At 44.9% G+C, this 72,089-nt stretch overlaps 1 protein-coding gene across 1 annotated transcript; it reads left to right on the top strand.

Annotated features, from left to right (window-relative positions):
* Positions 1–50,074: 50,074 nt before the first annotated feature.
* LOC146187494 (putative defense protein 3) lies at positions 50,075–63,647 on the top strand. Its single transcript, XM_084605782.1, has 4 exons — positions 50,075–50,174; positions 57,870–58,075; positions 61,276–61,480; positions 63,450–63,647. Exons 2-4 carry the CDS (start codon positions 57,877–57,879, stop codon positions 63,508–63,510), a joined length of 465 nt encoding a protein of 154 aa, XP_084461908.1. The 5' UTR covers positions 50,075–50,174; positions 57,870–57,876; the 3' UTR covers positions 63,511–63,647.
* The last annotated feature ends 8,442 nt before the right edge of the window (positions 63,648–72,089 follow it).

Below are 72,089 nucleotides of genomic sequence, written 5' to 3'. Positions count from 1 at the left end.
GGATATTGGCAGATTCCGATGGACCCTGCTAACAAGGAAAAAACTGCCTTTTGTTACGCCGGATGGCCTACTTGAATTTAATGTGATGCCCTTTGGCCTATGTAATGCGCCGGCCAACGCCAATTCGCAAACGGGCACGACAGCGAGATTCTTCGGCCCGACAAAGAGTTTCGGTGACGCACGGTTCTTCATGGACGGAGCAAGGAAGAATTGTGTCTAAACAATGCCGAGGAGGACTGGCATATAGAAGATGCTGAAGAGTGTGCGATTTAGTGGCTCCGTCAAACCGTTGGTTTGAGGGCGATACAGTGTGGAATGTAAATCGCACACTCGTCAACTTCTCTCATGTACATAGCATCAGATGACAAGAACTGGGATACCATACTGCCGTTTGTAACGTTTGCATTCAACACTGCAACACATGAGACGACCGACTACTGTCCGTTGTTTCTTTTATATGCTCGTCCTCCCCGGCATTGTTTAGACAAAATTCTTCCTCACTCCGTCTATGACGAATCGTGCGCCACCGAAATTCTTTGTCGGGCCGAGACGCTCGCCGTCGGCTCCCGTTTGCAAATAGTCGCTTCGCAAGAGCGTTCCAAAGCACGGCATGACAGCCGGCCTAACCATGAGGCTTACGCCCCTGGCGACAGTGTGGCATTGGCGATGTCACCGCAAGGGTGATTTAAGCCAGGAGATATTGGCTCATTGCGCTGGCCCTTAGGTTGTGCTCGACCGTGTCAGCGAAGTGAACTACTGAGTAGCACGCATGACAGCAAGTGGTCGCTGCTCAGTCACAACCGAAGTTGCCCATGTGGCCCGGTTGAAGCCGTGTCACCCCCGTGGGAACAAATAACTACCTCGCCCAGACGGCTTCATCTGTCCAGGGGGAAAATGTAACAGCCCTGAAGAAGATGAAGCTGATAACACACACCAAGGAGAAACACGTTGGAAAAAGGCTCTCGTGCCGGACGCGCGGCTGTTGACCAGCTGAGCTTCCTGCCCTCTCGACCTGTTGTTCATCGCTCCGACGTGGAACCCCCGTCGTAAGAATATTTTGCCTTACCTTATTTTTATAATATTACAATACGGCGTGCTTGCTTGACAAAACGCGCTTGTATTAATTATAATGTTTCGCATTACAGCGAGGCTCCCGCGTCAACTCCTTTGAATGTAGTAGCCTGTCTCTTAGTCCTGTATACCCAGATGTGCAATTATCTGGTGATGTCTTAAAATGTGCATTGTATTATTGCTCAGTGCGGTATAATAATTATATTGGCAGCAGTGACAGCGTTGACAACGGGTGCCTAATTTTTGCTCCTCAATTTGTGCAGGCCTCGACTCGTGTGGACGCTGAACCTTGTTCTACAGCCCCTAGCACATCTGCTCTATCGCCCATCGACTATCTCCAGATTCTAAAACAACGTTGAGGGTTCCACTATCTGCTGCGGTCCAATCAGCTTATTAGGATCTACGTGACGTCATCTCAAGAAGAGTTCATATACCTGCAAGACGCCTGTGAATCTTTCTTGGCAGCAGTGACAGCGCGGACAACGGGTGCCTTATTTTTGCTTCTCAGTTTGTGCAAGTTAGTTTTCATGCCAAAGTTTACATATTGTCATTCCAACTAAGCGCTGTTGTTGCTGATTCCAAAGAAAGTTTCCTATAGTTTCCTACTTCACTTGTAATTGACGGAGGAATCGTAAAAAAAAGCTGCCCCAGGGCATCTTTTTTCTACGATTCCTCCATCTGTAACTAATTGACTTATAATCGGACTTCACTTGTAATTGACGGAGGAATCGTAAAAAAAAGCTGCCCAAGGGCATCTTTTTTCTACGATTCCTCCATCTGTTGTTTTAGATGGGAAATAAACTTTGACTTTGACTTTGACTTGTTGTGTTTGTACCTCGCTTTGTAGAAACAGTATTATGACAAAGAGTGCAAGAAGCAACGACAGAGAAAACCGCGCTTAAAACCACGATCATCGCTCCGAAATGGCCGAAATGAAAGAAAGTTTAAATTTCATCAACGAGGAATTTGAAACGTTCAAGAAGCAGCTTAGTGCTGTTTTGGTTGAAAGTCAGGAAGTAAAGAAAGAAAATGACTGTCTCCGCATAGATGCACTGAAAAGGAAAAGCGGATAAGTGCACTTGAAAGTGCGCTTCTGTCCTTTTGTGTTTCTCTTCCCTTGGTGTTTCTTCAGCGCTTTAAAAATCAAGATCATGTACCAACTAACCTGTCCAAAAGTCCTGCGAAAGTAGACTTGCTCAGTGCGAGCAGTACTCATGACGATGCAACTTAGAGATAAAAGGTGTGACTGAAAGTGATCATGAAAACCTTTGTTCGACTGTCACGAAAATAGATGACGCTGTGGGAGAGGCCATATCTCTTGCAGGTATCGAGGCCTCTCATGGCGTGCCAACGCGGAGTGCAGAGGTGAAGAACATTGTCATGAAGTTTAAAACCGTAAGATGCGCAACCGCTTTCTCGAAAAGACTAGAAAACAACGTCTGACAAATGCTTGGTTGCATTTGCCACCTCCCGCGGCCCATGCTAAGGCCAATACTAACAACAGTTCTGTCGCCAGTGCTGCCAATGCCGTCGATGCTGCTCCAGTATATGTAAATGAGCACCTATGCCCCCTATTGAAAAAGCTTCTGTCTCTGGCCGTGGCTAGAAAGCGCCGGCTTCAATGGAAATTCGTGTGGACACGAAATGGGCGTATTTACGCACGTCAGGTTGAGGGTAGTAAGGTGGTAGAAATTAACTCAGCTGAAAGCCCCAATATGATCGCATAGTATAAAGTTACTAACCACACGAGATTTTTCATTCTTTCATAACTATGCACGAGGATTATCACGAGTTTCGTTTCCCGAGTTGCTGCAACTTTATCCTGATAACCAATACGTAGAAACAGTTCTTCATGTTAATGCTGGTTTTCTCGATAAGAAAACTGACGAATTCTCGCTACTCCTTGAACAATTTGCCTTCAGATTTTCTATATAATGATAACTAAAACGTGGTTTACTGCACATGACTCTGCACCTAATTAGAGTGACTATACGTTTTTTCTCTGCGCCGAACTAACAAACGTGGTGGTCATGTGGTAATTTATGATTTGGACACAGTTTTTTGATGAATTGCCCAATTTTACTGTTGTAGTCCCAAATTACGACGCCATACAGAACAGCAACTCTCTTTTCTGTGTTTCGTATCCCCCGAACGCTAGTACTAGTGCTCGTTTAGATTTTTTTTACTTGGTTCTTGATTTTGCCTGCACTAATGGCTTAAGGCTGTATTTAGGTGGTGATCTGAATATTAATCTTTCTACTGAGAGTGTTGCGACCAAAGGCTTATTAAACAGAATAACATCATTTGGTTTTCGAAATGTGATCGTTACCCCTACTCGTGTGACTTCAACGAGTGCTACTATTTTGTATCTGTGCATTACTAATGTTAGTACTCCCGTGCTGGCGGCTCGTACTGTAAGCTCTGGCATTAGGGATCATTGTCCTATATTTATAGCCTATTCAAGGTTCATCCCTCAAGTTTAGCCGCGACTGCCAATTCAGAGTTGCTTTGTAACTGCTCTGAACAATAAATGAAATGAATTGAATTGAATTAAGTATCAAGCATTATTGATTCTAGCTTTATTTATTTATTTATTTGAGTACGTACAAATCGCCCCACTGGGCATGAGAGTGCGGGGTACGCAAAGGGAAAGGCAAAAACACTGTAAACAGATGTACTGTACATTCATACAAAAGACCCAGCAACAATTCAGCTAAGAACATTAACAAACACTTTGGAAATGTTGTGCGAATAATGAAAGGATTAAATACATATATAGCGAAAAAGCAGCATGCGAATGCTCTCTGTTGATAAGGAGAGCAGTCAATAGCTATGGTGCATGGCACATTGATGCATCATTTAGTCCCTGTAATTGTGTTTTAAGAGCGGCTGGAATGTTGTTGTCATCTAATGAAACTATTGCGTTCGGGAGGCTGTTCCATTCACGTATTGTGCGTGGGAAAAAAGCTGATTTATATACAAATATCCGACAGGCAATTTCTCGTATTTTACGGATATGGCCTCTTCTACGGGAAATGTAAGTGGGAGCTGCAAGGTAAGCATTACGGTCAATGACAATTTTTTGTTCATAATGTCGTTTAAGAAGACTATTCTAAAGAAGGTGCGACGTAGCTGTAGGTAATCTCATCCTAAATGCTTTTTTAATGCACTGGCATTGTTTTGACGATCATAAGTGTTTAAAATGAAACGTGCTGCATGATTCTGCATCGCTTCAAGTTTCTTGATAAGCATTTTAGTAGCTGGATTCCACACTACCGTTGCATGTTCTAAAATTGAGCGCACGTTTGAGACATAACGTCACTTGGTAGGTTACAAAAATATATTTTAACGAAGTTGAGTACTTGACCAGCCTTCGTTGCTATGTAATCAACGTGCTTGTTCCATGGTAAATTATGAGACAAATAAACGCCTAAGAACTTAACATCATGATATGTGGCTATTTGATGACTATTTAAAAAGTAACTACTCGAGATGTTTACCTTTTTTTGGCTAAAAAGAATATGGCAGCATTTTTTAGCATCTAGAGTTATATTCCATATACAGCATCATGCTATGATCCGGTTAAGGTCTGTTTGTAGATCGTTTGTATCTTCACTGTTTTCTACATTTTTATAAAATACGCAATCATCTTCATATAGTCTAATTTTAGAAGTTATACCCAGACCGATATCATTCATAAAAAGAAGAAAAAAAGAAGCGGTCCTAGCACAGACCCCTGTGGTGCGCAATATGTAACCGGAACATATCGTGACTCAGCGCCGTTGATGACGACTTTTTGACTGGGGTCGTGAAGGTAGTCTTTTACTCAGTGTAAAAAGTGCAGAAAGAAGTGGAACTGAAGAGACTTCTGATGCGCGTAGAAAAAGAGAGTGAAGAGTTCCGGCTTACACCGAACATTACAAATACAAAGATCATGGTGTCTTGCCCTATAAAGTCCTGGAGCATTAAGGCACAAGAAGTGGAAGCTGTGACAGATTTTCTCTTCTTGGCCTCCAAGGTTACCCCAGAAGATGCCTGCAGCCATAAAATTAGGAGACGCCTGCTTCTGGGAAAGAAAGCCATGATTAGCCTTGACCACCTAGTAAAGAGCAGATACATCAGACTGCCAACCAAGATCCGTATAACTCGTGCTATGGTCTTTCAAGTTGTGATGTATGGATGCGAGAGTTGGACTGTGAAGAAGGCTGACCGCCGAAAAATTGACGCGTTTGAATTGTGGTGCTGGCGAAGACTCTTGAGAGTTCCTTGGACTACCAGAAGATCAAAGCAGTCGATATTGCCGACCATAAACCCTGACTACTCATTGGAGGGTCAAATTCTAAGGTAAAGCTCAGCTACTTTGGTCATCTGATTAGAAGAGAGGAGTCGCTGGAGAAAGCTGTTATGTTAGAAAAGGTTGAGGGTCACCGGAGAAGGGGTCGGCAGCGAACGCGATGGTTAGATGGCATCCTCGAGGCGCTGCAGATAAAGGTATGTGATGTTAGGAAGATAGTGAGAGACCGGAAAGCGTGGCGTGATGTAGTCCATAGGGTCATCGAGGGCCATTTTTGTGTACTGGCACAATGTTCGCTATTTTCCATTCATCAAACTGCACGCTGAACGTCATCCGGAGCGGAAGCCTTTGTCAGGCTCTGTAGCCTTTAGCTTTCGCTCCGGCTTTCTGTAATAGAAAGGAACAAATAAAGAAAGAAAGAAAGAAAGAAGGAAAGAAAGAAAGAAAGAAAGAGAAAGAAAGAAAGAAAGAAAGAAAGAAAGAAAGAAAGAAAGAAAGAAAGAAAGAAAGAAAGAAAGAAAGAAAGAAAGAAAGAAAGAAAGAAAGAAAGAAAGAAAGAAAGAAAGAAAGAAAGAAAGAAAGGTAGTGCACTTGAAGATAATGACACACTAAACAGGACAACAAGAAATTTGGCTATAACGGGGGAACGCATTTTGAGCCCATGGCATGGAATCTTGTTGGGACCAGTGGCTGAATTAGCTTTTAATTCTGGCAAGAGTTTCAGGTCACCTTCTTAAGAACTAATTACGTCTGTCGTACTATCCAGGCAATAGAAAATCGACCCGGCTGTGATATAATCGGATCCATGTGCAGAAAACATGGATCGAAGGTATTTATTCAAGTGATTAGCTTTTTCTGCATTGTCAGAAATTAGACCTTCACGAGTCAATATCGGTGGAATGGAGCTTTCTTTGTTTCCAGTCGATTTCACATATTTCCGTATTTCTTTTGGTTTATGTTTCAGCTTTATACTAAGAGAGGCATTGAAAGCATCCTTGGCGTGTTTTATTTTTGATTTGATCGTTTTTCCTAACTCGTCTAATTGGCTATAAGTTTCCTCATCCTTTGTGCTAATGTACTTTTGGAAAAGGCGGCCTCTTTGATTCAGCAGGCGCTTTATTTTAAGAGTGAACCACGGTTTTTTTATGTCTTTGTCTACACGTGAAGAGTTTAGATGGAACGTGTTGTCGATTAGGAAAAGTAGTTTGTTCGCAAACAGCACCCATAGGTCATTAATATCAGAAGTATTAACGTAGTCTAGAAAGGCTTATTTCGAGACAGAATTCATAACAACGACTGGACTGGAATTATCGGAGAAAATACGGCCAACGGCGCCTACAACACATTTATGTCGACGTTTTTGGAAATTCACCACTAGTGTGTTCCTCTAAAAAACCTTAAGCTTCATAGGCATGCGCGAAAGCCTTGTATCCTCCCGAGCACATGCAATTAATTCGTCAAACAAAAAAAAAAAACTCTACGGCGCATTTGTAAAAGAACAAGGATCCCTTAACTTTGGCACCATTAAAAAAACTTCGTAATAAAATCACCGCTGAACTGAGAAAAGCGAAGCATACATTACCATCAACTGTTCAGTGACATGTCTAAGACTCTACCAGATCGAACTTGGCAAAATATCATTGACGTGCTTGGAACATGTTGAAGCCGCCCTGATATACTCGAGACCATCATTGATGGTGAACCAATATTTGTATCTACGTTATCTGACCGCTTTAACGCTCACTTTGCCGGCAGGCCAAAGACAGACGAGTTCTCATCTAAGGGCTCATGCTGCCTACAGAAATATTCCCTTGAAAGCATGTTTTTGACACCCACTGATAAATCTGAAGTGTTTAACATGTTTCTAAACCTGAAGAATAGTAAAAAGCTTGACGTCGACTGCATTCAGATTGAAACTATAAAAGTTGTTCTTGATCTCGTATCTCCGTATTTAGTGTATATAATAAATATTTAGCTAGCATCTGGAACTTCTCGTAGAGACATGAAACGTGCTAGAGTATCTGCTATATACAAGTGAGGTAACAGGAATGATATAAGCAACTACAGACCTATATCAACCCAACCCAACCTTTTCAAAGGGCCTTGAGAAAATTGTGCTCACCCGACTAGCTCACTTTTCACTAAACACACCATCTTATCAGAATGTCAGCACGTTTCTTGTAGGGGTAGGGCAAATGAATCTGCTCTTCTGTTGCAAAAATAAATCATCTTTAAAAATATTGATGATAAGCTTACCCTGGTAAGTTATATAGACTTCAGCAAAGCCTTTGATTCGTTATGTCACACAACCCTCCTTAATAATTTAGGTCATTATGGTGTCCGTGGCGCTAGCAATACTCTTTTGTAGTCGTATCTAACCGGAAGATCCCAGTGTGTTGACATCAATGGCTGCTATTCCACTTTTCAACAGATTTCATGTGGTGTCCCACAGGGTAGTATTCTTGGGCCGTTTTTATGTAATGTATATGTGAATGATCTTATATGTACCGGTATTTGTTTTATATGCAGATGATTCAAGCCTATTTTTTAGCTCAACTAATGAGGTTGATTTGTCTAAAATTGAGAATAGTGCGTTGCCAGAAGAACTAAAATGGTCCGAAACAAACAGTCTAAAAAACAATTGCAAAAAAACGAAAGCAATTTTTTTTCGCCTAAAAACAAACGCTTGGCCTCTGTTCATGAGCTACAGTTGGAACCTGATAAAATAGACATCGTAAAACAGCATAAAATACTAGGTGTCGTATTCTCCAGTCACTTGACATGGGACAGTCATGTTGAAAAGGTAGCTAAAAAACTGTCATCTGCTGTGGGTGCCTTATTTCGGATATAGTTAAATTCAATTATAAGATACACTGTTACAAAAGACACCTTTGTTATAAGAAACATCTGATAATGGTTTGGTTGGGTTTCCTATGTCTCCACGTTAAAAACATTGCACACAAGTGACATGGTTACAAGAGACACTCGGTTGCAAAGGACAACTATTTCAGGTCCCTAGGGTAAATTATTTACCATTTCGAAGAGACATAACCCAGATGTGCCCATGCAATGCAGCTGTAGCGTACCAACTCGCACATGATGCACTTTAGACTCCCTTAGCTAAATTCTGTTTTATATCAGCATCCTTATTGTTGTAATATGTCAGCAACTAAGAAGGAGTGCTTCCTATTGATTGGAAAGTAAAACGACCCCGTTGTTTCAGCCACTGGCATCACATTACCGTCATCTACGAAGCAAATCAAAATGCATGAATGACATCCAGCCTTTTTAACTGCTCTCTGTTAAAACTTGATCACAAGATGAAAGCTCCGAATCTCGATGTCTGTCTCTTTGTGGACAATGCTTCTAGCAGCACCAAATGTGTCGTGCTCAAAGCACCAAAGTTATGTTTTCTCTCTAAACTCCAAACGCTACCTTCAACTGATATACAATGCTTTTATGCACTCTGTCAAATTGCTGTACAAAACAAGGTTGGTAGAATGCCTGTTGCTCGACCGGTAGCGAGACTGTACAATAGTAATTGATGCGAAGTTTGCTGTTCAAGTGATTTCAGGTGTCTGGAATGGCCTTAGAAGTATAGCTGCGAAAACCTGTCTCAGACAAGCAGGCTTTAAATGTGGTGACATAATATAAGAGGGCCCATATACGGATACTGTGGAAATCTTCCTTAAAAATGAAGCTTGGGCGAGCATCCAAGAGAGTGCTCAGGTACCAGGATGTTTTTAAGAATTCGTATCTGCAAATGTGGATCTTGTGTGCTCCCAAAGAGCTTACAGACTGTGTAATTCTCGCGCAAGTAAATGGTACATGTGCAACAGAGGATGACAACGAGGACATTTCAGAGGAAGAGTGTCAAGATCTGAGGGTGACGAGCATGTAAGAGTGCTTCAAAGGTACTAGAGGTACAGGAAGGCTTGCAAAGTGAAGTGCTTTACCTCCAGAATTCGGTAAGGAATATACTCTGCACTGAAAAAATACATATTAGTATGAATAGCATCTTTAAGCTTTCCTGAACGATTCGCTGGTAATGCGTCTGAATGCATTCATAAACTGATGTGCAGTAAACTGATCAACACAGTGCTTCTAGAATTTTCGGTTACAAGAGACCTTACTTACAAGAGACAAATTTTTCGGGTCCCTTGAGTGTCTATTGTAACGAGGTTTTACTGTGCGTGATCTCCTTCGGATCTCCGGTAAACCATCAATTAACCCGCCCAAGTCCGTTAACATCTTGGGGGACGACTAAGGAAAAATTAAAAAAATGGTCAGTACACTATTGCATCTGGAAAAAAAAGTCATACGTTGCATAAACAATTTACCCTATTTACTTTCTTCAGCTGAGCTATTTCGTCATATCCAATCTCTTTATAGTTACCGCCTCCTCTACCACTTTCACTTCGCTAATCAAAAGTATAAGGAATTCCTGATGACACTCTCAGGTGCAACGTTACGCTCAAATATTAAAAAAAATACGTACCCTTAAAAATTGGGTGGTTCCACACTACCGCACAAATTACCTATTACAGTCATTAGGCCATGTAGCTCCAAGGTTACTAAGTTGAATTTATCCAGTTTTATTAACGTTATGATAACGCGCATATTTCTGCATTCAATGTTCATAAAGACCTGTGCTTGCTGTTTCTAACGTGAAATGGTATCATATGTAAAATACATTGCAAAGTTAATTTTGTGCTTTTCATTTGTGAAATTGTCAGTTTTGTTATAACATCATGAGCATAAAAACGCTAGTCCTTGTGTAACGTATTGATATCTTCCTATACTTTGACTTCACCTTTTATTTTTTTAAATTTATGACCAAGTGTGACATCTTTTCTTGTACACTAGTAGTAGATATCCCATGTTTTCTTTTCTTCTTTTTTTACTGCTGTCACTGCTGCCTGCAACCGGCTCCCTGGGCACATCAAGCTATCCCTACAGCTTGTTGCCTTGAAGACCATTAACATTGCCAAATGTTGAAAATAAAGGTGATTTGAATTGATTTGGATATGTGTCCACCAGTCTTTATTTGTTTGACTCTTGTATTGTACAGTAATAATGGCTAATGTAGTGTTCTTTATTTTGTAACAGTTACAATCTCAGTAGTGTTTTAGTATACCTTCATTTATCCGCTTCGGGAAAATGGGGTAAAAACCGACGTCATGCTGCTCATGAAGAAGGTTTTTATTTTAATGCTTGTATTTATTTGTGTACAGAAATATATACAGTAATAAATAAATACATAAATTTTATATATATATATATGTGTGTGTGTGTGTGTGTGTGTGTGTGTGTGTGTGTGTGTGTGTGTGTGTGTGTGTGTGTGTGTGTGTGTGTGTGTGTGTGTGTGTGTGTGTGTGTGTGTGTGTGTGTGTGTGTGTGTGTGTGTGTGTGTGTGTGTGTGTGTGTGTGTGTGTGTGTGTGTGTGTGTGTGTGTGTGTGTGTGTGTGTGTGTGTGTGTGTGTGTGTGTGTGTGTGTGTGTGTGTGTGTGTGTGTGTGTGTGTGTGTGTGGATTTTTCAGGAATGCATGTAAGATTATAAGGAACTATTTTGAAAAATTAGTATTAGTAAGTGTCGTGCTCTAAACAGTACTTGTCACGACTTAAAGAAAAACAACTTCAAATGATGTTCCACAAGGATCAATACTGAGATCTTCATTATTCTTGCCGCCACTGTCGCTGTATCTTTGTTATTCTCTGTGGTCAAGACCCTATGAGGAGAATATGCTCCTTTTTTTGTTCTTCCTCGAGGGCAAACATTCTGCTATACTTCCATTCTTAAATAAATCTATAAATAAACAAAAACTATTGTTCTTAACAGAAATGATATTCGAAAAATAATTTCTTCACTACCGATGTGAAGATGACAAGAATCTGTCTTTGTCAGATTTATAACTGTCTGGTTCACACAGAAAAAAAAAATAATACGGGTAATGATCACCTGAACAATCTTTCTTATTAGTTAGACATAAAAGATTGCAGCTAAATGTAATAAAGAAGTCAATGTCATTATTTAATGCCAAAAATTACTTAGTCCTAGCACTGCAATCCTCTTTCTCAAGACAAGAGTACATGGTATCTCGACAGAAAAATTCTTGAGCGCATGGTTCCAAAATAATGCGTCATGATACACGCATGTGAAGAACCAGTTGCAGATTAAGGAAGCAACTCTGTGGTGCTTATACAGAATTTGTAAATGTGTTTCTTTATAGTTTAAAAATTTATATCATTTCCTGTATTCTCTGTGGGTTCATTTTTTACTGTAGTTTGAGAGCGACTACAATTCCTAACTGCATAAAGCAATATTTCTCGCAAAAAATGTTGAGTTCTTGAAAACTATTAATCTTCATGTAATCTTCCATATCATTTAATCTTCCAAAGACATATATTCTCTCAATTTGGGTTAGATGGGTTAGGGTAAAGAACAATGCCAAAACACGGCAGAACAAGAGGAAGAAAATGGCTACAGACTATGAGAATCAATATCAGAATTGTATTTGTTAGTGTGTCAAAATAGTGCAACGTGTTTATATACAACGGGAGGTCCTGAAGTGAGAAACTGCATGTAATGGAGCCTCCTTTAGTAACCAATAAAAGATAGATAGATGAAAGAAATCTGAGCAATGGTTGAGGGGGAGCATCCGTTCGCAAGACAAGCAAAATTTTCGACTATGGAACTTGTCTTCATCTCTCCCTAAACACTTGTTCCGCTGTCGTTCATAATACTAATCCAAGTCATAATACGCAAACACACTTGCTATGCGTCTATCCGCGTAAATATACTATTACAAGGTTTTGCAACTCATAAGTAACATTGAATTGTACATCATTCCTGCAGATCTTGATGAATCAATACGCTTTACGGAAACACAAATGAATAAGGCTGACCTGTACAAACTGACGTTGAGAGATTTTATGCGGACCTACAATGCCTTTTAGACCGCGCCCCATCATCAGACGTCGTTTTTCTCGTAGGAGACTGGAATGCTAAGGTCGGGAGTGAAGAAATATCCGGAATTGTAGGCAAGTTCGGTCTTGGCGAGTCAAATGAAGCTGGACAGAGGCTAGTAGAGTTTTGTCAAGAAAACAACCTGACCATAGCGAATACTCGTTTTCAACAGCACAAGAGGCGCCTGTACACATGGACTTCACCGGACGGTCTGTACAGGAATCAGATCGATTATATTCTTTGCCGGCAGAGATGGAGAAGCGCTATACAAGCAGTAAAAACAAGGCCTGGGGCCGATTGTGGCACCGATCATCAGCTTCTTGTTGCCAAAATTAAGCTTCGATTGAGGAAAACTCAGAAAACTAGAAGGCCTTTCAGGTATGATCTGGATCAAATTCCATTAGAATATGCTGTGGAAGTGAGCAATCGATTTCAAGAATTAGATCTAGAAGACAGAGAGCCCGAAGAGATGTGGACTGATGTTCGTGATATAATACAAGAAGTTGCTACTAAGGTAGTTCCAAAGCAAAAGAAATGCAAGAAAGCAAACTGCTTATCTGAAGAGGCTTTGCAAATAGCTGAGGAAAGGAGGATGGCAAAAGTTATGGGGGAAAGAGAAAGGTACAAGGTTCTCAATGCGGATTTTCAGAAAATAGCAAGGAGAGATAAGAATGCCTTCCTGAACATACAGTGCCAAGCAGTTGAGGACAACAGCCAATTAAGGAACACAAGAGCTCAGTACAAGACAATCAAAGATATCAAAGGAAGCTTCTGTGCTAAGCTGGGCGTGATAAAGGACAAACGAGGCAAGGACCTCACTGAAGCCTCAGAGATAAAGAAGAGGTGGCAGGAATACACAGAAGAACTGTACAAGAAGGACCCGAATGTGCAAACCCAACATAAGACGGTTGTGATTACTGATCTCGAGCCGGGCATCCTGAAGAGTGAAGTTGAATGGGCCTTAGCCAGTCTTGCTAAGAAGAAAGCCAGCGGAAGTGATGGCATTCCAGCTGAGTTGCTTCAAAACCTCAACCATGACGCTGTTAGCATTCTGCATACATTATGTCAGAAGATTTGGACAACTCTGCAGTGGCCACAGGATTGGAGGAGGTCAGTTTATATCCCCATTCCAAAGAAAGGCAGTGCCAAAGATTGTTCCAACTACCGCACGATCGCACTTATTTCGCATGCTAGCAAGGTGATGTTGAAAATCCTCCAAGGTAGGCTGCAGCAGTATGTGGATCGGGAGCTTCCGGACGTGCAAGCTGGGTTTCGCAAGGGCAGAGGAACTAGAGACCAAATTGCCAACCTCCGCTGGGTCATGGAAAAAGCAAGAGAGTTCCAGAAACCCATCTACTTCTGCTTTATTGATTATGCGAAAGCGTTTGACTGCGTAGATCACAGCAGATTCTGGCAAGCTCTCCAAGAGATGGGTGTTCCAATTCACCTTATCTGTCTCCTCAGGAACCTGTATGAAGGACAAGAGGCCACAGTCAGAACTGGGCATGGTCTTACCGATTGGTTTCCGATTGAGAAAGGAGTGAGGCAAGGCTGCATACTGTCGCCCTGCCTATTTAACCTATATGCAGAGTGCATCATGAGGAAGGCCGGTCTGGACGAGTCTTCATATGGAGGGAAGATTGCTGGAAAACGTATCAACAACCTTAGATATGCGGATGATACCACTTTAATGGCAGAAAGTGAAGTGGAACTCAAGAGACTTCTGATGCGCGTACAAGAAGAGAGTGAGAAGTTTGGGCTTAAACTGAACATCAAAAAGACAAAGATCATAGCGTCTTGCCCTATCAAGTCCTGGAGCATCAATGGACAAGAAGTGGAAGCTGTGACAGATTTTCTCTTCTTGGGCTCCAAGATTACCTCGGAAGGAGACTGCAGCCATGAAATTAGGAGACGCCTGCTTCTGGGAAAGAGAGCAATGGTTAGCCTTGACCGCCTAGTAAAGAGCAGAGACATTAGTCTGCCAACCAAGATCCGTATAACTTGTGCTATGGTCTTTCCAGTTGTGATGTATGGATGCGAGAGTTGGACTGTGAAAAAGGCTGACCGCCGAAGAATTGACGCGTTTGAATTGTGGTGCTGGCGAAGACTCTTGAGAGTTCCTTGTACTGCCAGAAGATCAAATCAGTCGATATTGTCGACCATAAACCCTGACTGCTCATTGGAGGGTCATATTCTAAAGTTAAAACTCAGCTACTTTGGTCATCTGATGAGAAGAGAGGAGTCGCTGGAGAAAGATTTGATGTTGGGAAAGGTTGACGGTCGCCGGAGAAGGGGTAGGCAGCGAACGCGATGGTTAGATGGCATCCTCGAGGCACTGCAGATGAAGTTATGTGATGTTAGGAAGATAGTGAGAGACCGGAAAGCGCGGCGTGAAATAGTCCATAGGGTCACGAAGAGTCGGACACGACTGAACGACTGAACTGAACTGTACAAACTATGGCAGACAAAGCTTAAGGTTTAAAGTTGAATATCTATTGAACGTTATAGGAAGCAGTGTTGAATTCTAGCAACAAGTATTAAAAAAAAAAGCACGTGAAAGCATACTTCTTGAACGAGCTTAATTCATTTCATTAAAAGGCGCTGGCTATCATGCTTTACGGACAACAAAAAATGTATATATATTGTCTGATTCGTATGTGCTATATGGCTGTGAACACAGTTTAGGTTCATAAATTTGGAAACGCGCTGAGATGTGTATTCTGTGATGAGTACAGAATATGCACTGAAGTGGTACACCCTTATATTTGCATACGTTTTACGTGTTAAACCTTATCGTACGTTCACAGATATTTAGCATGTTTACAGCTCTTGTGTATTTGTGCGCTGATTTGTAATGTCATGCAGCAACAGAAATGTATTGGATCTTGTTTCGATTGCGACCGCATAGAGATACGCGGATACATGTGAGAAGTGTTCCCGTTATATGAAATAAGTGTGTACTTGGCTATGAACGTTGCTACCTGGGGCAAGTGCCTCTTCCAGGCCATAAGCGCTCACCTACTACTCCATTTTCTCTTTATAGAAAACGAAACACATTAAAAATAAATTTGGAAGCGAAATTTGCCCCGGAAAAAAGGCAGACCAAGCATTGCTTACCTAGAATGTACGCGTATGGCGCACCCACCGGTTTATTCGATAAAAAAAGAGAGCGAAATGTTAGAAACGTTTTTCGTCTGTTTTCCGGTGCTTAGTTTCCTCTTTTCGTCACTTTTGCAATGCATTCATTTTTGCACTATTTCGAACGCGATGGAAAAGGTACAGCCGATCATGCAAGCCTTTACACTGCAATAGAGACCATGTCGCGTCCTTGGAAGTGTCAAAAATGTTGCAATTCTTTCGCTACAAATGCGAAAAGAGTCGCCTTGCTAATAAATGTAAGCCAAACATGTTTGGGCAATGGTGGCAGCTCTTTGAGCGAGAAAAAATGCACAAGGGTGTGGCTTTCTAGGTTGCCCCACCCAGCGTAATCCAGTATGTTCAATATCTGGCGGCACCTGAAATATATCCGAGGTTTACTTCGTGTATGTATTGCAAAAATAACTTATGTTGCTTCATTGGTTCCAGGGTCATTTTCCTTTGCAACATGTACTACCCAGCTATATACGGAACGGCTAAAAACGAACTTTTTTTTCTCGTGCCGTCCTTCTTGGACGATAATTGCTAACGATGCGCTGTTCGATTTTCTATTTTCGTACTGATGCGCAGTGCAACCATTTCATAGCGTTTGACAGCGTTGCCTTCCATTTAAAATCAGTAGCGCTACAGGCGTGCTGCAACTCAGCGTCGAGAAGACGCGTGTGTAAGTAATAGAAAATGTCCACTGTGGCCACCAGACTAGCCTCTGTTCTCCGCATACGAAAATTCTCAAGGAACGACGAATAGTAAGAGTCCCACTTCTCTATTTTCGACTGCATATTCGAGAGAGGCATTTAAATGTATGGACTCCGAAGAGCTATGCGTGGGAATGAATGGAGGGAACTTTATTTGGATTCTTTTTCCTAAGCGACATTGACAGGATTCTAGTCGGTTCTTAAAGTCTTGCTTTTCATCACCTTATATTTAAAGGTTAATTTCTTAATTCAGCCAGCCAAGTTATAAGAGTTCACGCAAGACAAGCTTGCAAATTACGGCAGGCTGTGTTTTGCTCTATCGTATACGAGGTGGTGCCGACAAGTGATAGCTTGTATGTGTCTATCAGGGATCATGATGACGTTAGTTGGCGGTGGCAGAAGGAGATGGGCGGGTCAAAGTAAACGGAAGCGAAGCTGATGGAGGTCGCCTGAGATGCCGGTGTTTTGTGGAACATTAAGAGGCCTCTCCCGGGCTCTGGCCTTATTTCCCTGTCCTTTGATGTAGATATCTCAAAGCGCGTTTGAAAATGTCCCTAACTTATGCTGGTATTATCTGAGTACTACCTATAAGTAGATTAGAAATAAACGAGTACAGCTGAAATACTGTTCTCCTCCCCACTAATTGCAACGAGTCGTCGTGTCAACAAACGATTAGCAATGAAGAACAACAACTCATTAATCGCGAAATGACTCTTGCCTCTGAACAGAACCTATTTTTCACGACATGACATCACTCCAAAAATCTCGTAGCAGGAAGAAAAACAGCCTCGTGTCCAATCACAAACACTATACGCCCAACTTAGGTGGCGAGAGGGGGGGGGGGGGAGGGGGAGGGCTTTTATGATTCGCACGCACATTTCGTTTCTTTGGTATCCGGCCACATTGATCGTCGTGACCGCTACACTGCTTGTAGTCACGCATATATTAGTCCTCGCCACGGCGTTCATAGAAACACTGAAATATGCCGTTTCCGGCAACCATCGCGTCACGCCGCGAAATACATCCCTCCTATCATCCCGCGATGCTACGTAAGAGAGCCTGCCTCTTGAACGATTTGCGCACGCGCTGCCGCGCTAATGAAAATACCCAGGTCCGCTTCTCATGATCCCGGGAGACTCATTGTCATCCATAAGATGATAGAGATGGCACTACGTTATTCTTGCAGCCAACAGAGGGCTGGTCGCCCGAAAGTGCGGTATCGAAACGATCATGGCAGCTTGGTTACTTTTGGGAATGAGAGTACGTCCTCGTGCGTGCTGCATTTTTTCACCATTGTGAATATATCGTTGTTGCTACACTTGCTGTACTAATAAATGAGACCAAATCTTTGGGTTTGCTGGTAAGGATTCTTACATTGTAAATAAATACCCAATATTGAATATTCTGAAGTAAATATACTCAAAATAGTGATTTTTATCCCTTCTTATCTAAGCATGTCGATGGAATATACATTCTGAATAGGACATTGAATTGACAATGCTCATATTAACTTTCTTTTATCTAGGAAGCGTACTGCGTACTGAAAATGAATAAACAATTACCAGTATTCCACACAATCTGAAATGATCTAAATGTATGTGGCACAGGCTTTAAAGTTACATGCCACGATAACTTGCTCCTGTATGCGGCGTTTCTTCCGGATCCACGCTCGTATACATCCACTTTAATACTTGTTTCATCACTAATCCTTTATTCGCATCTATTATCTCGAACATGCTAACTAGAATTGATTCGTAAGCTACTACGCTGAGTGAAAAACCACCCTATAGATATATAAAGCCCCATTCAAGCGAAGCCACAGGAAACAAATTTCATCTGAACCTCTCATCGTAAAGATACCTGCTCAATTTGGCAGTTCCAACTACCTCAGCCAAGTCGGCTAGTGTAGTACCATTAAACAACACAACGACCACTATGCGCCTGGTCATGCAAGCTCTAAACTACGCCTCTCGCGATTGTTCGATGCTCCCAACGTCGACGCCAGCGCCGCCAGAGTTTTCAGAAAGTGAGGACTTCAACTCTGTGGCGTTAGACATTCCATCTGCGGTTTTTTACTTTGAGAAGTGAATCTCGAAAACTAGCTTTAGCAGGCGCTCCAAAAAAGTATCGTAATATTTTTGTAGTTTTCATCTTACAGATCGGCGAATGAGTAGAGGTATTGGTTTTTCAAAATCATATTTGCTAGCGCTTATTAAGAGCAAGAGACAGAAAGAACAAGTTTTTCTGAAACTTTGCATTACGTCTGACAACAGCAGTTCAAATATTATCCAATTATTCATAAACAGTTAGCTAGTAGTGAAGACTAGTGGTGTATTCTAAACCAAGCAACCCATAAAATGATTCGCCTAGCTCCGCTTTCTTTTCTTCTTTTGTTTAAAAGTTTGGTTATCTTCGCATCCGATACCTTGCTTAACTCTTTAGTTACAATATAGTAGTAACATACCATAACATAGACGCTACGCTATGTTATGGTACCTTGACAGCTTTTTGACAAGTAAACGTGTTCGGCAATTCCTAGTTGGTGGCCACAAAGAATACACGCTTTACCCACCGGCACAGTCATGAGAGTTTCCAGTTTTACTTCAGCTCACATAGGTTCTACGAAAAAACAAAAACAAAAAGAAGGTAAAATGCTAACATACTATATTTCTACGCTTATCGCTCATTGGGAAGTTAAATTCATCTGACTGCGGTTTTTCTTTCTAGTTTTTTTTTAACCCTGCCTTCTAAAATAGCAGCAGTAATGTTTGCAGCATCATCCATCCCTACTCTTGTCCTAAATCCTTCACGTGTTCTTGAGGCTGAGGTGGCGATGGTGAGTTTACCAAGCGACGCGCACGGAAGAAAAAAAGTGTCACGAACGCCCAGCGTGCATATTGCAGGCCGAACAAACTGCATCATGTAAGAGCAAATTGACAGTCACTCATCAGGGCAACAAGCAAACAGCCTTTTGAACTTTCCGACAGTTTACAATGTTACTTGATACAGAGCGAGACTTCAATTCCTTATTTAACGAGTACAACTGCGCGAAAAACATGAGACGTAAGAAACACGCAGGTACAAACAAGGCGTGCCTGTGTGTTTCTTACGTCCCTTTTTTTTTTTTGCGCAGTTGTACTCGTTCAAATATTATGAGCCAATTAGCCCTTCAGAGTGTATTACTTCTATTTCTGCTGCAGGTAAACATCGCTTCGTCTGTTATTCCAGGACGACATGGACCACAGCGCGTGATGCTCCGAGCAAAGGCGAGCGATAATGGTGATAAGTCTATACAGATGAAAGAGGTGAGTGTTAGCATATTGCACTCCTATAAATCACTCAAGCAAGAAAGCGGCCACTCTGGTCGCTGATTACAGGGAAGAGAAATGGCGGCCATAGGGCTTCATGCGCGAGGCGTGGATGACCTCTTCGGAGCGTCGACGTCCATCAGCGACGGTGTGAGGGAGCAACGCCATAGTTAAGCGGAGACGTTGTAGTACTTTGTAAGGGTCAATGTAGAGAGGAAGGAGCTTTTCACACAGGCCAGGAGTGTGGACTGGTATCCACAGGAGAACTTCATCACTGGGGAAGAAAGATGGAGTTCGGTGGTGTTGGTCATAATGGGCTTTGCTTTCATGTTGGGCGACTTTAGCGTTGAAACGGGCAATTTGGCGACAGTGTCCCACGCGAGTAGAAAACTGCTTACCCAGAGATTCAGACCGAGAGGCGGGAGCAGAAAAGAATGTAGTATCGAATAACTTGGATGGTTGCCGTATATAACCTACGAAAAACGGCTATAACCAGTAGTGCGCGGAACGGCGGAATTGTAGGCGTAGGTGACGAAGGATAAACGTTGTCCCAGTTCCGATGGTCGAGAGCGATATACATGGATGCCATGTCGGACAACCTGAGGTGGAAGCGCTCGATGAGTCCATTGGTCTAAGGGTGTTAGCTAAAACAATTCTTAGGAATGGTGTTGGCGGCTCACAATACTTTCTCAAGCACTTAAGAAATGCCCTTCGATGGCCACTAATGAGGATGCGGGAAGATCCATAACGATACCATAAAGCAAGACTATCGTACGTAGGGATACTTTGGCGACTTCAGAGACGGCACCTGAGTGAGTGAAGAGGGGTGGTTTCAGCATAACGCGGCACATGGTTAATGGCGGTGACAACCCAACGGTTGCCGTGTGACGTGAGAGGAAGAGGACAGGACATGTCAATGGCGACCATGTGAAAAGGGCCAGATTGGTAAAGTAGAGGTTGCAGGAGACCAGTAGGAAGACTTGTTGAACGCTTGCGATGCTGGCAAGATGGACAGGATGAAAGGTATTTGACGACGCTGGCAGAAAGTCCAGGCCAAAATTAGCGGCTCTTAATACGGTCATTTTATGCTGGCCTAAACGACCAGCAGTGGCATCATCATGGTAAGCTTCCAATAGCTTAAGACGAAAGAAGCGAGGTACAACGGGTACCCAGCGTTGACCTGTAGGGAGATAAACGTCGCGGTAGAGTGTTCAGAAATCAAACCGCCGAAGTTCATGATTCGCCATGATTCGCTATGGAGACGAGTGATGACTGTGCGGAAGTAGGGGTCAGCCAGCTGCAGGGACGGGAATTCAGCGTTGATCTCGAGTGGAGCCTCAGCGATAGGTGCTAGATTCAGATGGGCAACAGAAGGCTGATTCGTATGGAAGGAGGGAGATGAGGCCGTAGGTGAAGCCGCGGGAGCGGGAAAAAATGGCCAGCGAAAGAGGGCGTCAGCGTCGAGGCGTTGCTGGCCAGATTTATAGGTGATGGCGATGATGTACGCTTGGAGACGTAGCACTCAGCGACTTAGACTCCTCTAAAAGCTCTTAAGGAATGACAGCCAACAGAGCGCGTGATCATCCATTACAATGGCGAAGTGGCGACCATACAATTAAGGTCTAAATTTTTTCATCGCCCAAACAACTGCAGACACTCTTTCTCATAATAGGGTAGTGGCGCTCAGCTGCAGTAAGCGTACAGCTGGCGTATGCAAAAACTTGCTTTTCAGAAACGGCATTACGTCTCAAGAAAACTGCGCCGAGTCCGTGGTCAATGGCGGCAGCGTGAAGAATGGTGGGCGCGTCCGCATTAAAATGACGAAGTACAGGAGTGGAGATGAACGCCTCCGCTCTTTACATTGAGTGCACCAGACGTAAGCGCTTGGGAAGTCGTTTGCGTAACGGAGCCGCGATGGAGGCAAAGTTCCAAATAAAACTGCGAAAGTAGGATGGCAAGCCAAGGAAGCTGCGAAGATCTTTCTGACGTTGAAGCCGAGGAAAATTAACAGCTACAATTTGTCGTGATCAGCCTAGATTGCCACCTTACTGACGATATGGCCAAGGACTGTGATGGTTTTACTGGAAAAGTAGCATTTCTTGGCATTCAGCTAGAGCCCAGCCTGGGCAAGGGACGTGAGGACTTCCGTGAGGCGTTGCAAGTGCTGGGTGAAGTTTGACGAGAAGGCGCTAATGTCGTCAAAATACCACAGGCAGTTATTCCATTTTATTCCACGAATCACGGTGTCAGTCATGCACTAAAAAGAGGCCAGCGCATCCGAAAGGCATCACGTGATACTCGTACAGACCGTCGGGGGCAGAAAAGGCGGTCTTGTCCTTTTCTGTATCGTTCATGGGAATTTGCCAGTATCCCGAGCGAATGTCGAAACTGCAGAAATACTTAGCGCCTTGGATACAGTCTAATGCGTCGTAAATTCCAGGCAAAGGGTTAACACACATGAGGGTGATCTTGTCAAGGGCGCGGTAATCCACGCAGAAACAGATTGTGCTGTCTATTTTACGAACGAGCACCGCTGGCGAGGACCAAGAGCTCGTTGATGGCCGGATGATATTTCGAGCAAGCATGTCGGCAACTTGCTCTTCAATGACGTTTCTTTCTGATACCGAAACATGATACGACCGTGGTCGAACAATAGCAGAGCCGTCCTCTCTAGGCTATCAGAGGTGACAGAGGTCTTCCCTAAATCTGAGGTGCACACTTCAAAAGATTCTCGGTGCCGCAAGAGGACGTCAAGCAGAGTTGTTGACTGTTCTAATGGGAGGTCCGGGCAGATGGTGGCTGCATGTTCAGAGGAGAAATTCGAAACGGGTGGCTTGGCAGCAGTACAGTAGGTGGTGCATAGGAAACTCTGTTGATGGGGACAAGATAGCCGCAAAAAATAAAGCAAGCAGTGGCACCTATGGGCGGTAAGAATGGCTGCCCAGTTGTAGTCAGGGCCGCAACCACCGCCCAACTGCGGGTGAGGCAGATGAGCATTTAGGCAAGAGCTAGTTCATCGGAGGTCTACCGTGAAGCGGGCATAACTAAAGCGATGCCGTCGAGACCATAGTCCAATTCCACAATGATCAGCTGCTCGCGTACATGGGACAGAACGAAATCAACTGCTGAAAAGACACGTTGTGGTAAACAGTCAGAAGTTGGTAATATATTGAGGTCCGCAAGGTGGATGAGGAAAGGTGAGAGCGGATGTCGCCGACAAGAAATCCCACCCCCAGATAACGAGATGAAAGCACGTGAGGAGCACCACAAGTCCGATATGATGCCGCTGGTTATCGCTGAGGATATTTGCTGCGCATTGCCCGATGGGTTTGGTAATAGTGCCATTGGCTCAACGAAGTGGCGGACCAATGTATTGAGTAATAACTACGCGGGCGAGAACAGAGAGTGAAATGTATGAAAGAATAGACGGTGCTTGTGTTGATTAGAGCCTCAACGTACAGCCCTTGAATAATTATGCTTTCCACCAAAAAAAAACTGTTTTGGTTAGTGTTCAGCTCTAGGTGCGAAGGGTTGTGAGGCAGGACGAAGCGGTGATGTGCGGCGAAAAGGTGAAAGGAATCGCCGTCGGGAAGGACGCGAGGGCCTGAAGACACCATGGGAGTGTGGAGGCGGGTAAGAACGCCAAGGACATTCTGAGTAGAGCACAATAGAATCGTCAGTTTAACGCTCGCGGGCACGCTCTAAGGGGGCATAAGCCGGTTGCTCATCTTGCTGGCGGCGGTGACAAACACAGGAAATGTGGCCACATATCCCATAGTAGTAGCACACAAGGCGGGAGGGGCTCCAAGCTGAAACAAGACGGGGCACTGGATGACATGGCGGCATGGCAGAGATATGACCTCTCACGGCTGACGAACACGTCGGAGGAATTAGGGCGGGTGGGCTTCAAGCAATCTCAGCATAAGGGGACGACCGAGAGGCAATGGGAGGCGTAGCACGTGCCACAGAGCAGTTGAAAGTGGCCAATTCACCTTTGGGGATGCTGCGAAAGTATGCGGTAGCGGGAGAGCCGGAGATCCATGGGCTGGGGTGGGGCAACCATAGAGCTCCTGTTGTATCAAGGTAAATAAGAGAGAACAAATTCCCATCTGTGAGGGCGCCGCCGTCAGAGGGATCTTGCATGAGGCGGAATGACTGAAACTCATCTACACTTTGACAGGTGGTTGTAATATCAGAAGCAGAAGACAGATTCTGCGCCAGCAAGGAGTGGAAAGTGACAGTACTGATGCCCTTAAGTATGTGGCAAATACGCTCAGACTGCGGCACAGCAGCATTGACACAGCGGCAAAGGGCCAGAACATCCTCGATGTACAACGTAATTGACTTGCCTGGCTTCTGGAGACGTGCGGCGAGCTTTTTCATGACCAGTCCTGAGCGACCAGCAAGAGTATCGAAATGTTGGTCAGTGAATGTACTTTGGTCATCTGATGAGAAGAGAGGAGTCGCTGGAGAAAGATTTGATGTTGGGAAAGGTTGAGGGTTGCCGGAGAAGGGGTAGGCAGCGAACGCGATGGTTAGATGGCATCCTCGAGGCACTGCAGATGAAGTTATGTGATGTTAGGAAGATAGTGAGAGACCGGAAGGTGTGGCGTAACATGGTCCATAGGGTCACGAAGATTCGAACACGACTGAATGACTGAACTGAACTGAATGTAGGCCTGTCATCGATGTCGTCCTCATGATTGAGGGACCAGATTTTCGCGACGCCGGCCAAGTAAAAGATGACGTTCAGCAGTTTGTGAGGGTCATCCCAGCGGTTTAATGCACTCACCCTGTTGCAGTCCTCGAGCCAGTCGTCGACATCTCTCACCATGAAGGCCGGTAAAGATCTGGGGATCGCGTTGGCGGCTGGTGATGGTCCAAGCAGAGAGAGCCGCCGCTGCAACTGGAGATGCCTGGGGTGAGCAAGCACCGTTGCCCTCATTCATTGCAAAGAGCCGTAGACGCGAGCGAAGGCCAGAACGGAGCTCCAGGGAGCACGGTAGATGCGTATAATAGAAACGGTTGAAATACGAATAGCATCTCTTCAACCACTTCAACAACCGTCAACCTGGCCCACTGCGCGTATGCTTCCGAGCAGAGGAGAGCGATGGTTATGATGGTTATATACAGATCAAAAAGGTGAATATTCGCTCACTATGCTCATAATATGAACCAATTTGACGTCGACGAGGCAGGCAGTAGACAACAGTTATCTACAGTAAGCAATACTCACAGCAAACCATTTCGACAGAATCCTGTCAGCCTACCGACGCCCCCCCCCCTGCAAGGCAAAGTAATGCAGCTTGATGGATCGTACCACTAGACTAACTTTGACCGCCATCGAAGGATTGCTGATGATGGCAAAGAAAGTTTCCACCCCGAGGGGAACCACGCCTGTTTACAGTTAGCATAAAAGGTCTCGTTTACGCTTTCGCTGGAATTTACGTGGGATATGAAGATTAAATTATGTTTTACACTTTGCACTTTGTTGAACTTTGCTCGGTACCTTGTTTCAATGGCCATGTTATAAGGCTTTTCTTTGCTTTTTGTATTTATCATGGGATAATTATTTGTTTTTGACTGGAACGCATGGAGTGTAGAGGTGTGTTTATTCAGTCGACGCAGATGGATCCAGCTGCTCGGGATGAACTCGCAGCGGGACGTAAGGCGTAGCGAATCACAAAGACAACGACCAACTTCTTCGTTCTTGAGAGCGGCAGCACGAGACGCATGTCAGTAGCTATAACGATGAAGATTACCACACTACAGTTTCCCCCCGGGTAGAGAAGGAGCCATCCTGGCGACTCATGGAGCCGAAAGGACAGACGGATTGTAGTGGGGCTTGATTCGATCCACATGAACTATTTCGCGTCCACGGCGACCCAAGACCGCAGAGGGCGTAACGGGCTCAACTACGTAGTTGACAGGAGATGTTTTTTGAAGGACGCGGTATGAACCGTGATACTGAGCAAGAAGCCCGGCGGTTGTGGCAGGAACCCAGAGCCACACCAGGGAGTTGGGTGCATTAAAAGCCCCTTGCCAGTGTCACGATGATGTTTTTGTTGCCACTGGTTTTCCTTTGTAAGCGAACAATCGACCTGACGGCATTCTTCTGCGTAGTGGGCGGCGTCCGAGAGTGGCGTCGATTCAGGAACATCAGGGTGGTAGGGAAAAAAACGCGTCCATTGTACAGGTTGGCTCGCGCCCGTAAATAAGAAAGAAGGGAGAGAATCCAGTGGTGGTCTTTATCGCAGTGTTGTACGCGTAGGTTACGAAGGGAAGAACCTGGTCCCAGTTGGAATGAGTGTAGTTGACGTACATGACCAGCATGTCATCAGAGTACCGTTGAAGCGTTCTGTCAGGCCATTCGTCAGAGGGTGGTAAGAAGTAGCGGTGCGATTAATGATGCCGCATTCTTTCAGTATGGCCTCGAGAGCGTCGGACAAGAAAACGCGTCCGGAGTCCCGTGGCGAAGAATCAAGTTGTTGAGAAGGAACAAAGCAACGTCTCTTGCGGAGGCAGAGGGTAACGGTGATGTTTCGGTGTAGCGAGTAAGATGGTCTACTGCCACGATAATCCACCGGTTTCCAGCGGGAGTAGTAGGAAGAGGGCCATAGAGATATATGCCGACGCGGTCAAACGGACGAGCAGGGCAGAGTAACGGCTGCAACGAAACAGGAAACTTCTGAGGAGTTTTTCGGCGTTTACAAGATTCGCAAGCGTGCACTAAATGTCGTATAAAGCGGTACATTCCACGCCAGTAAAATCGCAGAAGTAGGCGTATGTAGGCTTTCAATACGCCACCGTGAGCACATTGTGGGTCATCATGGAACGCAGCACCAATGCCGGCATGGAGATGACGCGGGATGTCCAGAAGCCACTTCCGTCCATCAAGCAAATAATTGCGGCGATAGAGAAGACCGTCACGAATGGAGAAGTGGTGGGCTTGCCGGACGAGTGCTTTGGAATGACCGTGAGTAGAACTTGAGAGAAAATCCAAAAGTGTATTGATTCAGTGGTCATTCCGCTGCTCGGTAGCCATGTCGATAGTGGCAAAAGTCGGCAAATCACAGACGTGGTCAGCACAGACGTGGTCAGACGAGGTATCACTAGACAATGGTGAGCGGGAAAGAGCATCCCCGTCCGTATGCTTCAGGCCTGATCGATAAATGACATGAATGTCATACTCCTGGAGACGGAGAGCCCAGCGAGCAAGGCGACCGGATGGATCTTTCAGAGAGGCAAGCCAGCACAAAGCGTGCTGATCGGTGACAATGTAAAACGGTCGGCCACAGACATAGGGACGAAAATTTCCGATGGCCCAAATAATGGCCAAACATTCCCTTTCTGAGATAGAATACTAAGATTCTGCTTTCGTCAATGTTCCGCTGGCGCATGCCACAACATACTCGCTGTAACCAGGTTGGGCAAGGATGGCACCAAGCCGAATACCGCTGGTATCAGTGTGGATCTCTGTAGGCGCAGTCGGATCAAAGTGGCGTAGAATGAGGGGCGAAACCAAAAGGCGCCGTAAAGTCTCGAAGGCTTTATCGCAGGCTGGAGTCCAGGCGGAAAGGTCAGAGCTGCCGGCAAGGAGCTGGATCAGAGGAGCGATGATAGAGGCGAAGTTCAACATGAAACGTCAAAAGTAGGAGCAGAGGCCGATAAAGCTCCGGAGCTGCTTCAGGGAGGTTGGCTTCGGAAACTCTGCAACTGCGCGAAGTTTGGTGGGGTCGGAAAGAATGCCGTCCTTAGAGACTACGCGAACTAAAATTGTGAGTTTTCTATCGGCAAAGTGGCACTTCAAATTCAACTGAAGCCCAGCATCGGCGAGACATATGAAGACATGCTCTAGGCGGAGTAGGTGAGAAGAAAATTCGGTAGAAAAAATCACGATGTCATCCAGATAACAAAGACAGGTCTGCCCCTTGAGTCCACGAAGAACAGTCTCCATCAGGCGCTCGAAAGTAGATGGGGCATTGCAAAGGCCGAACGGCATTACGTTGAACTCGTATAAACCGTACGGTGTTATAAAGACAGTTTTCGAGCGGTCATCATCAACCATCGGTACCTGCCAGTAGCCAGAGCGCAAATCCCAAGAGGAGAAATACTCAGCACCCTGTAAACAGTCCAAGGCGTCATCGATTCGCGGCAGAGGATAGGCATCGATTGTGTGCGTAACGACAGAAGTGCGACCCACAGCAATGTGAGGAAGGTCGAAGGCCGAAGTGAAGTTCTGTAGAAGAGCAGTGAGTTGATCGCGTTGTGCGGGTGGAAGATTTGCGTCAATAGCTTGTTGAACAACATCGGGTGGTGTCGAAGCGTTCGCTATATCGCAAGGGCTGAGAACATTAACGTCTATTGAAGTAGGCGTAGCAGGAAGAGTATTTACAAGCGCGGGATCAAGTTCTTCAATACGACCGAGACACTCACCGCGTAGCAGACGGACGGGCACGAAAATGGATTTGAGACGTACATTGCACTAGGGCCATCTTCGAACTTGAGAACAGCAAATGGAAGCAGGAATCAGGGATGGCGTGAAGTGGCGTCGGAAGGTGTGAAGAAGACAGTCCAAGTAGTAACGCTTTCGAAGGAGAGTGGAACGAGAGCAGCAGAAAAGGGAGGAATTTCTGTATCATTGGCGACATTGGGTTTTGCAGACCGGGTAGGAGCGTCACGCAAGGTATCACAAAGGGGTAAAAAGGAAACCTTGGCGCGGGGGCAGTCAATAACGGCACGATGAGTGGAAAGGAAATCGTAGGCCAGGATGATGTCGTGTGAGCAGTGAGACAGTACAATAAACTCGATGGTGTATAAGACGTATTCGATGAGAACACTGGCCGCGCACGCCGCTGAGGGATGAATGCGCTGTGATAAGGTGGTGCGAAGCGAAAAGTCAGAAAGCGCGGTGGTCACCTTACGAAGAAAACGACAAAGAGCTTCACTGATGACGGATCCGGCAGCGCCCGTGTCGACAAGAGCGAGTATTGCGACGCCGTCGACAAACAATTGTATTACGTTAGCGGGAGAACACGGAGGACTTGAAGAGTCCGAACCAAGCGCACCTCTTGCACCGGGAACAGCGACTGTTAGTTTCCCTCAACAGCGCCGGTAGAACGTCGGAGAAGCGGGGACGGGGAACGGCGACGTGGGGACGATGATTGGCGAGTAGTATACGTTTGATTGTCACGAGATACAAAGTCGGAACCGGGCGGAGTTGTCGGCGAGGGCTGGTCTGTATCGTAGGAGTAGTTCCAGAGGTCAGGTCGAGAAGGTGGAAGGCGTTGGCGGTAAAGGCGTGCGACATGGCCCGGCAGCCCGCAAGAGTAGCAGATTGGCCGGTTCTCCGCGGTACGCCAATGGTTTGTAGAGCGTTGGCGTACCCTTGGAATAGGGACATGGAATGCCGACCCAGGCAAAGGTGAAGGAAGGTTGGAAGGAGCGGCCTGGTAGGAAAGAGATGCTGATGGCATTAGCGGTCTGGCCGCAACTTGGGCGTAAGTCAGTGGTGCCGTTACTTGCGCCGGCACGGGGCTGGGCGGCAGCACTAGGCTGGGCTGGAGCATGGAGCTGGGCGGAAGGACATCAGCGATGTGATCCTGCACGGCACACCGTATGGTAGGGGCCTAGACGGAGCCATGTCAGGAGCAAGGCGCCCAGTATCGTGTAACTGAGGGACCAGTGATGACTGGCGAGCGACCTCTTCTCGAACGAAGGTTTTGATTTGTTGAAGCAAAGGGCTGTCCTCTGATGGAGTAGAACCGCCCAGCGCTAGTGTAGAGATGGCGTCGTCTCTAACACCGGACCGCCGGGTATAAGCGCGCTTCTTACGAAGCACGTCGTAGCTCTGGCAAAGTTTGATAACGTCACTGACCGTGGCAGGATTTTTCGCCCAGAGCATCTGGCACGCGTCGTCAGAGATGCTTTTCATGATATTTTAGATCTCACGGAAGGGAATTGTTCTGCCAGGAGCTTGCGAACTACAGGGTGGCCGAACACTTCTACAAAACTCTTTTTAAATGCAGATCAAGATGGCAGGTCTAAGTCATGGTTGCGAAACCAGGGGTTCGCCACGTCAGTCAGATAAAAGATTACGTTACTTAGCTTGATAGTGTCGTCCCGTCTGTTGTAACTACTGACGCGTTCATACGCCGAAAACCAATCGTCGACGTCTTGGTCGGCTTTTCCACTGAAGAGGCACGAATCACGCTACCGTAGAGCTCCAGAACACAGCACGGTGGGTGGGAGGGACGACGATGTCGAGGCAGTGTCGTCCGGCATGTTGGAAGCAGAGGGTAATGTGCGGCTTCTTAGTTCCAGGGTGGACGGGAACGTACCCAGCAGCACGTGCACCATTTGTAGGGGTGTGTTTATTCAGTCGACGCAGATGGATCCAGCTGCTCGGGATGAACTCGAAGCGGGGCGTAAGGCGTTGCAAATCACTTCGTTCTTGAGAGCGGCAGCACGCGACGCATGTCAGTTACTATAACGATGAAGATTACCACACTACAGGAGGTATTGTGGTTCGGAGATAATTAGTATCGGTGAGTTTATATTAGTTGTTTCCTTAGTTCCAACAGTTGAGTTTCCAATGTACTAGCGTACGCCATATATATAACAGACTGGGAGGGTGTAGCATAAAATTGCGGAAAGCGTTGCGAGCAGCGCGAAGCAGTATGACAAGGATGAATCAGTAGGCAATAGGGAGAGAGCAACGGAGGTTGCAAAGCAAGAACCGATAATGATGTGGTTGAGGCAAAAATAAGGGGGGGGGGGGAGGAGACACTTAAGTCCCGCTTTAACGACATGACGCAGCAGTGTTAATGGTTCTTATCTGCGCTGCCTTCGCGCACCATCATTCGCCTGCATTCACTTTAATATGCACATAAATACTAATCCCCAGATTTGCGACGCAGTAATCTCGCACGTACTATTTGGCATAATGTTTTAACGTACCACTTTACGTCAAACACTACGCCACACAGATATAAGGCTCAGCTTCAAACAAGCCATGCAAATGTGCTGCGTGGCCTGAGGGCAGCGTGTCAGGGAAAAGCGCACTGACGTTTCTTCGAGTGTAGTTAAACTGACGATGATTATGCTAATAATGCTGCTCATACAATTACAACTACACATGGAAAACGACATCGCTACGAGAAAGACCAAGTTTGGGATTGAACGAAACCCGAGGCGATACAAATAAACTACTAATAAGATTACGTGTCACAATTGGGCTGCTCAAAGCAGTCAAGGCGAAAAATTGACGCCACAGTTTCGGCAATGACGTAAATTCTGCGGTCACTGGAAGTGCTAGTATAGTTTTGCCCCATGTAGGGTGAAATACCTGTGGTAGTGCTTTATGATAGGCGGAGCGCCCAAGTGTCTAGGCATTGTCACGCTGTTCTGATTCCACACATATAATTGGCGACTTGGCGAACCTTTGCGTGGGCTCTACTTATGCAGACGTGACCGCAGCGGTGATTTGACAAACTTATAGTGCAAAGTGCGCTGCCAACAAACCGACCACATAGCTAAGTATCTTCGCCAGGTAACGTTAAGTTCCTATCTACCACGCGGGCGCTACAACTGGCTTCGCAAGATTGCAGATGGCGACCTGAACCGCAGGAAAAAGCAAAAAAACTTGGCCAAACCACTTAAGGCACAGCCGAAGTTTTCAGGACCAGCACTACTCTGCACAGCGAGCCGAATGATTCGCGAAAGCTAGTTCGAAGTCACACCATTTCTAGCGGATGGTTTAGATTGATCAAGCAGTCCTTGCCATCGCATATCTGCAAACTTGCCTTCTTGCGTAAGAAATGTTTGCAGCTGCGAAGCGATTCTGGCTATGAATGACACTTTAGTGGAGAGCTCCGGATAATTTTGACTCTCCGGTGTCCTTAACCAGCACTGAGGCCGCACTGCTCGCGGCCGTCAAGTGTTTCGCCCCTATCAAAACGCAGCCGCCGTGGCAGTCGAACATCTCATGAGCCATAACCACTGTTCCACCGCGGCGGGCAGAGTAGATGTGCATCACGTAATGAAACCGTGAAAACTGTCTTGAGACAGTACACTAAAGGCCGGCTAGAGTTACCGCAACTATAGTGTTCTAGAATTGAGGAGTGTGCCGTCCTCCACCGGTGAGCTGGTCGTTTCAGCGATGATCGCTCCTTGCGGCATAAGAGGGCGCTGTGTGTCAGAGAAGCGCGATGCTCCTCCAGCAGACCGCTGGGTGAACCGTCTCCATCCCCGCTAGTTCATTGGACCCTGAATGCGCGCAACAAGCCATTGTGTCGCTTTAGCTCCCACATGCTTGACTAAATGTATTAAACCGATTATGTGCATAAATAAAGGAACTAGTTCTCTCTAAAAGCGGCCGTCGACAAGGAAAATTCGTGTGACAAGACACATGTAAAATGAGGGTAAGGAGCCAACAGTCGGCGGGGCCGAGGGAAGCGTAGGGGGTATTCTTTTTTTAAGTGGTAATTTTGCTATTGACCTCAACTACTGCTCTAATCAATTTAGGAAGAAAGTTAAACAAATCAAGCTAGAAGGAAAAACAACGCGATCATGGTGGAAACCAAATCCACGACCTCCGAATTCACACCATCGGTGCGTTGTTTTTTCTTCTACTTTGATTTCTTTACCTTTCTTCGTAAATTGATTAGATCACAAATTGAGGTCCCCCCATAGCAAGTTATAAAAAATAAAAAAATATCCCCTATGCTTTTCTTGACTTTGCCGCCTGTTGGCTTCTTTCCTTCAGGTCGCATAACGAGAGCCTCATATTAAGACACACATAAATACAGATTGCCGATGAACCGACAAGCACCAGTAAGACATTTCTTGAACTTATTGAGTACTTTATTTCTCGAACGATAGCGGAAGGTCAAATTTGGAAAGTGTAACGTATTTTTATGATCACATAAATTTTTATTATCGGAAGCACCGGTTTATGCCGGTTAGACTGGAATCCTCTGTCGACGCTCGTGCACTGAAAACACAATGGAGGGTGTTTAAAGCGGGGCTAGGGTACTTTGCTTGTGCCACAAATAAATAGAATTATGTGAAGATTGCTTTGAGGAAGAAATTATGCCAGGGGCTATTGCATACTTTGTTTGAACGCAGAGGGATACACATGAAGGTGCAGTTGTATACTAAATAAAATAGGTCAGCAGAAGCTCGTACAAATACACGAACAAACAAGCGGATGACCTCAAAAAACCGTAGGATAAATGATTCGCGACTTAAATGAATACAAATAAATAGTTGAAGCACAAGGCGCCGACATATAAAACACTACAAAATTATGTGAAAATGTCAATGACTACGAGCACGTGAATAATAACTTGTAAACACACAAGACGCAGGCAGGATCATTAAATAGAGCCCTCAAACACGATTATTTGCAACTCGAGCTTCATGTGCTTTATCTGCTCTGCTACAGAGCTTTGCTCTTGGTTTAGTGAGTTCACATAAAAACGGAATTGCATGAGGACGTAGAACTTCACTATGCGAAGCGTTATTTCTATGTCATGGCTGGGACATCCAAACTTGGCAATGTGTGCACTTTGTAAAAAGATCGCAAATTCACACAAGACTTTTCCAGCGTTTTAGGACGCTGCAAGTCACCCGAAGGCCTTCTGCAGTGCTGCTGCTTAGAAACCTGAGCGAGAAAAAAACGAATAACGAAAAAAAGAGCGTCGGATAAGGGGGGAGGGTGTTTGAAAGCCAAGCGAGATGGACTGAAACTGTAACTGCACTATCTTCAGACACGTGTTTTGCTGCTTGACCAATCATCTCTATTCACTGAACAGCGCATCGTAGTACGGCAGAGAAGAAACGCGATGCAACGCAGGACACGGGCCTCAAAGGCCCCGAGCGTTTATTCTGATGCACACCTGCGACATCTATGCTTTTTATCGCACCGGCGACAACCTCGCCCCCATTTCCGCGCGCTGAAGACATCACACTACTCAATTCTACAACCGCAACAGGTTTATCACTCCACTCCGATCTAAGATGTTTCGATGTACACCCCCTTCATTTTAGTATACAAAGACGCCCGACTACTGTGCCGGAGTTCCCGGGTTCGAACCCGACCACGGCGGCTGCGTTTCGATGGAGGCGAAACGAAGAGGCGTCGTGTGCTGTGCGATGTCAGCGCACGTTAAAGATCCCCAGGTGGTCGAAATTACTCCGTAGCCCTCCACTACGGCTCCTCTTTCTCTCTTTCCACTTTCATTCCCACCTTCCTCCCTTCCCTTACGGCGCGGTTCGGGTGTCCACAGAGCAAGTGTGACAGTTACTGCGCCTTTCCCTTCCTGTGAACCAATTTAACTTAACTGCACCAACGACATTATCTTTGGCCGCTTACACCGCGCACAGATGCACTGGGGACGGTGTCACATTCAAGGCATCAAAACAAACAAACAAAAAAACATACAGACATAATATATGTGGCGTACGGAGCTCTCCTACCAGTCATAAAGCCCGCTTTCTGATGACCAGACACGCGGCAAGACACTGTCGTGACGCTGGGGCTATGTCGACCCGGCCTTCACTTGGTAGCGTGCAGAGAGAGACTCCGGGTTGAAGAAGGATTGAATCTTCGAAGTTGGTGAAATATGTACAAGCAGGTTTAATGGCACTTTGAGAAAACTTATTTACAAGATTATTTACAAGAAAAAGAAGGGTACATCATCAAAATGGCAAGCGTTAAGAGTTCATAGCGAGAAGCGACTGGATGAGACGTTTACCCAGGGCTCATAGCGACATTTCGTGCTCTGCAACGTCCTTAAAACCCCCTATGTCCAGCCGCTCTCTGAAGATGCTGACCAACCAAATCCAGGGCACGCCCCTCAGATATCGGCATCCAATCGAACACATCTCTGCACTGATGGTCTGAAGCACTGACTGGCCCGGCATTGTTTCGTTGGGCCTGGTCACTTGTTGGCGGGAAAAGCTTGGGAACGGCGAGGAGGTACATTTCTATTCTTCAGCCAAGAATCGATAGGCTGGTTCCGGCAAGTGGATTTACTTCTCAGAAACCCAAGTGCACGTGCGCGCCGCTTACTGCTCCCAGCATTGTCCCTTTCCGGCAATTGCAAATCTTTTCTGCATTCCCGAGAAATCCTCTAATGGCCGTAATCACCTTGCTCCTTTCTTGTCCTGTACGTCAGCGGATGTGTCACTCTGTCGCCTCCTTCGGACAATAGGCATTCCTTACTTGACCATAGCGCTTCTCGACGGGAAGGGTGAACAATTGAACGAAAGCACTTCCGGTTATTTCCCGCAGGGGGACATTTCTTTGTGTTTTTCTAGATGTTCTCTTGACAGGGTCAATTTGGCATTTGCAGGGTGTCCACAAAGCAAAACAGGCTTACACAAAAGGATTCCTGGAAACAGGCTCACTTAGCGCCCTTGTACCAACAGCACATATCCACAGCACTTATCCATGCCCACAGGCGAACAATAGAGCGCGCAAGTGCGGATGATGCACGGTCGTAACAACACCGGAACAAGCCCACCGGGTGAGGCAAACGTCACGGCAGCGGCAAGATGCAAAGCATGCACTCCCCTTCTGCTAGAATTAGATGCTTTCTGCTGCCCCACATGCGGCTGCACCTCATTGCAACGTACGCGAGTGGTAGAAAGGAAAAATGGACAGGGGTTTTATTGCTGGCAAACCGATATAACCGCGAAAACAAGGAAAGCTTCAGTTTGAATGGATGGAATATAGTGTCACGTGCTGGTGACCAGGGTCGATAAAGAGTCGGTGATTTCATTGAAGGAACTCTTTATTAGGCTGACTTGCGCTCGCAAAAGAACTAAGCAACTCGGCGGCGGCGATAGCAACCAACGTGCTCGTCGATCGTCGAACAAAGAATGTCCGTCATACTCGTCAGCGCACAATTTAAAGGCTGCTCCGAACAATCTAGATAACGTCTCAATTGCTACCAGCACAAGCTGGAACACTGTAGGAAGACACACGAGTGGACAGAATCTTCGGGAAAGATCTTGGTGCATCTTGCGCTACAACGAAACTGATAAAGGTGCGTCTCGTGACATCGAGCATTAACAAACAAAGAATACAGAACTGATACGCGATCCAGAATCCGAGTGATAAGGCCGCATGCCAGCGGCTGTTAAAAAAACAAATACAGTTTTGAAGGTTTCGCGGCAATACGATCGTCCCCTATGAAACGGGGTGGTAGCAGCTGCTATCATGCTCGCTTTTTCCCTATATCTTAATCATTAATTTAGATGGGTTAACTATATTATCATTTCATTTATTGAATTTTTGTTTCTACATTACTAACATTATGCCACTTTTCTGCTTTTAAGCCACCAATCTTCTTATCGTTTTTTGCTAGCTTCCCCCGCAGGTTCATTAACCCGGCCACTGGCATCTCTAAACCCCAGGGCCTCAGGAAGAGTGACTGCGACTGCATCCACTTCCGGATGGATACCATCGCATTCGAGTATAAGATGGTTAATTGTTTCTACGGATTTACTACATTCTGCACATGGGTCATCTTCATGGCTAAATTTCTTTTTGTAGCTGCGTGTGCTAAGGTACCCTGATCTAGCTTCAGAAAGACACTGCCTCTTGAGTTATCAAAGAAAGTTTCTTTTCTGATCTGCCTTTTCCTCGTTCGGTATAGTTCTACACTCTGTTTCTTTTCCATAAAATTTATCCAATTTTTACCTTCTGTGTTTTTCACCTGTTGCTTAATGCTCTTTATTTCTTCATCCTTGTGACCAGCATACTTACTGGTTAGTTTCTTAGTTGCACTAACTGCAACTGCACTAAAACGAAAGCCTAGTTCGTCCACTTCGTCTCCGCAATACTTAACTAAAGTTTGCAAGACTTCCTGGCTATCTGCTAAGAGCGCGATATAGCCTGCATACAATAAACCGGGCAGGAGCTGCTCTACAACCTTTCGGCCTAATCTGTATGACAGGTTAATACCTGGCCTACTTTCATGTATCCTCTGTTGCATATTTATCATGTAAAGCATGAAGAGAGCGCTGATAGGGGACAACCTTGACAGCGTCCTTAGTCCTCATCTCTTCCAATGTAATTTCTACATTGTTACCCCGGCTGTACATGCGGCGCCATCTGGCAGCCGCCGCCATTTATACTTTACACTACTTGAACTTAGCCTACCGTCTAAAGCTGCACAAAAGTGACTCAGCCATAATTTTGACGGGCAATCTAACCGAACGTGTTTCTCGCTTAAGCGCGTGAGCCGTTAGTAAGAGTTTAGCTGCATATCGCATTTGTATGCCATTGCTTCGCCGAAGAACGAGCACTCGAATGAACGGCGCCTCACGTATTGCATGAAGGATGACCAGCGCTGAAAATCTGTTTTCACTGCTTGCTTTTTTTTTTTTGCGCGAAGAGTACGGAGTACGTTGGAATGAAAAACCAAAGCTATTGCCGCCATCCAAATTAAGAAAAGTGTTGGAGAAAATGCGGACATAATTTCATATAATAGCTGTGACGTAAATATTCTCCATGTGCGTTGATGTTGGTATCATATAATTGTGCTTCTGAGCCGCATCAAACTTGATGTCTACGAGAAGGATTCAAACCGGCGTGGCCACTAAAAATTTAGATACTGCGCCTTCACCTCCACCCCCCCCCCCCCCCCCCCTTCCATGCCAAATAGTAAAAAAATGTGCCTTAGCGCAATGGTTTAAAATGTTCCCGGGATGAAAAGGCCGCGCTAAAACGCTTCGCATGTAGTCATTCGGTAAAGCTTGTGCGCCGTCAATTGTTTTTTTACTTTTATGAATGGAACTATAGGTTAGCGGTAAATGTAGTGAAATATAAAAACTAATACACAGTTTTCTGCATTTCGCAAAGAACATTCGCGCTGTGCAGAAAACATGGATGACGGTGCACTCAGACGTAGGCATCGATGTATACAAAAAAGAGAGAGGAGCCTCTGCTCGACAGTTTCAGAGGAGCTGCAGCCAGCAAAAAGCAGCCGATTTAGCAGCTGAAGTCCACCTCAAAAGTAGTGCACTGCGTTGAGATTAGCGATTCCCAAGTAGTCTTAGATACCGGCAAACTCCTCTTATGATTCAGCGCTCGCTTTCGCGTCTGGCTTCGCTCCTTCATATTCTGCGCTGTTCTAACTACGAGGCTCTCCGCGATTGTTTTCACGCACTTATACCACGGTGATCGGCAGTTGACAACGAAATGAGAGCACAAGAAATAAGTTCAGCATCCCGTCGGAGCCTCATTTGCATCCCGTCGGAGCCGCAGTGGGTACGCTGCGCAACATGTACTACTTCGCTTTTGCCTAATGTTCTGGCTTGGAAGAAGATTGCTTTCGGCAAAAATGACATACAGTTGAACCTGGCATCAACGAAAGTGACAGGGCGCGCGAAAAATTTTGTTGAGGCTAAATCAAGCCAAAAACACTGGCTTATTTCACAACACACAGTTCGGAGATATTTTTTTATTTATAGAAAAGAGCCCCTCATCTAATTCTGCTTCTTTTATTTTTCTCACCAGCGCCCGTGATGCGATAGGGTGCAATGGCATTGCAACGTCATCGTCATGGGCGTCAATATGCGTCGATATGCTCATTACATTTAGAGCATACGGCGTTGCTAGAAGATACGGAATAATTGCGGCCATAACTCGGGAGAAAACGAGAGCTTACACCGGCGCCTTTATCCCAAGGTTGCAAAGCACATGGTCACCCCACCGACGAAGACGGCATTCATGTTTGTGCGTATGAGAGGGGTCCGTAGAAAAACATATCTTGTCCAGCGAAAGGTTTCTGAAAACAAAGCATCATGAACTACGCAAGTGCACAGAGTTGCGGCGATATATGTATTTTTCAGTAAAATAAAATTTCACACCGAGATACGCGTAGAAAATATGTCGTTGAAGCGGAAACTAGAACTAAAAATTGTTTCGCTGCGGAGAGAAATCTATTCCAAAACCTTTCTATGGTCAGCAGACAGGGAATAAAAATATTTCCTTTAAGCGGCGTTCGTTGTAGCGGGGTTTGGCTGTATTTGATATCACGTGGCCTTGACATATCATGTCTTGAATTACTATTCTCATTTAACATTCCTTCTCAGAGATGAGTTCCTGTGTACATCGCAAATTCTTCCCTTCGCGGTCTTCTACATTCACTGTGTGTCTGTCTGCGTGAGCGCACCGAAGACTTTGGCACAGTCCTTGGATGCTTTTCTCGAGCATGTAGTGGTAGTCTCTGTTAGATGCAAGATGCTTAGTATTTATATATTGATCCATCACTTCTGGACGCTCTAGAGTGAGGAGGAGCTTTTGACGGCGTGCCAAGCTTATTCTCATTTTTTGAGTTTAGCCAAATTCAGAGTGGCACCTGAGACAGAAAAAAAAAAAAAACAGGCGAGTGATTTAGGCGAAGAGGATCTTGTTTAAGATAATGAGCCGTACACGTGGGAGGCCTAAGCCATGACAGATACTCCGTTTCAGTTGGGTGGAACAGCTGATAAGGATGATGTGGGAGTATTTGAGGTATAACATTGCAATGTGGCGTGGGCTCTGATGAACGACATGCATGGCGCAGGGCTCCTGAGGAAGTATATATTACCTTGTATAAGGTCAGATGCACTGCGGCTCTTGCCTCCATTGTTGAGGTATGCCGCGGCTGTAAAAAATAGCTGGGTCGAGCTCTGAGACGACAGACGTTTGCCATTCTTGTGGCAAGCAGTTTACTAATAACTGCAATTTTATACAGTGCTGTGAATGTAGGTACACATACAATTTAGGAAAATGTGCTGGTGTTTCTGCAAAAGCATACAGGTCGATGAGCAGCGCTGTAAACAATGAATGGAAATGCACTAAATGCACGACAGAAGTACTTAAAAGTGCTCAGAGCGAAGAGAGAGCAGAAAAAACGACAGGCAATGCGGATAAGCAACTGGAAAGTATCAACAAGAGACTTGTCTTGTTGATTCCTCTGGCAGAAAAAATAGACGGCCTTATGGGCATGAAGCAGACAGTAGATAACATCGAAAAGTCTGTACAGTTACTAGCAGACAAATATGATGAGTTCACAAGAAGCCTAGAAAGAACGGACAAAGCAATAGCGAACCTTCAGGGTAGAATTGAGGCGATAGAAGAAACAAACCCTGCAAAGTTTCCTTTGCAGTGTTTGTCAAACGTTCGGACCCGGAGCTCAATGAACTTAACCAGTATGGGAGGAGGCTAAACATGGTGGTGCGTGGAATAACGGTAGATGATAATGAAGATTTATTTTCTGCAGTGAGTAATGTTGGTGTGGCACTAGGATTAGAAGAGTTGAACGAGAGTGACGTTGAAGCTATTCACAGATCACCCGCTCGCAAGAACAAGATTCCTGAATTCCTCTTTCACTTCAAAAGTAAACGAACAAAAGATGATTGGAAACACAAAGGCAAAAAATTGGTCGATGATGCAAACTCTGAGAACATCAGATTCTTTGAAAACCGGACACCATGAAATAAGAGGTTTTGCTGGCTGGCAACTCTCGAGCTAAAGAAAGAAAATACGACTTTGTATGGGAAAGCAATGGGAGAATTCTTGTGGGAAAAGAACCCGGTGAAAATAACAAGATAACATAGGACTCGTATTGGATATATTGCTCACTAGCAGATACCTTCAGTGAAATGACCACTGCGGGTGGAAACACTTACTCGATTGCAAAATGTAATGAACATATCCATAGCATTAGAGCCGTCAATTGCCCGTTGTCTGTTTTTCACCCTAATGCGTGCAGTTTGCGCAATAAGGGCGAACAACTTGAATTGTATCTTGATTCATTGTTAGTAAAATCTGATTTGCTGTGTTTCACAGAGACATGATATTATGCACCGCCCGATGCCTACAATTTCTCAGCGGATTATATCGGTAGAATAGACGAGGGGGTGGTGTGTCTACTTATGCGAAGCATGGTTTACAATAGAGTTTTTTACCTGAGCACTCTGTGATTACTTCTGACCGCGAAATGCTCACAGTCAGGCATAATGATGCATTTATTATTGCTGTAAATAAACCTCCAAATAGAAAACTACAAAGTTTATTTTAGACATATTGAATGTGTACTCACATATGTGACTATCTTGTCGTTAAAGGTCGTAATAAAGGAAGACATTATTAATGATTTATTGCGCCCTGGTCATGCACAATCTGTATTCTTTTCAACTATGTTGTCATATAGACTTGACAGCCTTACTAAGCTCTGCCACACGAATTACTTCATGTATTGAAACGGAAATTGACGTTTGGTTTGCTAACTTAAATCAAAGACTTCATTCCGGTGTTTTAACCATCGATATAAGTGATCATCTCTCTATATTTTGTATGTCGCGCTGCTCTTCGTTACCGCAATCAGTGTTTAAAGCAATAAAAATAATGAGACTTCTTTAAACACTTTCAGAACACTTTTAGGGCTAACAGACTTGTCTGAGGTTGCCAATGATAATGACGCAGCATCTTTCTTCACTCGTTTTTACAGAATCTGTAGGATCGCGCATTTAAGCGCCGCGTCTCGGAAAAGCACAAAAAGGCGCGAAAGCCATGGATATCTACGGCACTTTGCAATGATAGTCTGAGACGTAACAAGTTATTCGAACAGTTTCTGAAAACCAAAGACATTTCAAATCTTTAGGATTACATGAAGTTTCGTAACAGACTGAACTCAACCGTAAGGAAGGCAAGAAATGCTTATTATTTACACAAGTTTGAAAATATAAGTGAGCAACAGAAATTTTTGAAGGTTTATAAAAAGATATGCGGTCGCACTACTGTTATGCTTCCGAAGGAACTGACTGTAGATGGAGTGACCTTTGTACCAGCTGAGTTGCCTGGAAGGCTAAATCAATAGACTTCCAAAGCACCGTCGAGCGGCGCTGCTGCTCCTGACAGGGAGCGCCATCTCTTACAGAAAAATAGAAACTGTGGATACACGCGGCGGCACCACCTAGGCATCCCGTGCAAGTTTTCTCCTTTCGCTCGCTCGCTTCCGCGCGCGTGCGGACGTCTCGCGCTGCTTTGTCGCGCGGGCACACACTGGACGCCGCCGGCTCAGCTCGCTGCCTTCACGGCGTGCGCCGTGCGTGCGCTTTCTCTCGCATGAGCACTTGCCTTGACGCGCCCCCGCAGGCGCACCGTGACATGCCACCTGTATTCCGTCTTGATTGGGCAACCTAACGAGTATTTCCATAGGCTGGAACCTTTTGATTCACGTCTGCACTGTAGAGCAGACAACAGGAGGGGATGAGTAAATATTGATTGTGAATGCGTCCCACGTTAGCAAAAACGTAGGAAGTGCATCTCGAGCCAAGTCTGCTATGTAATTATAGTGTCGCATATATGTTTAAAACTGCGAAAGTATCATCACTACTGTGAAATAAAGTGGCCCGCTCATTGACCATCGTTTTGGCCGGTAGCATGCGATCTATATACGGATTTGTTTTTTGTTATTACGACGTTATCAAAGAAAATTTTGCAGTAGATGAATAAGTATATAGTCCGAAGGAGGTGTTTCTTCAAAGACAAGAACGCTAGCAATCTCATAAGCATATGCATGCTCCGTGCGCTGCACGCGACATAATCGGTTCGCTGGCTCGGAAGGCAGGTGAAATCCAAGTTTGTACTACATAGTGTTTTATTTCGGTTCTTATTAAATGGCTGCGCTTCTTATACGATAATATTTGGTTTGCACTCACGAACCGCGAGTAGTGTCAGTCGAGCCATAGCTAGGATCACTTTTGTAGTGCACCTCCGACATATCTGCTTTATTAATAATAATAATAATTGGTTCACTTATTGGCCAATTTGCGAAAATCTGTAAAAGCATCTCAGCAAGGCATGTTTTCCAACGCCGCCCCCACCCCCGAAAAAAAAAAAAAAAACAGGCCTCGTTCCTAGATATTTTCTTGGTCAATCTAAAGATGAAAAGGCAGCTGTGGGCACTTAGGGCACATTCACACAACAGTCTCGATCGCGGATGTCGCATATGTTGATTTGGTTGCTTTCAGAGCACTCACAAAGCAGGGAGAGAACACAGAAAATCGGCAAAACTAGACACGCGGAGAGCGAAGAGCAGGATAATCTTCCATCCTCTTCACTTTTTATGCATGGTGTTAAACCACTCTGCATTTTTGATGCCTCTCCAAGCCGTTTTTATCAACTGTCAACATTTCTGAGTTTACGAAGAAAGGAGAAATTGGCTCTTTTTGTTTTCACAAAGAACGCGAGACTTCTCAGAACGCTGTCATGCGGTTGGAAAACAGGTCTTGCGGACACGTTTCCAAAGGAATGGGCTAATTTTCACACGTGAGCCTCGTCTTTTGGCGCTTTGCCTGCTATTGTGACTTCCCATGACAGTCTGCTACTTATTAAACCCGTTTCGCATCAGCGGAAGCGTTTTTATATCGCCAAATAACCGCCAGGCGCAACGCGATGGCCGCGCGTGCACAGGAAGCTAGCGGAGCGTCTGCTACGGCGAAGCCCCATCGTTTCGCATTTCGCCACCACGCCAGGAATGCGGCGCTGCCGTAGCGCCGCGAAACTTGAGCTTGGGTTCCCTATACTTTCTGTCTTCGGGGAACATAAAAAATCCAACAATATCAGCACGTGGTTCCGTAGATTATGTGCAGACATGAGCATTTTCCTAAAACCTACGGATGCAGCCGAAATCATAACTATTATTACCTCTCTAAATAACAATAGTGCAGCAGGCTTCATGTTTGTAAGGTTGTAAGGTTGCAAGGTTTGTAAGTCATGTTTGTAAGGTTAGAGCAATTAAAGAGATTGCTCTTATGATTGCACGACAGCTTAGTCATGTTTGTAACTGTTTGCTCCAGGAAGGGTTATTTCCGGATGACCTTAAGCTGGCTAGAGTAGCTATGATATATAACGGTGGGGCCAAAATAATTTTAACAATTATGGACCAATATCTGTGCTGTGTACCTTTTGGAAAAATTTGAAATGTGTTATTCATTGCCGACTTTAAGCCTTTCTAGATAAATGAAAGTTAATTTCACCGTACCAGTACGGACTTCAGACAAATAAGTCAACTGAGTTAGCTCTAATGTATGTATAGGAAAGTAGGAGGAGGAGAAAAGGATAGGGTAAGGCAGGGAGGTTAACCAGAAATAATTCCGGTTGGCTACCCTGCACTGGGGAAGGGGAATAGGGGGATTAAAGGGGGAGAGTAGAAGAGGAAAGGAGTTGAGAAAGTCGGTCTGTCAATCAGGCTAGTCTCTTCTAAAAAGCGAAGAAGTGCCTTGTAGGGTTTATGCGCATATGACTTTTTTTAGATGTGAAGGAAAGGCTCATCGAAAACATTGAACGTAAATTATTTACAGTGAGAATCTTTCTTAATATACGCAAAGCATTGACATTTGACAGCAATTTCAGACACGAACACAGCATATGAAGTAGTTTTAGCCAGATTCCAAGCAATATATATGCTGGTTGTTTCCCACTAAAACCTTATTGTCAGCCTAGAAAGGCTAGGAACCCATGGATTACATGGGAGTTGATGCAGAAAATAAAGCAGAACAAACTTCATCAGCGGTTCTTACAAATATGCGATCCGGTAAAGTGCTGGAATACAAAGCGTTACGTAATAAACTAAACACCGAAAAAGAGAAATCAAAGAAGTACTACTACCACCGTATTTTTGACGATGACTGTCCACGGAAGAGCGACAAAGTATGGAAGAAACTAAACAAATTACTAAACCCAGCGAGCACCATGCGCATTGATAGCCTCGTCATAAACGACAAAGACATACATGGATCCGAACTTGCTGACTGTTTTAACGATTTCTTGGTCAAAATAGGTGGAAACATCGGGCATAGCGGATCAACAACGCAAATACCGATAAATCATAAAAGCATATTTCTTCAGCCAACCTGCGCTAGCGAAGTCAGTACTGTGTTCCAAAGCCTTAACAATAGTCGTAGCACAGACGCAGATGTTTTAGAGATAAGGCCTATTAAATATGTAATTGATCACATTGCACCTGTGTTAGCCCATATATTTAATTCAGCACTGTTCCCAAGGGACATGAAACTGGCGCGCGCTATCGTAATTCATAAGGGAGGTGACAGAAATAATATAAATACCTACCGTTCAATATCCAATTTACCAATATTTTCTAAAGGGCTAGAAAAAACAATTAGTATTCGAATGGATAATTTTCTCAAAAACACAGTCTGTTGACTGAATTCAGGAAAGTTCAGGAATTGGATTCAGGAAAAAGCGTTCCACAGAAAATGCTTTGCTCACCCAAAAAGGCATCATCTTGGAAAACATAGAAAAGAAACTAATGACTTTGGGAATCTATATTGATTTCAGCAAAGCCTTTGATCGTGGTAATCACAATCTGTTAATAGACAAGCTAGAAAAATATAGTTTTCGTGGTAAGTGCACTCGACTAATTCGTTCATACTTATCCTCACGCTCACAGTCCGTTGAAATTATTGACCATAAGTCACAGATCCGATCCATACAAACTGGTGTGCCTCAGGGCATTATTCTTGGTCCCGTCCTTTTTCTATTTTATATAAATGATATAATGCTAATAGATAATTTGTCCAAATTTGTCATCTACGCTGACGATAGTAATATAATTTTTAGTTGAAAAAATGTGACCGATATTCTACTACTCGCAAGCTCAGTTTGTTTTCGGCTGCAGGAGTTGACTGAGAAAAACAACCTCTTATTAAATGAATCGAAAACAAAATGTGCTTTGTTCTGCGCACCCAGTACTTGTCTGGAAATGCCTGAAACCATCATCATTGGTCCATATATAATTAATAGAGAGACATCTGTGAAAACACTTGGCAGTATTTTCTCTGAACACATGCTTAGGAACGACGATCATCTTTGCTCAAAAGCGCGAAAGGTAGTTGTCATTCTCAATAGAAATCGATATTTATTTCCTGCCAAAATTAAACAGCTTTTGTATAATTCCTTATTTCATTCCATGCTCAGTTACTGCGCACTGGTGTGGGGAAACACTAGTGCGCATAATTTAAACAAACTAACCTTACTACAAAAAAAAAAAAGCTGTTAGCAAATGAATTGGAGTTTAAAATAACCAAAACCAAATGCATTTTTTTTTAGAGTTCGTAATACCAGAATTACTACGAAATTTTCCTTCTACTTTCAAAGCGATGTAAAGAGCGCACAAGCGTAATAAAATTTTTAGGAGTTTTCTTTCACGAGCTCCTCTTGTGGAAGGCACATACGAACTATCTTAAACTAAAATTATCTCTAGTGGTAGGAGCATTGTGGAGAATAAGAAACCAAATCCCTGAAAAATTTAGTGCGCTTATTTACCCTACATTGATTCAGTCCCATATATATTACTGTCGTCTCGTATGGAGCACGACTACTGCTACCAATTTGGCAAACATATTTATTACACAGAAAAAATCGATCCGTGCCCTAGCATGTTTGAAGTACAGCGAAAGCCCGCATGCTTTTCGTTGCAGTTATGGAGTAGTGAGGGTGAAACAACTTTATGAAAACAAACTTGCGATTTATATATACAATAAAATCAGAAAAAGCCGTGACAATTTTGCACAGACATATATGAGTCTAAATCAAAATTTTGACCTCAGAAAAAACAATACAGACAACCAAAGCTGAGAACAAATTACGGTGGGCAAAGCCTACAACCCCAAATACTAATGCTTTTGAACAAAAATTAGAATCTTGTTACCGTTATTGAGCGGCACGCATCACTTGGTGTATTTAAACGTGCACTGATCGAGATGTGGATCTAAGTGTGTTAATAAAAACTTTCGTCGATGTCCAAAATTGTTTAGCTCTTTGAGTGCCTGTTACTGTTTTTTTATTTCCTTCATTTTTAATTTGTTCAGTTTTTTTAGTGCTTATTACTGTTGTATTTTTCCATTGTTGATTTGCATCTTTGAGTGGAGAAAATAATTTCATCTGTACCGCGCTGTTTCCCCTGTGTACAAATTGTATGGGGCTCTGAACCTAGTCAGGTGCAAGTTCGCACCTTTTTTTCGTGGTCCTTTAGTTTCTTTATAAGTAAACTAAGAATAAACTTGAAAATTCAAACCTGGAAACTTTTAATCCACACTGACAATCGACGATATACGGCCGCCTCGAGTTTCACCTTTATCGCAATGCTGCCACCACAGCCGAGATCGACCTCGCGTGCTCAACAGACGGCCAAGTAACCACTCAGCCATTGGAACGGGCGAAAACTAAAATAAAACTTAACGTGCTTCCATTCACATGAGAGGGAATGCATTTGTACAGCTAAAATTTTTAGGTCTATTCATCTGCTAACCAATTCGTTGGTGTAATACCGTGGACAAGGAAATACCCTTGCCAGAACGAATGGACCGGCCTCGCTCAAGGAGGCTTTAGGCTTCTGTTTAACTGCGCACATCTATCATTAGCTTTTCTTGTTTCTGTATTTAACCTTTTACCTGCTGGTAAATGGTAAAGATGCAGACCACAAAAAATTCACTTGGTTACTTTTTACGACAGAAGAAAGTTATGCACCGCTGTGAGCCATCATTTCCAATTGGCTGCTCCTTGCCGCCGGAGAGTTAACGTGACCGGTTAGATCTGTCCGAAACTCGAAGTTTGGTTGATGCTAGTCAATTCGAAAAAGTGCACTACACGTACTACTTTCCTTCCGAAAACTACCTCTTGTTATCCCCACCGAGTGTTTGAGGTGTAGCCAGTGCCAGAATTTCGAGACCATTAGCAAATTGTTTCCTCTTCACAGGGAAGTGCGCGGAGACGCTGGACGGTCGACTTAGCGCGAGCGTGACCTGGCTTTCTCAGCCGATGCATGTTTACCGCCGAGCATTTGAGGATGTGTCTAGATGTCCGCTACCGTTTATACGTACTACATGTCTGAAAGTTTAGCACCACTTATTTCGGACCGGCTATAGTTTCGCCGCGTACTGCAGTACGTTCGTGCTTATTTTAATGGTGCGGACTTTGCAGTTTTAGGCGTAGTTCTATACTTGCAACTGATCTCTAAATCACTCCATGCCACGAATTCAGCCTCATTTTTCAGCTGTAGGTGAACCCGTGGGCTTAATACGCTCAATAAAGTGTGAAGAGGCTATTTATTATACACGCAGATGCTTAGAACCACTTGTTGCCTCTGTGACGGTTGCCTTACCGGGCGGAGCAGTAGCCCATTTCGTACAGATAACTATCTTGTAACCATCATCGTCATCTGTCTCAGTGCACCCACTGCAAGAAAAAGCAGTCTCCCATAGCCATTTGCCGCCCCGTGCTACGGTTGCCTTCTCTTCGACACTCTCGATAACTCTTTGGGTCTGAAAGTGCTGAACAGCGCATTATGTTATTGAGCATATCGTTCGCAATCTTAGCGGGCAAAGTAGCAAAATCAAGGGCGAAAAGTGCTCGCAAATATAGACAGGCGGAAACAGGCAGCGAATACAGGAGACGGAATGCGACATCCCTCAAAATTTGTTTATAGTGTACCTTTTTTTTTTTCTCGTGCTCCGGAATGACCCTGCGTGGCGTGCTAAGTACCATGTACACAAGACGCTAAGTAGACCAGTAGGCGCCAGTTGTGCTCGCTATCCGACAATGCCGGATGTCTGCAATGCATTCAGAACATTAGTGAGGAGTCTGAAGCACTTTCCCTGTCAGATCAGTTCTTTAAAATAGGAGGAACAAAACGATGCGCACCAGAAAAACGTTCGGCTCTATACTGCCTGCGCTGCAACTGCAACGTTCGGGTTATGCGCTACCTGAAAATGTGTTCTTCTTTCCGGCGTTGTAATTCAAGAACGACGACTTAGTGTTAACATTAATAAAAAGAATAGCGCAAATAACACAGACAAAGACATAGGAGAAGACAGGACGAGCGCTCGTCCTGTCTTCTCCTATGTCTTTGTATGTGTTATTAGCGCTGGCCTTTTTATTAATAATGACACACCAATTATCCCAGCTTTCTGCTTTGACGACTTAGTGAATTGACAATAACATTGGCTAGCCCTGTTATAGTTCTTATCAAAGAGGTTTTGGAATCCTCTGAAGGCGGGAAGAAACCGTTCCTACTATGACGTAAAATAGGAAGTGTTTTACAACTTCTGTCTGAAGATCTGCAAACGACGCTGCGTTCTAATTTGCCGTTTCCAGAAGGCATGTTAAAGATATATCCAGATATATCTTTAACTGTTATAGTTCTGTTATATAGCCCTGTTATAGTTCTTATCAAAGAGGTTTTGAATCCTCTGAAGGCGGGAAGAAACCGTTCCTACTATGACGTAAAATAGGAAGTGTTTTACAACTTCTGTCTGAAGATCTGCAAACGACGCTGCGTTGTAATTTGCCGTTTCCAGAAGGCATGTTAAAGATATATCCAGATAATATACGCTCGAAAGAGCTAGCTGCTCCACACTTGGTTGCGATCAGAGGAAGTCTGCCAAATAAGTATCACACTGAGTGTACAAGCACTGCTTGCGTCTTGAATGAGGCAACAGCCGATATTCTCGTTAGGAGACGTCACATGCAGTTGCAGTCAGAATGCGAGTTCAACACTTTAACCTGCCGTGATATGGCCAGCGATGTGATTCGACAAAAAAGCGACAGCGAGTAGAGGAGGATAAACGAAAAATTTGCACACACATTGCATTACTTCTGTTTTTTTTTTTTTTCGAGGCTGTTGAGTGAAAATATTTAGAGGCTCAGCAAGCCTAAACAGTGAACTTACAAAACGAGACACTGCACATCACCGATGCCATCTGCTTGCTTCGCTGGAATAGGCTGCTTCATGTTGTATATTGGAATAATATGCGATGCGAATACTTGACGGGGGTTTCGTTAGTCTACTCGACATTTTTTTGCGCTGTTTATCAAAGCTTCCAGATATGCGCCAAGTAGTCTGTCCAAATGATTGCCAGCAAAATTCGTCGCGAAAGATGCTTATTGAGCGCATTCCGGCTGTAACATCCACGCACATGCAGCTTACTCGACGCAGATGTACTGGCGCCAACATCTCATCTCTCGCGTATCGACGGACTTATACAGAAGGGCTTCGATAGAGTTTTCTCTCGTGCCTATAATGTTGCGTGACGTGAGGTTGTCGAAAGCGACGCACTTCGCGGTGATAACGACCCACCGCGAGAAGCGCACTCGATGCTGCGCTCATTTGCATATCCTGATGCGACGCGAACCCATAGTGCTTTCGATTCGTGCTCTGACGTCATCCCATAGCCGCCGCGGTCAGTCAGGAAACCGAGAAGGCCGCGTGACCTCCCTCTCTACAGTTTGGTTCTTTGTAATTCCTCGTCACGCACTGCGGTTGGCCGTTGGCGTTGTTTTTTATTTTTGCCATTCTTTGATGCCTTCTCCCTTTCGTTGTGTGGCGGGGACGGTCCTCTTCTTCAATGTCACGCCCTCTCCGTGGGCGCGCGCGCTTGCCAAGCACGCTCAAATCAGCGGCTCCGATTAACTCTCGCGCCTTGTGTTTGTGAATTGATTTTTCCGACCACTCACTGATGGTTCACGACTTGAGGCTACCGCTAGGTGGCGGCTGGAGGGACTATAAGAAAGCTGCCCGTCGAGTGAGAACGCATCAACGAGAGGCGACACAGTCTCTGCGGCGACATTCTCTGCGGTTAGCACACTGTGAAAAAAGGTGAGCGCGCTTCGATTGTTTGGTAAACCTCCGTTGCACCCTCCGGGAAGCCTCTTTTCAGCGACTGCATCCCTGTCTAACAGCTTTCACTCTGTACCGGCTTTGCTTCATTCGTCCGTGGAGCAGTGTTGCACGCTCGACAGCTTTTCGCTGCCGGCGGAAAATCCCGAAGGGGAGCCGAAACATTCCGGCCTCACGGGACGTCTTAAGCCCAAACATCTGCCGCGGGGCTTCCGCAAGAACGTTCTTTGAGCGTCAGTGAGAAGCGGCCAGATATTTCCGCCCTTACGAATCAGGAGCAGACGCGTTCATCCGCAAAAAAGAGGGCCCCTTCAGATGCATCGATCTCACCCTTTGGCGGGTCACGAAAGCGCGTCAGCTGATAGCGCTGGTTCCCAATACCGGGATTGCTTCTCTGCGTCGTTCACATATCTTTCCTTTCCTGGACCTCTCTATGGGGGCACATTAACGATCAATCTTTCTGCGAAGTGCGATTGCGACGTGGTGGTGCGATGGACACCCGGAGCGACGCCGAAAGAAATATGTTGAAAGGCCCCGCAGTGCCAGGCTGATACTAGTTGGACTTTTATGACTATTTATTAAATTGCAGTACAGATTATGTGCTGCCACCTGCAGACTGCGGCACGTGTTACGAAGGCTCCCTTCTACCATCCGCTTCCTGCGGTGTTCTGCCTATTTTAATATTCGGCTGCGCCTGATTTCTTGGTTTTCTTCTTCGCCTGTATTGCAGTTTTCGATGAGCACTGAGAAGTGTAGGCCTACGTTGCAATATAATTGTAAATATGTTTATGTGCATTGCTGTACCCTTATTGCGAGCCGGAATCGCATGTAAAAAGCACACCTTTCTCTTTCTCGAGTACAAGTTGAGTTCATTCTTCTTATTTTTTTCTTCTCTCTCGTGAATGATTACAAGCCACTTTGAGTTGTTCTTTTGATACGAATAACAGTTTCGTGACTTAAATTTTTTCTCTCGCATTCGTCTGCACTTGCAAAAGCGAAGGAGAAATCTGGACGAAGTTTGCACGCTTGCTGCATATGCCATCACACCCGCCGTTGACCAGCTTAAAAGAAATTGCAGCAGTATCTCGGTTGGAAACAAAATGAACCAAATTGATTTGAAAAGAAACAAATTGAATTGTCTGATCCTTTCTTTTGTACTCGTGTTTTCTCACCCTTTTCAATGCGATAAATTAACCGCTTAAGTTTGCACGCGGCGACGACCAGTATTCGCAGACGTTCTAGTGACTGAAATGTCTCCAAATGAAATACTTTCTATTAAAAGGCGCGAGCTGGCCATAACGCGTGTTTACAGCGCAAACCCATCAGCCCACATTACGAAGTGCTTCTCCCCTGTGTACATGATTATATATAACTATTGAGGTTTGTATTGAACGATATGAGGCTAGGATGTTCTAAAGTAAAAAAATGAAAATAGTATTTCCATGCACTCCTGCATTAATATATTAAAATTGCTCTATGAATGCGCCTTTGATGTTTATTTCTTCGTCTCTGTCTCGGAAGTTTTCCTTCTGGTAGCTGCTGCAATTGTAAACGGAACTTTGAGCAAAGTCAAGCTACTTGTTGTGCAAAGTTAACGCATGGTCTTGCCCCGCCACTCTGTACCTCTTTAATTGTGGTAATCAACTGAAAACAATCAAGCAATCAAAAAACAGTGGCGTCGCGGATCCTTGCAGACTTTAGAGAAAAAAATTGATCGCGAATTGAAGGCGTAACAATAAAGCGTAACCCACACACACACGCACACACAAAATGCGACGTTAACCTAGCCAAAGCTAACACAGCTCCAGCAGACGGAATGCTTTCTTAGCGTTCGCATGCCGAGGACTAGCGTGCGTTCAGAGTCGCCGCTGCACATCGGCCATCAATAACGGCGACCTCGAAGAGTTGGCTTGTCGTTCCCATCTACGCTCGCTCGGCGGACGTCTTTTTTTTCTACCCGCGATAGGGAATCGCAGCTTTCCCTGCGTCTCAGTAGGACGTGTTACTTGTGGGCACCTTTGGCAAACTTAGGCTGATATCCACCGCTAATCCGGCACTTTCCGTGCATTGCCAGGTTGGCAAAGTCGAAAGAAGACGCGGGCGAAGGACGCCTACTTTTCGAGCGATATCGGTGAACACTGAGACACGCTTTCCTCCGCCACTGCCAGAAGAAAATGACAGCGGCGACACGAATACGTGTCGTTTTCTGTACGCGTGACTCCTCCCCCCCCCCCCCCCCTTAGGGGAGAAAAAAAATTTTCCGCGCACAACACGTCCGTGTACTTTAATCATGGATGCCTTGAAAAAAAAAAAACAAAAAAAGCCGATCTGTTCGCTGGGACCGGAGCGAAGACGTGCTGAAAGATCGAAATCGGGGCAACTGACATATTTATGGGTGCCACTTGCCGATTGCGATGTATTAGAAGAGGGGAGTTGCCACTTGCATTATGAATTAAATTACGTGCTATGCGGTTCCGCTCCAGAAATTTCAATTTTCTAAAACGTCTTCTCCTGCCTCCCCTTCTCCTTTTTATTTTCCGCGCGCTTATCTTCTACCCGCGCTTCACCATCCCCATTGCTGACGCCTTCCTCTTCCTTGTTGATTTTGTTTCAATCTGGGGTCACCTTGACTGTCTAGGCTACAATTCGGCTCACCCTTTTGTATTAAGAAAGAAAAAGACCATGAGGCAACAGATTTGCAGGGCCAGAGGCTGGTCACGGAGGGGACCAATGGACGACGCTAGTACAGCAAATTCAAGCATGCAAAAATGCAACGCGGTTATGCGTCAGCGTGTAATATGTTCTCCAGGATTTACAATGCCCTTCGCGGCGGCCACGCTGTTTCGGATAGCTTGTGGCTGTCGCTTCGTCGTGTTAGGATGTGAAACAAATTCTTCTAGAATTATTTCTCTAGACGTCTGTGCCGAGAAGATGCCGTATATAGAAATAACACAATACTTTTTCCAAGTGGCTTCACGTGGCTACAGTTCTATTAACGCAAAATACTATCGAATGGGGTAAACTCTGATTTAAGAATAGGGTTTTATACAGAACGGCCAGGTAAGCGGGGTTTAACATACTTTGGCGGAACACGTTCTACGAGGAATGTTGTAGCTTAGTGCCGCGAAGGAATTAGGATGCCTTGGAATATTTCACCGGACACCAGAAAATTGTTTTCGAATAACTCCTTTACTGCCGCAGCAGGGATTCGAACCGTTGGCAGCAAGTTTGAATTCCCCCACGATTACACAAATAGGACGGAAGCTTTGCACAAAACAGGCGCTGGTGAAAATGTGGTGTAATTACTCACGCGAGTGAAAGTCCACAGCTGATCCTATGCGTACCGGTGACGAACTCAATGCAGATAGGTACGAGCCATTGCAAAGGAGATGCGCCGCCTATTCTAGAACTGGCGGGAAACGAAATCCGTGCATAGAGGTGGCAGGAAAAAAGAGAAGGGTCCATTCGACGGGCGAAATACATTAAATCGTAAGTGAACGCTCGCCACAACCAAATTATTCGCCTTATATCCTGCGGCTGAATGTAGTCATCGTAATTGCTGCCACTTCAGGGACCCGAGGATGGATTGGATTGAAAGAATCTAAAAATGCACGTATCGGAGAAACCCCGTTCACTCATGCGCAGTAGAAAATAGCACGCTCAGCAAAAATAATTCCTGCTTGCGTAAAACATCACCGTTGTTCTTGAGAGCTGCGATGTCTGGGCAGCAACAGCAAGCGCCTTCCTTATGTACAAGCTGGGAACATACGAAATAGATAAGAAGGAGGAGGAGGAAACAGCTTTATTCAACGCATTACAAAGCGTCAAGAATGTCCTGGGCCAAAGTCACCAATACCAACTGATCATTCAGCTGGTCAGATGCTAACCAAGCCCGCCACGTTGGGGGAGGATGGTGTGGAAAGTGGGGTGATTGAATTGTGACAGGGCATGAAAACATGCAATGTTCCAAGTTTGCATAGTGTTCCGAAAAATTTGGGCATGCGGGGGAATGTCGGAATCGGTATAGAAACGATATATGGCAAAAGTAAGCAGTGTATTTAGTTGCATGCGTCTAAGAATGCGTATATGCATGGTGGTGAGTGATAGATAATCACTAGGCGTCGAAGTTGCCTTACGAAGCTTTTTTTTTTCCCCGGAGCATTTTTTATTCATCTTTTTCTTGGCTTCTTTCTGTTCAGAGCAGCATCAACATGCGTCACTGACCAGCCAGATTCTAGTAATTGCAGTAGCTAGATTAATTCGTGCGCTAATTAGAGTGCCGGTCTCGAGCGGAATGACAATAGATTTGAAAGTTTTCTCCCTCTTCATGAAGTTCTAACATCTTCCTTTCGGTGGGGGCGATAGAGAAAGGCTTAGATGACGAAATCTGTCATGCTCCAATTACGGCAAAATGTTAAGGCCGCACCAATGTATGAGAGCCCAGGCAAACGCCTAAATCTGCTTAACCATATGCGCGGCCGTCCACTCTAGGTTCCGAGATGAATGGAAAGAATGCTGTGACAGCGGGATATTTTTGTCGATGCGACCAGCTTTCAGCGTGCGGCCTTACAAAGCTTACTCATGTTCTCTTTCCTTCTTAGTTAAACGTCGTACACAGTGGGCGTGGGATGAAACATGGTGAAAAATGCTTCTTACTTGCTAGCGAAATCTAATTATGTGTCACGGGCAAATATTTCTGATTATCTGAGGACGGCACAAAGCGGCGTAAGCGTCACAGCAGATTCTAGCACATCTAGCGTCGCTTGATCCACCCCATGTTATGCTGCATTTATAGGGTGTCATTCACCCCAGGATTGTATCGAGCGAAGACAGCTTAATTCATCCGATAGGGATCAAGGATATCGTAAAATGAAACGTCATTGGTCATGTGATGTGCGGATGCAAGCTTTAATAATGTATTGTTCCTTTTATACTAGTCAAAGGAGACGGTCTTAAACTGCACTGACCATGCCATCGTTGATAATTTGTCTAGCTATTTGTCTTTGTGCATTCCTTTTACTTTTTGAGACAATGCACAAGTGGTGGTCTGACACGTGACACCATTGATGCCATCAGTGACACTGATGTGTTCGTTTTGAGGTAATCACAAAGGCTACAGCGATAATTACTACAGGTGTTATTTGATAAAGTCTACCATCACGTTGAAAACGCTTCGAGTGATGCCCGAGTAAAGTTAATTCAAAAGAATTGTTACGTCGAACTGTCCGCTTGTTAATTATATCGAATTTTTTAGGCTTTCCGATTTAAATATACCGGTCTGCTTAAACTGCGAAGCCACGAAATATCTATGCATCTTGTCACTGGAGGGCATCTCTGAAAGCTTCAAAGATTAGAGTGTCTGTAGATATTTCCCTAACAGTAACTGAGTAATCAATGCCGCATGGTAAAGCTATACTCCGTTGCGGTAATTGGCAGGCTAACAAAGAAGCTTGAATGGGTGTTGTCAGTTCTCCACACTATATTATAGACTATAACTCGAGAAAGATTAAGAGCTGAACAGGAAGGAGGACACACTAGGGATCGAAGGCCATGCAGAGATGGTCGAGATGATGACAAGAAAACATAACTGCTTGGACAATGAAAACGTACTGAACTTCTTCTTCAGTGGGACCCTTCTTTAATAATAATAATAATAATAATAATAATAATAATAATAATAATAATAATAATAATAATAATAATAATAATAATAATAATAATAATAATAATAATAATTTATTTTTCCTTTACTACAAGGAAAGGAAAGGAGCAGCCGCTAAAAAACTGCTTCGAAGAGCAGCTTGACGGGGCGGCTGCCCCTGCATATGACGGCATTTCACAGCAGAGAATGTCACGCCCAAGCAGTGAGTAAACAATCAGACTACAAAAAAGCACTAGGTAAATCAGGAAAAATACATGAAAATAAAACAGAAACGCCGCAAGACAGAACACCTAACTTAAAAATATGAATTTATAGAAACATTTCGCGGATTAATTTAATGGGAGGAAGAGAGAAATCTTGACCACTATTAGCAAAGTATTGATTTAATATGGTAAGAAGCTTGAAGCAGAGCATCTGCCTGCCATAGTTCGTCCGGCACGCTGTAACGTGCCAATGCTCCGGGTTACGGGTGTTGTATGTTTTTATGTTGTCTTGAAGCGCTGCTATGAGTGTTAGTGTGTTGTCTTTTTTGTGTGTTAGTGTGTTGTCTTTAGGGATAGTCAATCGCATTGCAATGACAAAATGACTGATTGAAAAATTGCGTCTGATAAATTTGCTAACTGCCACAAATGAAATACAGTGACCACAGCCATGCTCTATTTACATGAGCATTGTCTGAAGGCTTCGTAACCAGTCGAAGGTTTCTATATACATTACCTTAATTGTTGAAAAACTGACTAGTATAATGCGATAGCGTTTTGGAAATATTAGAGGGAATGGGCCAGCCGTCTGGCGCGCAGTTAACATTTTTCTCTTAACATTCGTATTTCGCTAGCATCGGGTAGTTAAAACTGGGATAGAAAAGTTTATCACAATCCATAAAAAACAAGTTTGCTTTGTCTTCATTTCCCATGAAGTTAATTTCTCTTGCTTCATCCAGAAAGCTTTTTTGACAATAGCAAAAACGGCACAAAAAAACTACTAACCTCTCAAGAGAAGATATGCAAATACATGAATCGGTGCAGTGAAGTTTTACAGCGTGCGAGAAAACTTGGTTCGTAAACAACATCTCGTACTAAAAACACTTTTGTAAAGCATTTCTGGGCTTGCCGATGTGCGAGGCTACGCTTCGAAATCTGTAACTTCTAAAAAGCAGTCACTAAGTACGTTTCGGTCTTCGAGCCGCTAGCGCGAAGACCGAAATTGAAGACCGAGGTTATTTGAAGTGATCCATATTAAAATAAAATTTTATTGGCTACAAATGCATTTTTCTGGCTTCAAACACAGCCAAAGAGAGTCATCTAACCGATTCTTTCTTTATATGAAAATTTGATAGATTTATCTTCAATCTGCTTTTAACCGCAGAGCACATTATAGACATCTAGATGACAGCTTATAGAGTCCCAGAGCTTATACCAAAAGAAATCACTCCCGTGCGGGAAAGACAGAGTATTGAGCAGAACTCTGGAAAGAGGGATTCGAAGTGTGGCTTTAGCTGAAATACCAGGTGGTCATTCATGGGTTGCATTGCGAACTGGATTCCCTTGGGCTGTGAAGGCAAAGAAAAGAGACACGGTAATATGTTAATGCGCTAGTCGGACATGTAATCCCATACCGCGCTCAGTGTTCCCGTGACGATCCAGATGAAATTTCGTGACGTGAGAGTAAACTTTTCCTGTGCTGGAATTCAATTTATGCCAGATATATGCAGAGTGATGTCAGTGTCGGCTTGCGGATGCACAAAGACGGGTAGTATATCTCGCATTGTCCGGATATGTTTCACAATAAATAAGAGAAGATTGATGGTATCGAGTTCTCTTTTAATGCTTATCAGCGGGAATAATGCGAAGTTACCGAAAATGAAGGATCTAAGTGCCATTTATGTCTGCTTTGCTGAATGTTTTTGACGAAGTAAGCGGTAAGCAGGATTTTGCGGAAACGAGCGCTAGTTTTGTTCTTTAGGCTTATAGTCACAAAAGTGACCACGGCTTTGCTCACCTGTCCTCGTGCAGCATTGCAATGGCGTTCCTGTGGCAAGCTGTCTTCCTCGTGGCCCTGGTGGGTGCCTGCTGGGCGCACCCCGACGGTGCCCCAGCGTCTGCCTGCGCCACCATGAACCCCGTGCACAACGACTCTACGCACGAAGTGGCTGGCCCCTCCTCGGGATACACTTTGGTGCAGGACAAAAGGGAGTTCAAGGCCGGAGACTCTGTGGCTGGTGAGGGTACACGACATGCGAGCATGACGCGGCAAAATACAATAGCTATGATTTTGACGTCGCTACCTGAAACATTCCAGGCAACGAATTAAACGGGATTTAACCTGGTTGGAGCGATCATACCGTGCAAACGCGTGGTCTGAATTACCCGCGCTTGGACACGTGACAGTTACGCCACGACCTGGGGGTCAATCAGGAGTACACTGGTTGTGTGGTCACCAATGATAAAAAAAAAACACTTTCCGGCTATCGGGAAAAGTTCCCAGTCGTTAATTTGGGGTCGAAGCCAGGTCTCTGTTAGTACAATAATGTCAGCGTAAATAGTATTAATGGCGGAGGATAATTTGTTACGTTTGTTAAGGATGCTATGGATGTTGCAAAAGAGAACTTGTGTGTTAGGTAGGCATGCTCCACTTTCCCTCTCGCTTTCCTAACTGTCGTCGTGTGACGATGCTTCCCCGTTGTAAGTATCTGTTTTGTGTGGCGTCGTTATTTCGGTGATGCTGTCAGTTGAAGCATCGTATGCATACAGTTTATCGTTCACTTGTACTTTGTTGTAACGCAACTGGAAACTCGGTGCATCTGGCAAGCTTTCGCGAATGCAACTAGCTTGGTTCTGGCAGTGCAAGTGGCAGGGGAGTAATCTTCAGAAACAGTTATCTTTTTGTCTTTTAGTTTGCTGCGTGTTGAAAGTACGCGTTCTTTAAGTTTGAAGCTGTTGAATTTTACAATGATGGGACGACATCTGGAAGGAGAATAATGGCCGAGGCTATGCGCACGTTCTATCAAAAAGTGGGACAAATTATCGACAATGCCTGTTAGGGCTTCTGTCACCCTTTCTTCAGTTTGCTGCCAAGACTCGCGCGAGCCAGGAATTCCTCTAAAAAGCAGGTTATTGCGGCGCGATCTGTCCTCCAGTTCATCGAGGCGAAATTGCAAAGAATTGTGCTACGTTGACAAGGCTTCCAGCAAATTCTGGATACCAGTTGCCTTTTCAGCGAACTCGTCAAGCGTGCAAGTTTTTTATTCAAGAACGTCCAACCTTTACTGAATGCGGCCAAATTGGTTTTCTACGTTTTTCTGGCTGACGGTGATTGCTTTAATGTCAGCCACAAGTTCAGCTTGAATCTTTGTAGATTGGACAGATCGCGCATGCACATCTTTAAGAAGGTTGAACAAAGCAGCCATTTGCTGGGAAGGTTCGTCCTTTAAAGGCAGGCTTTCGAACGCCGTTTCAGAGCGAGTGTTGGGTCCCGGACTTATTTCCACGTCACCGGAACGTAATAGCAGGAAGAACGTTCAGAAGCATCCACAAACACTATCAAGGAACACTTCTGGGCACGGGAGCAAAAGCAAGCATCTATTACTGCTTTTCTTAGCATAGGGAGAAAGAGGTTTAAATACCTGCGGAACACAGAAGCGTGGTACGTAAGACATGCTGTCGAAGTTGCTCTCGTGCCCACTAAAGATGCTCTCGTGTTGCTTGTCGTTTAAGTAGGCGCCAGGAGAACACGATATCGTGGATGACGTTGGTGTGTAGTAGGCCATGCGTGATGATGGTATGAAAACCACCAGTAGTTGGCCGTCAGGACACGCCCCATTGGAGATATCCTCTTGTGGTGTCCGCGGGAGAGCCGGGCCGAGTGGTTAGGCATGGGCCGATGCTGACATGCACAACAAAACACCGAGGAATGCCTGCGGAACACAGAAGCGTGGTACGTAAGACATGCTGTCGACGTTGCTCTCGTACCCACTCTGCATGTTGTGGTCAGCACCTCTAGGCTGCATGCAAGATCATGCGATTAAAGTGACAAGGTGATTTTTAGACGATATTTTTTCGAATAATTGTGAGCTCACTGACTTCTCGGCAACACTCCACTGTGCTTGATAAAAATGCCACCAGAGATAAATGATGGAAATGAGTAATATAGAGACCCTAAGCGAGAGTACATTTCACAACATAATTTCAGTGTGAAGCGTTGTAGGAGAACTACCCAGCACTGCTAGCTAACAAGCCTCGTAGGAACAAAACATATCTCTCGTTGGCGCTCACTGTTATAACAAGGCTGCGTCAATTGAAACCTCGCATAGCTAGTAACGAACAATGAGGGCCACCATGACGCTGAATGCAGTGTCACTACTTCGCCTGAGTATATCTTTCTTCTACGTCCCATTATATTCTATACCTCTGACGGTAAAACAGAAAACACATATACTTGATTAGCACATCCTACATGGTATAGTAGGGCGTAGTTCATACACTGGGCTCAAATTCAACACAGATGCAAGTTGGTGACTTCGTGATAGATCTGTGCAACAGGAAAAGAAAGGGAATGATTGAGCTGAATGAACAGTTGCTCAAAGTGAACTGAACACGGACTGAAATATGCCTGTGTGCAAAGTTTTACAGATTTAGGTGAGTCAGTGAAGCGAGTATTGCTAATGCGAAGTATGGACCACTCCACGTTAACGACTTCGTTCTTTTAGATGAATCGGGCCGATGTTAAACTACGGTATTAGCGACATCTGACAAAAAGCAACAAACTGATGATCTAGATACAAGTGGGATATTGGGGACTGAGCAGTCAAAGCACTAGAGTACTAAACCCAAGGACACGGTATCGAATCCCGGCCGCGGCAACCGCTCTTCGATGTAGGCGAAAAGCCAGACGTTCGTGTACTTTGCGATATCCGTGAACGTTAAAGAACCCTTATCTATCGACATTTCCTGTGTTTCTAGGGCGTTTCTCATACTCTGAGTTACTTTAGGATATTGGATTATACAAACTAAACCAAACTCAAACGCGATATTTTGAATTATCATCGCCGCCACCATCATGACTGCAACCGCTGCAGAGCAAAGGTCTCTCCCAAATCCTTCCAATTAACTCGTCCCTGTGCCAACTACATCCATTTCATCCCTGAACACTCCCTAATAACCCCCGCCCACTAGACGTTTTCTCGCTTCTATGAAAACTATGCCGTGATGAGCTGCGACTGTTCAGTGACTTAATAATAGTCGCTCCCGGACAATGCAAAATGCCACGTCGCGTCACCTGCACCTTACTAGGAAACATGCTACCTCAAGAAAGCGACGAGAATTTTTAACGAGTGCGTTTTCAGCATGACTTGCAGACCGAATGCAACGCATCCTTTTTGCATGGTATGAATGACACGACCCGCTGTAACCCCCTCCGCAGTGACCCTGTCCGGCACTCCCTTCAAAGGCTTCTTCATCAAGGCCTTCGACGCCAACAACAAAGAGATCGGCCAGTTCGAGGCCAGCGGGGAATCGAAGCCCGTGACCGAGTGCTCCGGCGTCACGCACACCAGCGCCACCGAGAAGACGGCCATCAAGGTGCTCTGGAAGGCGCCCGCTGACGCCAGTGGCCAGGTTCACTTCAGGCAAGTGTCTATTTGACAGACGAGAGGAATGCTTCGACAGATCAGGCCCCTTATCAAGTTCAGCTGCGTCTTCCGTGAGAACGGGCTTATAGCTGGTGTCATCGTTTAAGCTCCCAGGGGTGGGCAGCTCAATCACTCTGTCTCCATCAGCGACAGGTAATAAAAATAATGGCAGCTCAAAGAGAACGGCTTTTTACGGCAGCTGTTTTAAAAGCTGTTAGAGAATAAATAAGGCACCAGTAAACAGCCCTGCGAAAGGCCAGTGGGCCTTTTCGTTGTTTTAGCCTTTTAGCCAAAAAAAAAAAAGAACCTTGTACTCTAAGTCTGCTTTACGTAGCTGATATCTCTCCGAAAACTGGCGCTACGGAAGACAGAGGGACAAAGTATGGATGTAACATTTGTGTGCAAAGCATTGCCTATATCATTCACAATACACGGTACATTCAGGTGATGGCAATACGCCGGTGTACGATGTCACATCAGATGGTAAATGACGTATACGCGCATGATGGAATGCAACGTTCTAGGGGCTTCGGAAATCATGACTTACTTTTAATCATGATTAGTGATAGCACTTTACAAAGTAATGTAATTCAAGGAGCACAGTATGACAGACCAGTACGTATAGTCATAAGCCAATGTCATAGTCATGACGCATAACTCACACTGACTATGGAACGTAGCACGCCTCAGCAGTTTACAAAGTAACGTAATGCTCTTGAATTCTTACACGTAAGCAGTCTTGTGAGTTAACAGAAGCACAAATTAACTGATGAGGAACTAGGCGAGTGTAAAGTGGATGTACGCGAACCAGTGTCCGGGACGTGGCCGCTGTAAGTGGACATTTTTTTTGTTATAGCTGATTGAATGTGCGAACAGATTAGATATCCCATAAGGGCTCTTGGATCCGCAATACATTATAATTCGCAAAGGGTATCCTTATACGCGTCTACTACCTAGTGGAAATAAACTGTGCTGTTTATATAGAACAAGAAGTAGAAGTGAATTGTAGAATATGTAGAATATTAAATCGAAATGTAGAATATAAAATCGTCACAGCCACCTCGAGAAACCTGCGCTCACTATTTTAACCTGTAATAGTAAAACCAGGTTAAACAGAAACCAAACGAAACATCAAGAACGGTCTAAGCCTATTTTCTTCTTCCCGCGGGTACGCGTGTTGTCGAAGCGCTGAAGCTTACCAAAGATGCAGCCAAGCCAGTCGTCGGTATCCTGAAGAATCTTATTCGCCATTCGACAACCTTCGAAGGCCCGCATAGTGCGCTTTCTTTGCTTTAATAGACGCATAGTTGGATGTCATTCGGACAGAAAGTTATGTGTATTCGAGTTCAGCTTTGGATTATGGTCTCCTACCTATGACGAGAATGGAAGGTGAAATCATCTGCTGCCCAACATTCTTACTAGTCAGGCATGAATGAAGTCAGAAGTTGATTGGTGAGACCAGAAGCTAACTGTGAGGAACCTGGCACGGCCGAAATAAAAGTTGTGAGCCTAAGTCCACATCGTTCTTATGGCATGCCTTTGCGCAATCAAATCAAATCAAATCAACTTTATTTGACATGCATACATGATGTAGGCCGAGGAACAATCACCATCATTTTCTTGTCTAAGGTGACTATATGGTGCCAGCTTTATGCGTGTGGTACTTCAGAAGCGCAAAAAAGTAATATTATACGCAGCCGCTGCGAATTAAATCATGAGATTGAAATACCCGTTCGGAATCCCTCACACGAACAACCATTGATTACTTCTTGATGGCTGCCGAAAGCGCCTTGAATCAGAATTTTAGGGAACCTGCAAAGTATAGTAAAGAGAAAGAGATGGTACGAGAAACATCACAACTGCTTCGCGTTTATAAGCTCTCTTCATGCGAACATGTTGAAACGTGGTGTGAAGTTTTAAAGCCTGTCCTGTATTTGACAATGTTTATCCTCTTTCTGCACTGCAGGGCAACTGTGGTCGTGAACTACCACAAGTACCTCAGCGATCTTCAGAGCACCGTTGCTTAAGCTCCGTCTTGTCAGTCATATCAACTGTGGTTTGCCAGGGCATCAACTTCTCGGAATCCTTCCGTCCTCCATCAGCACTGTCAAGGGTAATCAAGCCTGAAAGTCTTGCATCTACAATAAAACGGCCTAGAGACCAAGAGCTCTCATTTCTTCTGCGTTTACCCTGGCCATCAGCAGCTGTTGATGGACAGAATAAAGAAAGAGAGAGAAATACTTTATTTACGAGCGCATTATAAGCACTCAACATATTCTTCGCCTGCTTAACCAAGCCAAGCTGGTCTTCCATATTCGCCGACGACAGTCAGGCACAACAAGAGAGGGATGAAGGGAAGAGGATGTAGTCACTGGACTGGGCGATTGGACAGAACACTAAGGAAAACGTATGACAAGAAAAATAACGGGGATTTTTGCCGGAATCTGAAAGAGCGATTTAATTCGATGTTTGAATTTCACGGTAACGTCTGCTAAACGGCCAAAGTGGCTCAGCTTCGATGGACAGCGTTAATACGTTGCGCGTTTACTTTTCAAAGCGCCCTCTATATAAAAGCCCGCACTCTCAGTTAGGCGCGCAAGCATTCAGCTACGACGTATAGCCAGGACGGCAGTGCCCTTAGTTTAATTATTCTGTGTCTGCAATGTGTAAATCTCGGGCGCAGTATAAAGCGTTATTATTGCTAAATTGCCGCTGGCGGCTGCGTTTCAATCATCGCAGCATAAGCTACAAGAGACGGAAGGTGCTGGGCACGCGCAAACTGAGTGATTTCGTAATCGAAGTGGTGCGCGTACCTGGCCAGAACGCGGCGTCAAAAATGAGTGTATGTAAATAAAAAAAGAATTAGCTTATTCAGCTGGCTTTCATGTAGAGGGAGAAAATGGGGGAGGGACGATTAAATTTACCACTTCATCATCATCATCATCATCATCCTGACTATACCCACTGCAGGGCGAAGGCCTCTCCCATATGTATTCAATTAACCCGGTTCTGTGCTAGCTGCATCCACTTGACCCCTGCGAACTTCTTAATCTCATCCGCCCGCCTAACTTTCTGCCGCCCCCTGCTACGCTTTCCTTCCCTTGGAATCCAGTTTGTTACCCTAAGCGACCATCGGTTATCCTCTCTTCGCACTACATGTCCTGCCCATGCCCATTTCTTCTTCTTAATTTCCACTAGTATCTCAGTAACTTGAGTTATTTGCCAGAACATTGCCAGTTATTTCTCTGACCCACTCTGCACGCTTCCTATCTCTTAATGTTACCCCTACCATTTTTCGTTCCATTGCCCTCTGAGATGTCCTCAACTTAAGTAGAACTCTCTTGGTTAGCCTCCACGTTTCAGCCCCGTAGGTGAGAACAGGTAAGATCCAACTGTTGTATACTTTCCTCTTGAGTGATACCGGTAAGGTGCTAGTCATAATCTACAAGTGCTTGCCAAATGCACTCCATCCCATTCTTATTCTTCTTGTTATTTCCTTTTCATGGTCCGGATCTGCGGTTACTGCCTGTCCTAAGTAGACATATTCGCCTACTACTTCCAGTGTTTCGCTACCTAACGTAAACTGCTGTTCCTTCCCGAGGCTGTTGAACATTACCTTAGTCTTCTGCATATTGATTTTCAAGCCTACCTTTCTACTTTTCCTGTCTAGGTCATCAATCATTATTTGCAGTTCATCCCCCGTGTGACCTAGCAAGGCAATGTCATCAGCAAATCGCAGATTACTGAGGTATCCTCCATCTTCCCTTATACCTAACTGCTCCCATTCAAAGTCTCTGAATACTTCCTCTAAGCAAGGTGTTAATAGTACTGGGGAGATCGTGTCTCCATGCCTAACACCTTTCTTTTTTAGCAGATACTGTCTAGCAAAGAGTGGCAGCCCCTGTGCTAATAATGGAAGGGAAACGACGTTCGAAGGCAATATGGGACGCTGAAAAAATGGCAAGCCAGTCTCTAAAAGAGCCACTAAAGTATTACTCATATAAGACGAATATACCTAGCTCGCTGTACTTCGCTTAGATGAAAAAACATTGAAAAGGGAATGCTAAGAAAATGCCACTGGTGCATTCAATTAGGTCACATATCAGTTTTGCGGGAAACAATTTTACAGGTGAAGTTGCTGTAGAGCATATCACAGTACAACCTAAATTACAAGTATTACACGCTGTAAGCGGCAAGCCTAACAGCTTTAGCTAGCTAGGCGACCATTATCCTGAAGAAACCAGTGGAGAGGTACAGTAAAAATGCTTGCAAAAAAGGGAAGTAGTTCTGAACAACTGGGATGGCTACATTTGACCAATACTTAGTGGGGTCCACATCGATTTAAAAGAGACCAGCAATGGGTCATGCTGGTACTGTGTGATATGGCAGCCATTTAAATAGAAGAAATGTTAAATTTATTATATTGAAAGGTTAGTCGAGCAAGGGCGGCAGGCATACAGGCGTGCCATTGCTGATGTGTTTATTCTGGCAAGGAGTCGGACATCACTCTGGAAAAACGTTCACCTTAAAGGACCCGAGCAGTATACCTAAGTTGTACTTAGGAAGAAGCTGGTAGTTAGAGTGACAGAGCGGATTGAACTGTGCACTGTGCACATATAAGGCCAATTAGAAAATTGGACTTATATTATTTTTGAGTCAGGCAATCGATGCCATGAGCAATAAGACTGATGTTTGTTGAAGTTTTTGATGAAAGATAGGCAGAAGACACGATCGATATCATTCCTTCATGTCTCTGCGCGGTTTAAATGTCAGTTGTCGTCATCATCATCATCAACGTGACTATACCATCTGGAGGCAAGTGCCTTTTCCCATATATCTTTTCTATTACTGCGACTCTGCAAAGATGAAGGGGATGGCTTGCCGACCGGACATCCAGCACGTACTAAGTTTCGGCTAATGTGATTAAATGCATTAAAAAACCTTGGTACTTCGCTCACATGAAGCCAACTAATGCAGAAATGCAGTGCGGTGAAATATTGAAGAGCGTGTGCGAAGCGCTATGATTCGTACGATCATTCGAGCTCAAATTCGGCTACATCCCACAAACCTACTCAAACTGTCTATACCCGTGAAAAATTATGTAACCTTTTTGAACGATTTCGCTGATGGTGTTTTGGTCTAATGATGCCTGCCCGACAGTGTCAATGACAGATTACTTTATGTCACCCGTTAATAACTATAGGTTATTAACGGTGCGCCACTATCGGTGCGCACTCTCCCAGATAATGGGGGTAGCTGTGGGGGGTAGCTGTGGGGGTAGCTGTCCCGGTCTCAAAGGAGCTGCCCTCGACCTGCGTGGGAAACTCAGCCGGAGGTCAACCTGTAGTGACAAAAGGGGGTGGCCGTTTGGTAACCAGCTTTACCGGTGCATGCCAGAGGGAGGGTCGGAGTCAGAATTAACAAGCAAAAGAAACTTTATACAACAAGAGATGATACAGAGGAATTCAACATTATGTACAGCGCGAAAAATTAAGACGGGGGAAGAAACAGGCAAACAAATAAGCGCTGACTATCAACTGAAATTTTATTAGGAAAAACTCGTGCTTATAAAGGCTTCAAACCCAGCACGCGCAGGCGCACAAAGCATGAAACACATCAAAAAACAAAACCAACAAAACAGCAAACTAAACCACACGTGCGCATTAGCCTCATTGCACTGCAGCAGTACTCTCAAGATAGTCCAGTTCTACATGGCGTAACACCACTGAAGGTTTTGCAACGCACGGGGTGAGCGATGTGGCGATCAGATTCGCCTCTGCTATTTCCTTCTGCAAGCTCTTCAGAAATTAAATCAAACAGCGCATCGAATGGTTGTATGCTTCTTACAAATCTGGGCCTTAATGAAATGGGTATAATAAAAAAGAAATACTTGCCTCAAATCTCACGTCGTACACAATGTGGTCGCTGACCTGCGACCCACACTTAGCCTTCACGATAACAGTGTTGTCTTCTACAATCTGCTCAACAGATAGCACATGGCTGAATAACAGCTCTTTTTGACATTTGCGCTGCGAAAATAGCCACCGCTGTCGGCGATTTTCTTAAAACCACGTTGAAGCGTGTACATTCCTGCACACTCGCTTCAAACACCACTTCGTCCAAGCGCGAGCTTGAAAAGTAGAAACAGGAGCGCGCACGCGCAAGACAGCTTTGTTTCAGCGCAGAAATCCAAGCGCGCCAAACACGCGCGCAAAACGTAGACTGCGGTAAGGGCGCGCGCGCGCGCGAGCAGCTTTCAACAACGCGAGCGAGAAAGAACGCGACCGCGCGCAAAGCGAGTTGCTTCCGAGTGCAGAAGCCGCAAAGACACGAAAGTCTACAGGCGAGCTGTTGTGACAGCCAACAACACAACAATACATTTCCCCACATTTCTAGCGTCGCGGAACCACTCCAGCTATGTTTTAAACCTAGCTGTGACACCAGTTTGCACGCCTGCGAAGCCGCGGCGGCGGACCGGCGCGAGCACTCACAAGGAGAGGTAATGCGAGCGACGCAAGCAGCACACGAAGCCGCCAAAACACGTTCGGTAAGCGCTTGGTCAAGCGCCGCCGCGCCCAACCGATACTTCAAAATTTTGCCGCTTGCAAAGGAGCGCGCGCTGCAGTCGCGCAGCCAACCTTGTGGTTGGGTTCCCTATCACTTAATTCACGGTAACACTGGCTCTAACACAGGCGTGGCTGGCTGAAGCGACGCGACATCAATAAATAGGGCACGCCGCGTCTGTCTGTTACAACGCGCCAAGGCTGGCACGCACATACACGTAACGCTCGCTGTGCAGGCATCCCTCTCCTCATCCCGCCACGACGGCCGTCGCGCGGCAGAACTTCCTCGAGATGACCAACACTTTTTCGGCCGGGTGAGTCACTGTTGCTGCCAAGTGATGAGGAGGAGGGGTTTGACACCAATGCGTGCAAGGCTGCGCCTTCTCGCAAGGAAAAGGAGACTTCCTCCAATGATCTGGAACGCCCTAAAAAGACGCCGCGCGGGCTTTCTTTGCTCCGCGATGGCTTAAAGGGGTCATAACAGCTAACATTTGAGAATAAATTTATGATTGCACACTACTCCACGGACGTTAAATTATAAATCCACGAAAATTGAGCTCATTCGGTGCAGTCATGGAGGAAGGAAAAAACTTAGATGAGGCCCTGGCGTCACTTTTTTAGAGCCGGCATGGCCACGCTGCCGCGCCGCGATGTCTCTCTTCCTCCTTTACCCTTTGCATATTCTATCTCCACGACGCTCACGTAAGTACCTCGGGCCCATAGCAATGCTGTTGCTAGTGGTCCGAGTTTTCTTAGCAACAGCGATGCCATTGTTAATGGCCCGACTTGGCTAACCCTAAATTTGACGTCACTTCCGCCACATTTTCTCTAATGCATAAGGAACGGCAAAGGCCTCTCCTAAGTTGTTTCCTTCCTCCATTAGTGCAGTAGATAGTTACAGTAATACAAGTAATACAGGTCTGTCAGTTTGTGTCATGCATTGTGGATAGAAAACCGTTTCGATGTGCAATGCTCATGTTATTTCAACATGCCATTTAGTTCAATGTGACCTTTACAGTGGCAAAGCTACTGTAATCTATTAAGCAGGCGTTCAGATCACAGAAGCCTAAAAGCTACATGTACCGAATAGGTCGCCACTGTAAAATGTGAAGCGTCAGTTTGGTATACAAGAAGCCAAAGCAGTAGGAATGGCCAACGCTGAGAAGCATTTATTCTGCAACCTAGATTTTACGCCTGACATATTGTCACGTACAAGGTGATTGAGGATATAAAGAATAGCGTTCTTCGCTCAGTCATGCGCCACCCAGGTGGCGCATGACTGAGTGAAGAACGACGAAGTGTCGCTTGCGGGTTTTGCGTCTGTGCTGCTCACCGCTGTTGTATCGGAGCTAACCCCTTTCTAGGTGGCGCATGACTGAGTGAAGAACGACGAAGTGTCGCTTGCGGGTTTTGCGTCTGTGCTGCTCACCGCTCTTGTATCGGAGCTAACCCCTTTGCTATTTTTTATATCCTCAATGAGGTCACCATGAAAAGGCTTTGGTACTCGAGGGGCCTGCAAGGTGTAGTTACAGGCCGGTGCGACGCCCGTTACCTGCTGAGCAGAAGCACTAGATGTCATGGCGGCGGGTGATGGCTGAAACTCCGGAGACAGTCCCTGGAGCCGTCGACTGCAGCGATGCACGGGGGTGTCCAATGGCACAGGGCTGGCGCGACGTCTTTCAGATGGAGACTCTTGCATAGGTGATTTACCCAGCACCTCCACCAGAATGTCACGTACAAGGTGATTGAGGATATAAAGAATAGCAAAGGGGTTAGCTCCGATACAACAGCGGTGAGCAGCACAGACGCAAAACCCGCAAGCGACACTTCGTCGTTCTTCACTCAGTCATGCGCCACCTGGCAGCGCTAGGTGGCAATATATTATATTTATGGCGAAATAGATAGCGTTATGGTAACTGCTTTCTAATGATTCGAACCGTATTGTATAACTGTTTTCCAGTCGTCAAAAATCTGCAAAACATAAACAAGAATAGTACAATATGATATTTCTGTCGTTCATGCAAAATCCGCATAACCCCACTTTATATATATATATATATATATATATATATATATATATATATATATATATATATATATATATATATATATATATATATATATATATATATATATATATATATATATATATATATATATACATATATATATATATATATATATATACAAAAAATACTTCCTACTGATTCCAGCTTTATTTGGAGTCAACGTTTCGGCGGACAACCCAGATGGCTATGGAGCAAAAAATGGTAGGGGTAACATTAAGAGATAGGAAGCGTACAGAGTGGGTCAGAGAAATAACTCAAGCTACTGAGATACTAGTGGAAATTAAGAAGAAGAAATGGGCATGGGCAGAACATGTAGGGCGAAGAGAGGATCACCGATGGTCGCTTAGGGTGACAAACTGGATTCCAAGGGAAGGAAAGCGTAGCAGGGGGCGGCGAAAGTTAGGTGGGCGGATGAGATTAAGAAGTTCGCAGGGGTCAAGTGGATGCAGCTAGCACAGAGCCGGGTTAAGTGGAGAAATATGGGAGAGGCCTTCGCCCTGCAGTGGGTATAGTCAGGCTGATGATGATGACGATGATGACCGTTTCGGCCGAAACCCTGCGTTTCTCAAGACTGCAGAAACGCAGGGCTGCTGCCGAAACGTAGACTCCAAATAACACTGGAATTAGTAGGAAGCATTTTTTCACTTATATATATATATATATATATAAATATATATATATATATATATATATATATATATATATATATATATATATATATATATATATATATATATATATACATATATATATATATATATATATATATATATATATATATGTATATATATATATATATATATATATATATATATATATATATATATATATACATATTGTTACGAGGCACGTCGAGATATTAGGAGGCGATGGTACGTCGTAGCCGCCAGAGTTCACCGTCAGGGATACACTCACAGGAGAACCAGACGTAGCTGCAGCGTCGTCTTTCTCTACTAGCCCAGCACTTCGTCATCGTCTCTTTCACTGCGTACCGCAACGATACCCCGCGCGGAAGAAGCACAGTCCCGGTGCGTAGACTACACAGGTGAGCACGAGATATAAGGTTTGAGACGGGCGACATGCACGACTTCTGGATGATGGTTTGCCGGAGAGTGGCGGTTCACAGGGATAATCTCGTACGCCACGTCGGCAAGTTGCCGCAAGACCTGGTAAGGGCCCACGTAGCGGGGCAGAAGTTTCTCGCACATGTCTACACGTCGAGCAGGGAGCCAGAAGAGTACGAGGGAGCCAGGAGGGTAGTAGGCGTCACGGTGCTGGAGATCGTAATGGTGCTTTTGAGAACGCTGGGACGCACGAAGCCGGTCTCGAGCAATATGACGGGCGGCATCAGCGCGGGCGATGGCATCAGAAGCGTAACTGCAGGAGGAATCGTCAAGAGGCAGTAAGGTGTCGAAGGGAAGTAGAGGGTCGCGGCCGAAGAGTAGATAAAAGAGAGAGTATCCGGCAGTATCATGTCGTGAGGAGTTATAAGCGAATGTTATGAAAGGTAAAGAGATGTCCCAGTCACGGTGATGGTCAGAAATATACAATGACATCATATCGGTCAGGGTACGATTAAGGCGCTCAGTAAGACCGTTCGTTTGTGGATGGTAGGCCGTTGTGAAGTTGTGGCGCGTAGCGCATGAGCGCAGAAGGTCATTAACAACTTTAGAAAGGAAGCAGCGACCGCAATCGGTGAGCAGTTGACGAAGAGCACCATGAAGCAAGATGACGGCATGCAAAAGAAAGTCTGCAACGTCGGAGGCACAGCTGGTGGGGATAGCTCTGGTTATGGCATACCGGGTGGCGTAATCGGTCGCTACGGCAATCCATTTGTTCCCTGAAGTCGATGTGGGGAATGGCCCGAGCAGGTCGAGACCAACTCGAGAAAAGGGCTCAGTTGGAACTGCGAGTGGTTGCAGGGGCCCACTAGGGTGAAGAGACGGGGTCTTCCTGCGCTGGCACAGCTCACAG

Source organism: Amblyomma maculatum, chromosome 6, assembly GCF_055883805.1.
Source record: "Amblyomma maculatum isolate TAMU_Amacu chromosome 6, ASM5588380v1, whole genome shotgun sequence".
Classification (NCBI taxonomy): Eukaryota; Metazoa; Arthropoda; class Arachnida; order Ixodida; family Ixodidae; genus Amblyomma; species Amblyomma maculatum.
Note: the sequence above shows the minus strand (reverse complement) of the source record. Positions and strands in the feature narration are given on the sequence as shown.

Coding starts and splice junctions, on each gene's coding strand:
- LOC146187494 (XM_084605782.1), top strand. CDS start 57,877: ATGGCGTTCCTGTGGCAAGCTGTCTTCCTCGTGGCCCTGGTGGGTGCC. Junction 58,076..61,275: donor GGCCGGAGACTCTGTGGCTG/GTGAGGGTACAC, acceptor CCCCCTCCGCAG/TGACCCTGTCCGGCACTCCC. Junction 61,481..63,449: donor AGTGGCCAGGTTCACTTCAG/GCAAGTGTCTAT, acceptor TCTGCACTGCAG/GGCAACTGTGGTCGTGAACT.